The sequence below is a fragment of the Lissotriton vulgaris genome, chromosome 12, assembly GCF_964263255.1.
Source record: "Lissotriton vulgaris chromosome 12, aLisVul1.2, whole genome shotgun sequence".
Lineage (NCBI taxonomy): Eukaryota > Metazoa > Chordata > Amphibia > Caudata > Salamandridae > Lissotriton > Lissotriton vulgaris.
Window position 1 is genome coordinate 619,514,666 of NC_141700.1, and position 72,089 is coordinate 619,586,754.

Here is a 72,089-nt window from a genome sequence, read left to right on the forward strand (position 1 = left end):
AGTGGGCCCCCCCTGCACTCCTTACTTTGTGCTCCGGAATGGTACGTCTGCCTTGGTGGTGTTTCACTCCCCTTTTCTTTCTTTTTTTGACTGGGTTTTGCCAGTGCTTGTTTCCCCATCAGCTCAGGGTGGCCAGTGCCCTTCCACACGCCTCTGTGGAGTCAGTCAGATCAAATGCAATGCACCCTCAGCGCTGTTGCCCTCTGTTGCTGCATGGATCAGGGGTCAGCAGGGTCTCCCAGCAGCAGTGCACTTGCACGTGGAGCAAGGCACTTTTTTCCTTCTTACGCTCGATGCAGGAGGAGCGAGGTCGGACCTTTGGAGCCTGCTGATATCTCGCGCATGAGGCGCGAGGTCGCTGGGTGCTCATGCTAGTCTCCGGATGCAGCTTTTATCACCCTACTGCCTCCCAGGATGTAGCGCCGCTGGTGCAGGGGCCGCGCGAAACCACCGCAGGCCCGCAGCGGCGTCTGGTGGGTGAGCGGAGTGATCGGCGCTGCAGCGCACAGGAGGTGAGCGCACTACGGGGCAGCGCGGTGCACGAGCAAGGGTTGGGCCCCCTCCGCTCTTTGCCAATGTGATGTGGGGGCTACCTGGGCGGCTGGTGGCCCCACTCTGGTGCGTGGGCTAGCGCGGGGGATGGAGCGCGCAGCAGGCAGTGACTCAGCCCACACCAGATACTGTGTTGGAAGTGACGCGCCCCGAGCGGCCGTCCTTCCTTTATTGATTCCCCGCAGGCCACGCCTGGCCTGCGGATGTAGGGATGCGTGAAGTGCACGACTAGACTGTCAACCATTACACTGCCTATACTCATTCTCTGGGAGGGCTCCGAGACTTACGCCTAGCCCACCTCCAGTTGATCTCACTCACTTGTCTATACCCACGTTAGATAGAAGGCCCTTAAGCCCTACACCTGGGGGGGAGGGGTCTGTGCACATCTCAGCAGATCTCACTCACCTGCCTTCACTCCCTCACTCTCACCGGGAGGTCTCCAAGTCCTACACGTAGGGGTCTCACAGATACATCCCTGCACGGCCTCGACGTCTCTGGAAGTGAGTCTATGAGCCCTCGACCGCCAGCCCCTCACTCTCCCCCATCTACATATTCGAGCCACACTCTGTCTGCCTTCGCCCTCCCTGAGACCACAGCGCCCTACTCACACGAGATCTCTAGTAGGCACATACCCTCGGCCTCAGCCTCACTTTCGAGAAATCACATTTATGATCACAGTAGTGTCTCACACTCGTGGGTGCCGCTCACCTCACAACCCCCAATCTGCACCAGACACACATCTCTCTGATGGGCCTCTCTGCCTAATCTACCTCGCAGAGGCGCTACAATTCACTCTTTCCCTAGGAGGCGTCACATCGCTTAACCAGGCGCACCTCCCCCCACACCAACAAAATCTACTTTCATTTTTAGCCAAATACCACGTTTTGAAGCGCAGAGCTTTACACGTATGGTTCATATTATGACTGAATAATGTTTACTGAACTGAAGTGCAGAGCTCTGGGCAGCCCCAGCCAGTTGAGGCAAACCCCTGTGACTGATTGTGAAACACGAGTTCCAATAATTGTGTCTCCTCGAGGAATTACATAATTTGTTATTGCCTAACAGTCAACCGCAATGAACTTAATAATTAAAGGTGGCACAGCATAATTTCCCCCAATACGTTTGCATAATGCCCGTTAAAGTAGCTTGTAGTGCGCTGTGACATCATAACGCGTATTTAGTATTAAGGTAAAACAGATAAAGTAAAACAACCAATCACGCACTAAACTGAACGCATGCCCGAGCGCGCCATCGGGGGTTAAAGGCCTAATGGTTGATAATGCACAATCACAGAATCGGAGCAGAGACGGCGGGTGTGGCACCCTACAGCAGCATTAGTGTCAATATCGGCACATTCCCCAGCCCTCCCACAACAATAACTGTAATAACAGACACAACACAATTCTGGTGGAGAAATTTGCTGAAGGTTTATTTGCATAACAATATGCCAACATGGTGGTTAACTTACAGGCGATCCTCGGGCAGGCAGCCCCTCACCGCCTGCCCACCTGATGAGCCATACACCCCGGTGGTATTAACCAAGGGGTGTTGTCATTTTGGGAGAGGGGATAGCCGCTCCCTCCCTTACTCATGCCCCTCCCCGCTACGGGGGGCAGAGAGTTGCAGGCAACCCCCGGTTGCTCAGGTCCAAAACCGCCCGTAGGACTAACGGGGCGCTGTGGCTCCTCCAGGATCCCACGCGAGGACCTCCCTGGGAATAATTGGCTTTAGCACCCTTACTGTGCTCCTGTAGAGGGTACCCTTCTGTACCTCACAGGTTTTGGATCGCCCTGTAACTCCGCGTCAGCACTGGGTGTGGCCACCGTCACCCCAGGGCCCCCCACCACAATAGACCTAGTTACCTACACCCTGCTGATTCCAAGGCCTCCCCCAGATCAAGCAAGAAAGGGTCCATTCCCCTTTGGACAGGTGTATCCCATCTGGATCTAAACACCCTGTGGACTCGTCGTGCCGTAACCCATACCGGCTAAAACCAAACCCCTAATCTCTTTGACTATGGTCCCCCTGGCTGTGTCTAGCGCTCGTTGGAGGACCGTAGCACACTTGTTGGATGACACCTTCCATCCTGTATGCCTGTCAGCTAAGGCTATAGGGCGGGAGAATTCACATATGTTTATTGATACTCAACTCCATGGTACCTGATTTATTGACCCCAGATGAATGAAATACTTAGTGGACCTACCAGGATCTGAACCTGTGACCAGGAGGTCGAACACAAGTCCTAACAGTTCTGCTGCTCAACAGGCCTGTGAACTTGAAACCCAGGGCCGCCTTCTGGCGTCCAACCCTTACTTGGACATGCCTGACGTCGCTTTATTAAGTTACGTGGCTAACCTAGTCACAGATAGTAAAACGAGGGGCTGAAAATTAGAAGACAACTGAGATGATCGTTAGCTAGACCCAATACGGAGTGATCCTATGAAATGAGGTCGGGACCACCATACCCCGCATGTGATACAGCCCAGGTTTACTTTGCCATACCCCCTCCTAAGACCTTGATATAACCATAAGCCCCTGCAGTGGCCAGGCGGCAGGCACCCAGCAGTACCTGTCAGTCCTATTTTACACCAACTCCTTGCTGCTTTGCGGCACTCCCTGCTGCAGGAGTCTAGTTGTGATCCCTACTCGCCCCTCTTGACCCGTAATGATTGCACCGCTGAAGATGTGTGGTTACCTCTCATCGGGGTCGGTAGAACATATAACATGTGCCTTGAATGTACAATAATGTGGTGTTGTGCCGGAGTAGGGGAATCAGAACCTAATAGTTACTGTGCATAGGGCATGTGTTAATATCCAAAACTGTGAATCTTGATAAAGCACGACCTGTGCTAGAATTCAACTGTGACATCTGGCTTACGCATGGTGCAGCACTAATTGGCCCATCACATCAACTTTACAAACCCATGAGCAAGCCTGAGCTGGTTACCCAAGGTCCATGCCGAGCACGCCTAACCTAAGGAGCTCTTCCCAATGGAGCATTCGTCCCAACAGAACTGACCCATCTATATCCAACTCGAAGTGTGTCAAATGAAGTCAAACCAGGCCCCATTTAGACTAAAAAGGATGGCCTGGGCCGAAGGCAATTGTCAACCAAGATCTTGACTTACTGAGTGCCTGTTTTGTGGTTCTCCCTAAAAGCCAGACAGTGCCACATCATGGCAGACTGTCAGGGGCGCCAGTGGTGACAATGGTGACGGTGTTTCCCACCAGAAAACAACATTATTAAACCACCTAGTCAAAATAGCACAGGAGCACTCGCTGCTGAAAAATCAGTGGAGGGCCCTTGTTGCGCTTACAGAAGTCCAGACTTGACTTTCTCACCTTGTGGGATTAAACAAGGTACAAAAATGACAATAGCGTTGCCCGTGACTACCTGGACAGGCCCTTTCCCCTGCTGTGTGCAACCCTATAGTGTGTCACAAATACTGATCTTCAGATAACCTCTGGAAAAGACCCCTAAGCACCCCACAATGAGTACCATACAAGTCTTCTGCCCATCTACTCATGTGGTTACTCCTCCTGTCACCTTTCACCTATGAGCTGAGGCCAGTAGTTGCATAAGGTAATTGAGCAACAACTGGGGCTGACGTGTAAGAATGTCAAAAGCAACCATACTGCTCTGATCCTACTGAGCCACAGCAGTAGTACCTTCATGGTAATTGCAAAACTGCTACACTTAACAATGCTTCTACTCTCCCCTACAAGAGGTCTAACCGGGTTGTCTCCTTGCCCCCCAATATAAACTCTATGTGGGTGACATGGCCCCCAATCCCCTATAACAGAAGTGCCCCACCATATTCAGCGATATTTCCTCTCCAAACAATAAGAGGAAAATCCAATCCAACTATCGCGGCTTGATTTGGCATTCTCAAACCCATTCACTTAAATCTGTCCGGGCCCCGGTAAAACGCTTACTACCAGTAAAAAGGCAAACAAAAGCCCCTTGTTGTGCTTCTGCCAACTTTGTCTGCCTCTCTGTTCGACAAATTGGAAATAACAGAGATTACTCTCATTAGAAGGTTATTTGCCATCCGGTTTTCAGAACATCCGGAAGTCTATCCCTAATCCAGAGCAGGCAAGAGCATGGCACGCCCGGCTGTCCTGACCTTGCTCCTGCTGAGTTGACAGTCAATACATACAGAAGCACCACTGTGGAATGACTGGAACAGCTAACCCTACGCAGGCAACCGTTAACGTCAAAACAATGGAACAGCAGCTCCCTAGCTCCTGGACTGCGCATGCACGCGTCTGCGTCAGTAACCAATCTAGCCCTGAAAATGCCCCCATGCGTCCTATCCTTGACTTGTATCACCAGTCGATAATGACATAGTGATGGACTTGCGACTGACTCCAAGGACATGTCGGACAACTTTGATCTATCTGCTTGAAACCATAGAGCCATACCCCTGATCGGCGTTAGCGAGCAAAGACAACATGCATTCATGTACACAAGCATGTCTCCCGTCACTGTTGGTTTAATGCAAGCTACCACAAGACGTAGCAGGAATAACATCTAATTACCACCAATATGAATAATAAGCGTTCCAAGGCACCGAACATGCCAGGCATAGACAACATTTCTAAGCCTTGCCACAGGTGAAACGCCTAATGAGCTGAAGCCTGGCCTGCCCCCTTTCCTCCACGGCCCGTGTCTCCCAAACCCTCAGATGTGTTGTAACCGCGACAGTGGAAATCTGGACACCTCTCCCATGCTCAGGGGACCCAAACCTCCTTGCTGTTGGAGATTAGAATGGGTGCCCAGTGCGCCCGTGTCCTGTCTGACGACACGCGCCGCCACCCCATGGCAGCCGCAAAAGCCAAAATCGATCAGTGCATGTCACGTACAATTATTGACAAGAAAAGGGGGACACACTCTGAGCCATTACTCGAAACCATCACAAAGTGGTGCACACGTTCTGGAAGGCAAGGGGCATAGTGTATATGAGGGACCCCGAAATACCGTCCTAACTTAACTACTAGTGTGCCGCAGCATGTGCTGCACAAGAACACACGCTAGTAAACTGTAATCATTAGCAAATACTGTCTGCGGGAAAAAGGGGGGTGGGGGGGAGAGCCCTGGCCATCCATGCTGGACTGACCATCCCACAAATCCCTCAATCTACGGAGAGAAATGACATGTCAGAAAGCCCACTGTTTCCCCTGTGTCTGGGTTGCCTCAATGACTCCAACATCTCGAGCTATTCTGCTTCCACCCCGATCACAGTACTTACTTACACAGGCACGGTGTCGGACTTTTGAGCTTTGGTGCGTTCAAGTGACAATACGTAATTCTGCGTGCGAGAAGAGGTAGAATGTTAACAAAAACCCCAGCCCCGTCCTGCGACCTCTCCCTGGGGTGTTCAGCACCCGGCACCCCCAAGAGTACTTAACAAGGACTAGCATTCAGGCTCCGAGCCCGGAGTATGCCCTGGCCATTCCTGCTTCCGTCCCCAGCTGTCCTTCTCTGAGTGGTGCCTGCGTACTTGATCCGATTGTCCTGAAATTAGAAAAAAGGTTACACTCCATTCCTGGACGTGCTGACCCAGAACCCCACACACTGGCCCCAGTGTGCTCTTCCCCTGTACCTGCTCCCAGCCCTGGCAGGCCAGCCTGCTAGGCGTGGTTTGACCATCAGCGAACGAAACCTGTGCGTTTCTGGAAGAGAGAACAAAACCATGAAAACAGCCCATAACCAGCATTGACAGGTAAGCATATTGCTAACTCGATCGCCAAGAACAAAGCCCCTTACTTGAGCACCAGTTGCTTTACAATAGAACACATTTCATATTGCACAGGAGATGCATGATTCGCCCCAACTCACCAGTTGTTTAAAAGAAAACACATTCAATTATGGCACAGGGGATGCATGATTTGCCTACACTCAGCCGTTGCTTTCCAAGAGAACACACCAAATATTGCCCAGGAAATACATAATTTGCCCAGACTCATCAGTTGTTTTACAAGAGAAAACATCCAATTATTGCACAGGAGATACCTGCTATGCTCAGACTCACCAGATGGCTACAATTGGATTACGCCCATGGGGTGGAACCTGCGCATCCCCCCCAGGCGAGGCGCAAGGAGAGTGAAACATATGCGCCCCCCCCGTTGCATTACAATTACATTTCACTCATCGGGTGGAACCTGTGCTCTCCCGCACGAGGCGAGTCGCAAGAAGAATGAAATATTTGCGTGCCCCCCTTATGCACCGGCCGGCAGTTAAGAGAGCACCAAGATGCCTGCTTTTTTTTTTGCGTTTCTACATAGCGCGGTCTCCGTCAGAGCGCCCCACAACAGGAACAGTAATGACACCTGGGGAGACAACCACAAGTGGACAAATCACAAAAGCAAGAGCCAAGTCGCATGAGGCCAAAGCGACAACCGCAAGCAATCAAAGTACAAGAGGTAGCAAAAGGTAACTTACAGGAGGAAAAAGTGACATGCGCGCAAGCCACAAAAGAGCACCAAATACCAGCAAAGGTAAAACACTGCATCAAATGGCAGACACTCAAAACACAAGAACAGGGGTGCGTCTACACGCAGCCTGAGTCCTGGAGAAACGGCTTGGGCCTAAAAAGCGGTCCACACGGGCCCGAGCCTTTACCTGTGCGCAACACTTAGAGTGGCTTGGGTGCGGGCCTCTGCCCTTTAGCCCTCGCACTGGAGCCCGCGGGCACACCCGGATGCAGAGGAGGGGTGGAAAAAGTGGGGGGTGGCTATGTCCGGATCAACACGCGGCTGCGGCCATTAAGCCACGGTGCGGGTCCCCACCCCCTGAGTCTGCCGCATGCTGCGGCCACAGTGTGCACCGATCCCTGTACCTGTTGATACCTCCGATGGACTCCCTTGTGACGACGGCAGCTTCTTCTGGGCGTTTTCTACAATAAAAGAAAACAACCATCAGCCGCCCTGCCCCTCCCCCTTACCCCTGGTGGCCCCCCCAGGCTCCCACCCCTGCCCTCGTGCTGTTCAAGTATACCTCTGGGGAACACAAGCTAAATGCGCAACTGTACGATCAGGGCAAGGAATGCATATGTATAGGACACCTGAATGAGATCTTAAGAGGTGAAGCCTCAGCCAGACAAACCTTGGCACAGAGAGATCCGCCTAACGCTACCCTCTAAACAAACATGGCAAGGCGCAGTTTCTCTTAATATTCGGTGAATGTTTAACTAAAACTGTTTCCCAACGTTCATTGGTGTCATTCCGAACCTAAAATGGACAGTACCCTTCGCCATGTCTCAGGGCGCTTCCGGTGCATCTAGCAGGGTTCCTCTAATGGGTGGGGCGAGGATACACAAAACACGATATTGTAGTAGACAGCTACACCACAGCATTAACAGATAGTGATGGTTCGAGGTGCACACGCTACAGGTAGCCCTGAGAGTGCACCGCCGGCCTACTTACCACTGGTACACCACTCGCAGGTGCGCACGCGCAGTCACTCGCAGAGTGAACCGCCTGTGCTGATGAAGGCGGAGACCTTTCGGTGCTCTTCCGCAGGGCGGGAATACCTCGATACACATTAGCACCGGGAGGAGGCCCGGACGACAAGAAATCAGCCCTCCCCGAGGAGCGCACCTCCCCCCGCACCTTGGGCCGCACCATAAGGCGAGGGAGCGCCGACGCGGCCTAGGTGCCCGCTGCAAAGAAGCGTGCGGGCTAAGCTGATACCACTAACGGGCCATGGGAAACTACCCGGACAAAAAGGACCACGCCCCGCCCCCCCTCGCCCACCACAAGCTGTGCTGATCCCCCTCCCCCCTTCCGGCCCAGACACGAAGGACCCCAGCGCCCACGGGAACCAGGACAAGGCCTCAGCCTGCCCCCCCCCCCCCAACCGCATGCAACATTTGGAAAAGCGGGCCTCCCGGCCCGAGACGCCGGACCCCGGTGCTTGGGCCGCGAGAGCCCCGGGCGCAAGACAAGGCCTCGGCCCCCCCCCAGCAAATGAGGCCGATCAACCAGGCCTCTGCGGGAGGCCCGGTGGGACACTACCGGGTGGGTGATCACAGCGCAGCACCGCATGGCCGCCCACGATATCACCTCAGCATGGGCGCATTGCTGGCGGCTAACCCTCCTGCCGAGAGGAACGCCACCCCCCACCCCATGCCACCGCCCGCAGCGGATCAAAAACTTCAGGCAAACCCATGTGGAACTACCCCGGACCTCTCTCCCCTACCGGCCCTTCACCCACACAACGGGAGCGCACCAGGGAAAGAAGGCCACTAGCCCGTGCCCCCGACCTTACACGGACCCACCTCTCCTTTTAGCCCTCCCGCCTATACAAGAATCTGCCAGGGAAAGGAGGCAACCGAAAAACTACCTTTGTCCACAGAGGAGGGGGGGGGGGGGCGGACAGGGGCCAATGGACGACACACCATAATCAAGGAAAAACAGCGTCAGGGCAGCCAGGCAGGAGGGGCACCGTCGATAAGGAACAGGAAAAGAGAGCGCGCGGAGGGGGTATAAATACCTCTCCCCCCCCCACTCCCCCCGGAAGTGACGTCACATGGGGACCCACCCGGGTCCCAAAACACTAAACTGCTGGTGATGGCTATCAGCCTTCATCAGCCTGGATAGCTTGACTCCAGTGTAGTTCGGACTGGACTGTTCCCATGAGGCACAGGGTCAGAGCTGATTTGCATATAGCCAGTGTCTAACCCAGGGTGGTGTGGAGTGCAAAAAACCGATGGATTTAGGCCCAGATCCTTGTACTGGGGTGAATGTATGACATTGTTCTACATTCTGTCCATCAACTGTGTTTTTTGCAATTTTCACCCCGAGTGTGCTGGGTATACTCAGACGTGAGTCCCAGGCTCTCCACACCACTGGAGTCAAGCTATCTAGGCTGATGAAGGCTGATAGCCAGAAACCGGTCCTTGGATGCTTGATTCCGGTCTGGGAAAGACATGGCTTGGTAGTTCGGACTGGACTGTTCTCATGAGGCACAGGGTCAGAGCTGATTTGCATATAGCCAGTGTCTAACCCAGGGTGGTGTGGAGTGCAAAAAACTATGGATTTAGGCCCAGATCCTTGTACTGGGGTGAATGTATGACATTGTTCTACATTCTGTCCATCAACTGTCTTTTTTGCAATTTTCATCCTAAAATGGTGGCCGTCAGAAATTACCTCAGAGCCTTGGGCCATAGGGGGGCATGAGAGGTTCTGGAACCTTCTGGTACACTCTGGACCCTTGGGCCCAGGCTATAAATAGAGGGAGGTCAGGGCGGCCATGTTAGAACAAGCAAAGTGTGTGGTCATCTAGGAGCTGGCTGGAGTACAGGCTGCTGAGTGTGGAGGCCGCATGCTGTAAGGGTTGACTGCCTCGTGGGGTTGCTGCCTTTACAGCTGATGTTGCCACAACCTGCTGATCTGACCCTGCTAGGAACCGGCTCCAGGACCAGCTGATCCTCGGCGTCACCGCAAGAGTGGAGGTGCCCTATTGACCCCAGGGATCTTGTGAGGACAGACGCCAGGAAAAGTTGTACATTCCTGTAAGGTGGTGAGTGCTACCACCGATTGCTGGAGGTGCGCCAGGAGCGTTAGCCTGTCAGGACTGACCCTGCAATCTCCGCGAGCCGGGGCCCTCATAACTGTCAGAGACTGCTGTCATCTGTGGTTTCCCCAGTGCTGAGGAAAGGCTCCGGTCAAAACATTATTGTGGTCTGGGGTCCTCTAGCGGGTACGAGGCCGTGAGTTGGAAGTTACCCCCCCCCTTGTGCTTGAAGCCAATGCCGGTAAGATAATCTGTTCAGCGCTGCAGCCTAGGCAGGGAGGTAAAGCCTTGACACGCTGTGAGGAAACCAGCGGGGAAATGAGAGGCGCCAATCGGGGTTGCCAAGCGACCGAGCCGAGGCCTCCGCCCATCGCGTCATTCTCCCGAGTCTACGCCCCACCTGCAGCCCTCACTGAGCCACGCCGGGAGCCCATCTTTGCCTGTGAGGGTCTAAAGGGATTCCAATTGAAAAGGGATTGTGGCAGTGGGCCCCTCTACCCCCGTGGGCGAACAGCGGCTTGTTATTATCCACAACGGGATCCACAGCTGCGTCCACTTCAGCTTCAGAAGGACCACGATCCACCACCACCAGCAACAGGTTGCACGCAGAAGCTGGAACAAGATCACAGCCGACCAGCTCGCGACCTCCCTGAGCATGAACCCTCCCACCAGCGCAACGAACCCAAGCCAGGCGGCCACCAACCTCGCGAAGTGGATCAGCAACTGCGCAGACGACCTCGCCCCTCTGAAGACCCCGCCTAGCAGACCCAGTAGCAAGAAAGCCCCATGGTTCACCGACGAACTCAAGAGCTCCAAGAAGAACTGCCGAGCCCTCGAGAGAACCTGGCGCAGAGACCCAACACCGGACAACATGACTGCCCTCAAGCTTGCCACCCGAAAACACCACCAACCCATCCACGCCACCAAGAAAACCGCATTCAAGGAACGACTGGACAACAACGCACACAACAGCAAGGAACTCTTCAACATTGTTAAAGAGCTCTCCAACCCCAATGCCGGAAACAACGACATCACCCCTTCGCAAGACCTCTGCAACTCCCTCGCCTCCTACTTCCACAACAAGATCGCGGACATACACAACAGCTTCAGCACTCAACCGACGCTCGCCACGACCGAACCACCGCCCCCCACCACCACCCTCCGCGCCTGGACCCCGATCAGCACCAAAGACACCGTCCGCACGAGGAACTCCATCCACTCCGGATCTCCTACTGACCCCTGCCCTCACCACGTCTTCAACAAGGCTGACGCCGTCATCGCACCCCACCTGCGGGACATCATCAACACCTCCTTCGACACCGCTACCTTCCCGGAGAGCTGGAGGCACGCTGAACTCAGCGCTCTACTAAAGAAGCCATCAGCCGACCCCACCGACCTCAAGAACTACCGCCCCATCTCGCTGCTCCCGTTTCCAGCCAAAGTCATCGAGAAGACCGTCAACAAGCAGCTGGCCGCCTTCCTCGAGACGAACGGATCCCTCGACCTCTCGCAGTCTGGCTTCCGGGCCAACCACAGCACCGAGACCGCTCTGATCGCAGCCACCGATGACATCCGAGCACTGCTTGACAACGGAGAAACAGCAGCCCTCATCCTCCTAGACCTCTCCGCGGCCTTCGACACTGTCTGCCACCGAACACTAGTGCAGCGACTCAGCAACGTCGGAATTCAGGAGAAGGCACTGGAGTGGATCATCTCCTTCCTCGCTGGAAGGACACAGAGATTCCGCCTCCCCCAGTTCAGATCTGAAGCCACCGAAGTCATCTGCGGCGTCCCTCAAGGCTCCTCGCTCAGTCCAACCCTCTTCAACGTCTACATGAGCCCCCTCGCAGACATCGCACGCCAGCACAACCTCAACATCATCTCCTACGCCGATGACACCCAGCTGATTCTCTCCCTCACCAACGACCCCGCCACCGCCAGAGCCAACCTTCACGAAGGGATGAAAGAGGTAGCCGAATGGATGAAGAACAGCCGCCTGAAGCTGAACTCGGACAAGACGGAAGTCCTCATCCTGGGATCCTCACCCTCCGCCTGGGACGACTCCTGGTGGCCCCCCGCCCTAGGCAGCGCACCCAAACCAACAGACCACGCACGCAACCTGGGCTTCATCCTGGACTCCTCCCTCTCCATGACCAGACAAGTCAGCGCCGTCTCCTCGTCGTGCTTCAACATCTTGCGCATGCTACGTAAGATCTTCCGGTGGATCCCCACCGAGACCAGGAAGACGGTCACCCAGGCCCTCGTCACCAGCCGTCTGGACTACGGCAACTCCCTCTACGCCGGAACCACTGCCAAACTCCAGAAGAGACTCCAGCGGATCCAGAACGCCTCAGCACGACTCATCCTGGACATCCCCCGTCGCAGCCACATCTCCGGACACCTGAGAGACCTGCACTGGCTCCTGGTCAACAAGAGAATCACCTTCCGACTCCTCACCCACGCACACAAAGCCCTACACAACCAAGGCCCAGGATACCTCAACAGCCGCCTCAACTTCTACGCTCCCAAACGCCAGCTTCGATCGACCGGCCACGCCCTCGCCGCCGTCCCCCGCATCCGAAGAGCCACCACAGGGGGACGGTCCTTCTCCTACCTCTCCGCCAAGACATGGAACTCCCTCCCGACCCACCTCCGCCTGAATCAGGACCACCTCGCCTTCAGGAAGAAACTCAAGACCTGGATGTTCGAGCAGTAGCGGACCCCCCTCCCCTAGCGCCTTGAGACCCTCTGGGTGAGTAGTGCGCTATATAAATGCTTTGATTGATTGATTGAACGAGCCTCAATAGAGAAACGTACGCATTGAGAACTGAGGTGAGGAGAAAGGGGAGGTGTCCTCAGGTAACAGGTTAACAAGAATGACTTTTCCCCACACGGCTGGAGGGCCTCGTTAGTGTTACCGACCAGAGGCATAGGAAGTTAAGACCGCTCTGGGAGGGAACTGAATGCGAGAGCCTGCCAGTGACTTCGATTGTATAGAATTCTGCCAACTTCGTGGTGACTTGACATGGGCTTGAACCAGTGATTAAACTAGCCCTGTTACCTCAGAGATCTGGAAAACTGTCTAATTTCATACCAGATCGTAATGTTAACATTGGCCAATTAGACTCTGCTTCTTAACCCTCGTGAGGAATTGCAAATGCTGCTGACTCTTTCCCGAAGTGGGCTTGTCTAAACCAATTCCCCTGTATGACACAAGGAGATGTCTGACCAAAGTGATTGTTTTTACCTTTGAAGCTTCATTGAATAAGAAGGTGAAACGTTGTGCCAACTCCTGGTACCTGTACCTTTGCTAAGTGTTGATTTGGCTAAATATATAAAACAACCTTGCTGGGGAATATCTATGAATTACGTCCACCGGACAATTGGTGAGCTATTTATGTGTGAGGGGGAGATGCAGCCAAATGCCTAATGTTTATTCTATACTAGTAATCTCTCATGTGTTTTAGAGAGAGTTTCACATACAGCGAATTAGTCTGAATAATGAACCTTGTTTGAATAATGCTCAGAACCAAGTGAAGCTGAATTGGTCTTATTCTCATTTATAATTTAAGTTGTAGAAGAAAAACTAACATGCCAAGGAATTTGATTGATGAAAGGTGCTGAAATGTTTAATTAGAGGAAAAACCAGAAGATAAAGATTTATTACTTTCTTAAGAAGGTGTGGTGTCATTTTTTTTTAAGTGGAAGTACGCTGTGCTACTGTGTGGAGTGTGACGCAAGTGCAACAAGTCTTCTTAGAGTTGGGCCTTCCTGCTTGAGCCAGGATACCCCATCTGGACTGGTAACCCCAGGTCCAACATATTGGTGTTCAGCGGTGGGATCAGAGCTTGTGCTTGCGTCCACTTGGCAGTGGCTTAGTGTGCACCACGTACCTACACCTGGAGTTTTCTCCTAGTGGACTCCCTAATTGGACGTTTTTGTTTTTTTTCAAATTCCTTTCTGGTGGTGGGTTGAGGTAGCCCTTATTTAACGCCTCTTTCTTGAATACTCCAAAGTAACTGTCTGAGGCCCCGCTTGGTAAAATGGAGTTTGAATTGGATGATTTGGAGACCTACACAGCGGCCAAGCTCAAGGAATTTTGCCAGGAAAAGGGGGTGTTCTTTAAGCGTGGGGCGAAGAAGGTGGAACTCCAAACCAGCTTAAGAGCATGGGTGGCAGCTCACCCAGATGGGAAAAAGGAGGAGGAAGAGGAGGATCGTGACACTGTCATTGAAGTAGACGTGCTGCACCAAACCGAGGGGGGGAACCTGTTACAAGGTCCTAGGACACCTTTGAGGGAGGGCAGTAGTGTTTCTGTAAGGAGCTTGACCGAAGCCAAGTTAGCTGACCGGAGGGAGGAAAGACAGTTGAAATGGGAGTTAGCTAGGTTGGAAAAGGAGAGGGAGGAGAAGAGGCTTGCTCATGAACTAAGTTTAAGGGAGTTAGACGTCAGAGCCCTACAGATAGGGACCCCTAGTACTCCTGTTGGTGGCAGCCTACCTAAAGAAATCACCAGGGAACCCAGACCCTATCTGCCCAAAGACGTAGCTGCCAGTTTCAGTGTAGGGGACGACATTGCCAAATGGTTGGCTGCCTATGAGGTCTCGCTAAGGGCCCATGGGATAGCAGAGAGTCACTGGGGGGGTGGCCTGTACAAATATATGCCTCCGGTAGGGAGGGATGCCCTTCTAGCCTTAGAGCAGGAGGAACAGACTAATTACCCCACCATGAAAGTGGCCCTGATCAGAAAGTTTGGGCTGACCCCTGAGAAATACAGAAAGAAATTCAGGAACAGCCACAAACTGGCTACACAAAACTGGGTGGATTTCCTAGACTATACCAAAAAGGCCCTAGAGGGTTGGGTGCAAGGCAGTGAGGTGACTGACTACGAGGGGTTGTATGACTTGATATTGAAAGAGCACGTACTCGAGAAATGTTTTCCAGAGCTGTGTCAACACCTGGTGGACAGCAAGCTGACTAGCCCTAGGAAGCTTGCGGAGGAGGCGGACATCTGGGCCAGTACCCGGGTGTCCTCCAAGGGGACTGGAGGAGATCCCCAAAGGACTGGTCAGGGCGCTCCCCAGAAGAAAGAGGGGGGAGACAAAAAGAGGGAGTTCTCCAAAGGCCCCCAAAACAGTTTCCAAGGAAGGGGATCAGGTTTCATTCCTAGAGCCAACCCACAAAGACACCCTCATCCTGACCATAGCCAGCAGCCAAGGGTTGTCCGCTGTTATGAATGTGGTAGGGTTGGGCACTATAAAGGAGATGCCAAATGCCCAAAGAGACCACCCCCTCCCACTGGAGGAAAAACCCTGGGAGTGGCTAGTGTAGTGCTCGGGGAGGAGTTGCCCTTGGATAAGGGAGGGGAGTGGGCGGGAATAACCTTAGTGTCCCTGGGAGACAGAGAGATGGTTCCCAAGATCCAGGTGCCCCCAAATACCACTAAGTATGGGCAGTGGGTCACCATCAATGGCCAAAGAGGGGAAGCTCTGAGGGACGCAGGTGCCAGTATGACTATGGTAAGGAGTCATGTGGTATCCCCAGAGCAGGTGATTCCAAATGTACTCCACCCCGCCGTGATGGCTGACGGCAGACTAGGTCACTACCCTGTGGCTGAAGTTCCCTTTGAGTGAGGAGGGGTTGCAGGTCCTCTTCGAGTTGCGGTGAGCCCTGCCGTGCCAGTCGATTGTCTGTTGGGGAATGACTTGGAGCACAATGCTTGGAAGGAGGTGGAATTCCGGGCTCTTTCAGAGATGTTGGGTACACCTGATTGGGCCTGTGCAAGCACACGGTCCGCGACTACCCGGAGGGGGAGTTCGCCAGGGCTGGAGCCTGGAACAAAGGCACAGCCAGCTCCCAAAAAGGGGAAGATCTGGGGACAGGAGAAGCCTGCCTCGGCATCCACACCCCGTGAGATGGATGGGACACCGGTAATGGTGGACCCGGGGTCCACGGAGGGGGATGTTGTCTCCCTGGAGGACCTACCTATCCCTGCCGAATGGCAAGAGGAAGGAGGGCCTACCAGGGAGGAGTTTTGCCAGGGGCAGAAGGAGTGCCCTACCCTTGAGGGACTGAGGCGACAGGCCGAAGCCCAGGTAGCGGGTAACATTGCAGGGAACTTCCACATTTACTGGGAGAATGGTCTTCTCTACAGTGAACCCAAGGCTCCAGTGCACGGTTCGTCACGGGCCCTTTGTAGTCCCCCAACATTACCGAGCCTTTCTTTTGGAGTTGGCTCACAAAATACCCTTGGCAGGACACCTGGGTCAGGACAAGATCTTTGCCCGGCTTCTCCCCCATTTCTACTGGCCTCAAATGAGGGTGGCGTCTGACACTTACTGTAGGACGTGTGTGAATTGCCAAGCCAGTGGGAAGACAGGGGTTAAGCTGAAAGCTCCCCTGGAACCACTACCGGTCGTTAGCACCCCCTTTGAGAGTGTGGGCATCGACATTGTTGGGCCATTGGATCCACCCACTTCCGCTGGTCACAGGTTTATCCTGGTTCTGGTGGATCACGCCACTCTGTACCCAGAGGCAATTCCTTTGAGGACCGTTACTGTACCTGCAGTGGCTCGGGCCCTGATGGGGATTTTTACCCGAGTGGGTTTCCCCAAGGAAGTTGTGTCTGATAGGGGGACCAACTTCCTGTCAGCATACATGCGGGCTATGTGGCGGGAATGTGGGGTTACCTACCGGTTCTCCACCCCTTTCCACCCCCAGACCAATGGTCTGGTGGAAAGGTTCAATAAAACCTTGAAAAGCATGATCAGAAGTCTGCCTGAGAGCCTGCAGAGGAAATGGGACGTCCTCCTACCCTGTCTGTTGTTCTCATACAGGGAAGTGCCACAGAAAGGAGTGGGCTTCAGCCCCTTCGAACTTCTGTATGGGCACCCTGTCAGAGGACCTCTCAGCCTGGTGAAAGATGGATGGGAAAAGACTCACAGGAAGCTTCCCCAGGATGTGGTGAGCTACATGCTGGCCTTCCGGAGCCAAATGGCTAAGTTGTGGAAGCAAGCTTCTGACAACTTGGAAGTTAGCCAGGCAGTTATGAAAGAGTGGTATGACAACAATGCTCACCCTGTGGAGTTGGAGCCTGGCCAGAAAGTGTGGGTGATGGAGCCTGGAGAGCTTAGTACCCTCCAGGATCGCTGGACAGGCCCCTTTGAGGTGATTGAGAAGAAGGGCAAGGTCACTTACTTAGTGGACCTTAAGACCCCCAGGCAGCCCCATCGAGTGCTCCATGTCAACCGCCTCAAACCCCACCATGAGAGGCCCGAGGTCGTCTTGATGATGGTGACTGATGGAACAGAGGAAGAGGAAAGTGAGCCTCTTCCTGATCTATTTTCGTCCCAAGAGAAGGATGGGTCCGTGGAGGGGGTGAACCTCTCACCATCCCTAACTCCTGAACAGCGGAGGGACTGACGTCAAGTCCTGGAGCAGTATTCCTCGCTGTTCTCCCTTATCCCGGGAAGGACCTACCTGTGTTCCCATGATGTGGACACAGGGGACAGCCCACCGGTGAAGTCTAAGACCTACCGGCTGTCAGATAAGGTGAAGGCCAGCATTCATAGTGAAGTCACTAAGATGCTGGAGCTAGGAGTGATTGAACCTTCAAGTAGCCCCTGGTCCAGTCCGGTGGTTCTGGTTCTAAAAGCTGCCCCGCCAGGCACCACTCCGGAACTCAGGTTCTGTGTGGATTACCGGGGACTGAATTCAGTGACAAAAACTGATGCTCATCCAATCCCTAGGGCGGATGAGCTCATTGACCGGCTGGGGGCTGCCCAATATCTGAGTACTTTTGACCTCACATCAGGGTACTGGCAGATCTCCCTTACAGGTGGAGCAAGGGAAAGGTCAGCCTTCTCCACGCCCGAGGGCCACTACCAGTTCTGTGTGATGCCCTTTGGGCTCAAGAACGCTCCTGCCACTTTTCAGCGGCTGGTGAACAAGGTCCTCTCCGGGATGGAGGCCTTCTCTGCTGCTTATCTAGATGACATTGCCGTCTTCAGCAGCAGCTGGGAGGACCACTTGTGTCACTTACAGGCTGTTCTCCAAGCTCTGAAACAGGCTGGCTTGACAATCAAGGCCAGCAAATGCCAGATCGGGCAGGGGTCGGTGGTGTACCTAGGCCACTTGGTGGGCAGGGGGGAAGGTGCAGCCCCTCCAGGCTAAGATTGAAATTATCATGGCCTGGGAACCCCCCAAGACTCAGACGGAGGTCCGAGCTTTCCTGGGCCTCACAGGATACTACCGTCGCTTTGTAAAGGGTATTGTGGCACCCCTAACGGAGTTCACATCTAAGAAACAACCTCGACGGGTAGTCTGAACTGAGGCGTGTCAGCGAGCTTTTGACACCCTGAAACAAGCAATGTGTGCAGCTCCTGTTTTAAAAGCCCCTGACTTTTCTAAGGAGTTTATTGTCCAAACGGATGCATCGGAGCATGGCATTGGGACAGTGTTATCGCAACTCAATGAGGAGGGCCTGGACCAACCTGTTGTCTTCCTATCAAGGAGACTGCTTCCCCGGGAACAGAAGTGGAGTGCGATTGAGCGAGAAGCCTTTGCGGTGGTATGGGCTCTGAAGAAGCTGCGGCCATACCTGTTTGGCTCGCACTTCCTTGTACAGACTGACCACCGGCCTCTTCGTTGGCTGATGCAAATGAAGGGTGAGAATCCCAAGCTGTTGAGATGGTCCATCTCCCTACAGGGAATGGATTTCCGGGTGAACATCGGCCTGGAGTGGACCACGCCAACGCAGACGGTCTCTCGAGGTATTTCCGCCTTAGTGATGAGAACTCCCAAGGGGTTGGGTAGCTCTCCCCACTTTCAGCTGGGGGGGGGGGGGGCGTGTTAGACCTGTCAGCCCTTTGGGTGGTTCCTCCTGTTTATTTATTTATTTTTATCCCCTTTTTGCCTCCTGTATTTTTCTTGTGTATCCACTATTATTTTTTCTGGTGTTGAACCTAGAATTCTGGCGCCTCATTAACATCTATTGATGGTGAGGCGCAGATGCATCCCTGAAATGGAGGATTAGTGCTGTCCTAAAATGGTGGCCGTCAGAAATTACCTCAGAGCCTTGGGCCATAGGGGGGCATGAGAGGTTCTGGAACCTTCTGGTACACTCTGGACCCTTGGACCCAGCCTATAAATATAGGGAGGTCAGGGCGGTCCTGTTAGAACAACAAAAGTGTCTGGTCATCTAGGAGCTGGCTGGAGTACAGGCTGCTGAGTGTGGAGGCTAGCGTGCTGTAAGGGTTGACTGCCTCGTGGGGTTGCTGCCTTTATAGCTGATGTTGCCACAACCTGCTGATCTGACCCTGCTAGGAACCAGCTCCAGGACCAGCTGATCCTCGGCGTCACTGCAAGAGTGGAGGTGCCCTATTGACCCCAGGGATCTTGTGAGGACAGATGCCAGGAAAAGCCGTACATTCCTGTAAGGTGGTGAGTGCTACCACTGATTGCTGGGGGTGTGCCGGGAGCGTTAGCCTGTCAGGACTGACCCCACAATCTCCGCGAGCCAGGGCCCTCATAACTGTCAGAGACTGCTGTCATCCGTGGTTTCCTCAGTGTTGAGGAAAGGCTCCGGTCAAAACATTATTGCGGTCTGGGGTCCTCTAGCGGGTACGAGGCCGTGAGGTGGAAGTTACCCCCCCCCCCCCCTTGTGCTTGAAGCCAATGCCGGTAAGATAATCTGTTCAGCGCGGCAGCCTAGGCAGGGAGGGAAAGCCTTGACACGCTGTGAGGAAACCAGCGGGGAAAGGAGAGACGCCAGTCGGGGTTGCCTAGCGACCGAGCCGAGGCCTCCGCCCATCGCGTCATTCTCCCGAGTCTACGCCCCGCCTGCAGCCCTCACTGAGCCACGCCGGGAGCCCGTCTTTGCCTGTGAGGGTCTAAAGGGATTCCAATTGAAAAGGGATTGTGGCAGTGGGCCCCTCTGCCCCCGTGGGCGAACAGCGGCCTGTTATTATCCACAACGAGCCTCAATAGAAAAACGTACGCATTGAGAACTGAGGTGAGGAGAAAGCGGAGGTGTCCTCAGGTAACGGGTTAACAAGAATGACTTTTCCCCACACCGCTGGAGGGCCTCGTTAGTGTTACCGACCAGAGGCATAGGAAGTTAAGACCGCTCTGGGAGTGAACTGAATGCGAGAGCTGGCCAGTGACTTCGATTGTATAGAATTCTGCCAACTTCGTGGTGACTTGACATGGGCTTGAACCAGTGATTAAACTAACCCTGTTACCTCAGAGATCTGGAAAACTGTCTAATTTCATACCAGATCGTAATGTTAACATTGGCCAATTAGACTCTGCTTCTTAACCCTCGTGAAGAATTGCAAATGCTGCTGACTCTTTCCGAAGTGGGCTTGTCTAAACCAATTCCCCTGTATGACACAAGGAGATGTCTGACCAAAGTGATTGTTTTTACCTTTGAAGCTTCATTGAATAAGAAGGTGAAACGTTGTGCCAACTCCTGGTACCTGTACCTTTGCTAAATGTTGATTTGTCTAAATATATAAAACAACCTTGCTGGGGAATATCTAAGAATTACGTCCACCGGACAATTGATGAGCTATTTATGTGTGAGGGGGAGATGCAGCCAAATGCCTAATGTTTATTCTATACTAGTAATCTCTCATGTGTTTTAGAGAGAGTTTCACATACAGCGAATTAGTCTGAATAATGAATCTTGTTTGAATAATGCTCAGAACCAAGTGAAGCAGAATTGGTCTTATTCTCATTTATAATTTAAGTTGGAGAAGAAAAACTAACATGCCAAGGAATTTGATTGATGAAAGGTGCTGAAATGTTTAATTAGAGGAAAAACCAGAAGATAAAGATGTATTACTTTCTTAAGAAGGTGTGGTGTCATTTTTTTTTAAGTGGAAGTACGCTGTGCTACTGTGTGGAGTGTGACGCAAGTGCAACAAGTCTTCTTAGAGTTGGGCCTTCCCGCTTGAGCCAGGATACCCCATGTGGACTGGTAACCCCAGGTCCAACACTAGGTAATAGCAACCTTGAGCTAGCAGAACCTATGATCAACCACCAAGTACGCCCAGGGGGCATAACCCCACCCATACTCCCGTCTTCTCAATAGGATGACACTTCGGCAACTCCTAACCCAGTGGGTCATTACTTAGCTGTGTGGACACAGAAGGGAACAATGCAGCACTCCCCCCGAGTCTGAGTACGATGTCACCTCTCCCGAAGGACTAGTGCTGATAGGCGGGCGGGTGAGTCTTAAAGCAGTTGCTGAACAGAGAGCCTCCAGTCTACCCTCCAAGACCGACTTGTGGAATGGGGCTCCAGATAGGCTGCCTTGTGTAGTTAGTCCTCTTATGTGCCTATGTGGAGGTCGTTGTGATTCCGGTTGCGATCGTTCTTGGCGAATACCTCCGCTTGTCTCTGAAATATTCTTATCTAACCAGTCCCAGGTGCCCTCTGGTGTTTTGAAAAAGTATGAGCGCAGATTATGGAGAATCTTTAATTTTGCTGCAAATAAAAGAGCAAACGACAGGCCAGAAGCACAAATTCGAGATTTGACCTCCAAAAAGGATGAGCGCTTACGCTAGACTGCCAGTGTATAAACGGGGAAAATTGAAATTCTAGCGTTGTTAATCAGAAGAGGGCCATTGTCTCAGGCTGCTTGCAGGAGTGAACCATGGTCTCTAAAGTTTTTAATTTTGCTCCAGGGATAGGTTTTTTGGCGAGAACTCAGTGTGCACATTCTACTGTAAATAGCCCTGACAGTCCCGTGGGAGCCACTTTAGTTTTTAGCCAGTCTTCGATGAACAGCTTTGGTTGCCGGCCCTCCAACCCTTCAGGGAGACCCACTATTCACAGGTGTTCCAGCAGGACCTTCCCTCTGCATCATCCGCTCAGGCCTGGAGAGATTCTATTCGTTGGCGCAGTTGTAGAAGCTGTGTATTATGTTCTTTCACCTTAGGCGCTACTGAGTCCAGTGTCATTTCAGAGGTCTTGACCCGGTCTGATAATTTCCTGGGGTCATCTTTTAGCAAATTTAGTTCAGTGGAGATGGTTCCCAACTGCTGTGCAATGGCTGATCTGGACTGCAGTATCATGTTTAATTTATCTGTTGGGGGGTTTGAAACATTGCTCCCAACCTGTACAGACTGCGTGGACGAAGCCTCGAAGGGTGAGGATTGGGCTGTCACCAATGACGCCTCACTTTAGATACTTATCTCCATTATCAGCGGTAGGTCAGCTTGTGAGGAGAATGGAGGAAACGGTCCAGTTGGTAGGCCCACTCACCATCTGCGCAATGAGTTAAGGTTCTGTGCCAGTTGTGCCACTCTCTGACGACGGTTCCAGGCTCTTTTGTAGGCAGCACCTCACAGGTCAATTGGGGGTCAATTGGGAGTGCGCTCAAGGTCGGCTGGTATTTTACCCTCAGTCTTAGCAGAGCAGTTATTCTCGCCTTGCCTGTCTGGTCTTTATTGGCATGTCATTGTGCACACCACTGTAGGGCCTAGCCACTATTGGCCTCTCCTTATCATTATCACAATCTCAACTGGGCCCTTTACCATCTTCTCGTATTAGGGGCCTTCGGAGGCAACACTCGGAGGGCCAGTAGCTCCACATATATGATAGGTGGCTATGCTGCCAAGGCCTACCTGCTTTGAGGTGTGCATGCAAGCATTGCAAACAACCAGAATGCAAGCTAAGGGGGGAGGAGGCATCCATTGGTCCCACCCAGCTCCAGGTGCTGCTCCGGCTCCCGCTGGTAAGCTTCTCAGGGCGTCTCAATGGCAATCAGATGCCTCACTTGTTGTTGTTCTGATCCCAGTTGGTCCCTCACCCCCACCGCCATTGTGTGTGCACTGTGCTTTTCCCTTTGCCAAAGCTCTTGGGGCCTCCGCGGGGTGGGGAGCGCCGGTCCTGGTCGCAGACACCAAGGTTCAGTCAATGCCTTCTGAATATGGGAGACAGCAGTAGGGCTAATCCACTCCCCCAGGACCCCGCGCAGGCTTCACTGATGGCAATTGCTGGGGGAATCGCAGAGCGGCGTGTCCCAGTCGGAACATCCCCGGATCGCAGCAGGTGCCACCTTATCTGTCGCCGGCACCTTCGGAGCCACTGCGGGGAGGGGGTGGGAATTTCTGCCGGCAGCGAGCTCAGTAGATCGGTGATTTAGTCTCCTAGGTTGGGCACCCCCAGCAGGGCCATTCTGCCCCTAGATCCACTCAAAGGATCTGCAGCTGGTATATTCAGGGGGAGGGGCAAGTAAGGACGGATCAATCTGGACTGGGGCAAGTGTCAGTCATGTCGCCGCTGCAGGCCCCTCTCCCCCGGGCCGACCCCCGACTCCCGACTGCACAGACCGGTGAGTCTCCGGTGGGCCAGCAGGGACTCCCTCTAAGGTTCTACACCCTTCACACGGGTGTTGAAGTTTTTGTCGTCCAGGCTGCCTCTCGGAGCTGCCCCTTGTTAGAAATGGGATCCCTGGCAGGCCGGGGCTTGCGCCAAAGTCAGTCAGAGGCCACCACTCCTAAGTCAGGGCAAGGGAGTTACACGCCAAGATAACCCCTGCTCACACTCTAGGTAACGTGGCGCGAGCAGCAAGGCTAAACTTGGAGGCTATGTGAGTTAAGTATTTGCGCACGCACCCCAGCAACAACACCCAAGGCCCACCACAAAGGAAACTCCACACAAGGTTATATATGAAAATAGCCTTTGTATTATACCAAAACACATTAGATAAAAACACACACTTTACAATGTGCCAACAGGCACGGGCAGAATTTACAGGGGATATGTACAAGACAGGGCCACATGGACCACTGTCAGGAATCAGCACTTTTAGAACTTAGCACTAGGTAGAATTAGCACTTAGAACATAGAATATAAATCACTGTAGCACAAAATAGAACATAAAGCACACAACCAGTAATCACTGGTAACAGGTAAGTACCACCTACGCAATCCTAACCACCTTAGGAACAGGTCACGCAGGGAACCAGGACCTCACTAGCACCACCTGTACTAGCAAGAAAACAACCACCTAAGTATCACAATACCTGTAGGGGTATAAGCACATAACATGCATAACATACATTCAGAGGTGTAAGGAACAAGGCACATGATGCATAACCAATACATTCAGAGGTGCAGGGAAGGAAAACACATGATGCCTACAAACATTCAGAGGTGTATCAAAGAACACAACTGCGCCAACTCACATAAGTCACCACCTGTGACAGTCCCTAGGCCAACTGGCCTCTCTAGGACTAGGACGCCCTGTGTCCCAAAGTCAGGGGCCTAAACGTAGCAGTTGACCACAAAGTGCTGGGCAACTGGCGCAAACAATGGGGCCACTCGTTGGAGCCTCGTGGGCTCAGGAACCAAACAGAATGCCCTCTGAGCCTCTGTGGCTCGTAGAAATAAATAGCGCCTTGGGCCTCTCTCGTGGCTCTACACACATCAAGGTCGCCTGAGCCTCTCAGGGCTCTGAATAACTGTTGCAGTGGAGCGGCCCTCTGGTGGAGCCTTGCAGGGCTCAAAACAAACAATGCCCCCACGAGCCTCTCTGGGCTCTCGGAAATAAATGGGCCTCCACGAGCCTCTCGGGGCTTGGAAAACAAATATGGGCGGGGAGCCTCGCAGGGCTCAACAAATATGCCCCCAGGAGCCTCGGGCTCCAAATCGAATGCGGTGCCTGCCTTGAGCCTCTCAGGGCTCTATGTAAGCAAATTGCCCCTGTGATGCTATGGCCTCGTGGGCTCTCAAGAAGAATGTGCCCCGCTGCTGGAGTTTAAAGGGGGAACGGCCCGCTGCCTTCTGGGGCCGCTCCAGCAGTATGCACGGGCCCCCACGGGGCCTTTACAGAGCACTGGGGCCCCCGCCTCGAGACGCCCGCACTTCCACTCACCGGGCTCTGCGGCGGGGGCTCCGAAGTCGCGCTCTGCGGCGTCTCCCTGCTGCCGGGACTCTTCTCCACCAGCGCCTCGCTGCCGGCCGCGTTCCTTCCTCCTGCACTCTTCCTCTGGCCACCGGAGCACGGGGTGGGCTCCTGTCGACTTCCGGTTTCTGGGCAGTACTTCCGGGTCGCCGCGGGCAGCGCGGCGGCCCCTTTTCAGGTACGGCAGGCGGGGACTGACTTCAACCGAGGGGTTGGCTCCCTCGAGTTGACCAAATAAACGGGCACATCAATGCCAGGTAGGCACCGGCCAAAGGGGACGCAGAGTGCTAGCCGGCAAATAAGCGCTCCCAAGCACTGGCACAGCAACCAAAGCGCTTCCAGGAGCTAGAAGTACAAATCAAGCGCTCCCAAGCGCTAGCAGGAACCAGCAGGAACCAAAGAGTCCAGGACAAAAGTCCTCCTAGCAGAGCCAGGCAGGGGGGGCAAGGCTGGGCCCAGAGCCAGCTCACTGGGTCCCCAGGCAGGGAGACAATCCAAGTGGCGGTCCTCCTGGCCCCAGCAACAGCAGCAGCCCCCTCAGGCAGGATCCTGGAACAGAACAACATTCATGGGGACACAGCCCCTTCTTATACTGAAAAACCCTTTGTCTGTAGGTGCAGGGTGCGGGGAGAAACCAGTCGCAGCTGGTTTTGGAGCACCCTTGATGTGCTCAACCACCCTTTTCATTCACTGGCAGGGCTAGGGTCATTAGACGCACCACAGGGGGCGGAGCCAGCATTGTGTGGGGAAAGCCCAGCCCATTCAGGACACAGGTGCACTCCTCCCCAGCCATCAGCATGCTAATCTCATACTCACCACCGGGCAGACCCATCCAGCCTTCCTGGAGCCAGGCTCACCAGCCAGCTCCAGCCAATCACACGCCAGGCATATTTTACATTAATATGCCAGCTCCTAGAAGTGGCACTTCTACACAAGACATAATCATGCCACATACATCATTGCGAAGCATTCAATCACACGGGTTCGCACATACCAAACTCGAGCATGCACACCTCACGCATCAGGAACTACCAGGGACACAGACATTCCCCATGCATTCCTATGGGAGGGCAGGCCAACCTTACTCCACGCACTCAGAGTGCGCATGCACTTTCCACTGGGACACAGTGAAAGTGCGCAGAAACCAAAAATCACTACCTCCAATTCACATTTAAAAAGCAAAAAGTTTAGGGGTGAACCTGCCAGAAGGGCCAAGAACAACACAACCCCCTTCCAGCCAAAACGCAGGGGAGAACAATCCCCACCGTGATGGACTTCCCTGCTTGGGGCGATAGAACACGGACGCGGGCCCGCAACTGCAGGAACACCCTCCTGTTCTACGCCACGGCGAACCCCTGGGGTTCCTTCTAAAACTACTGTAGGGACTAACAGGGCTACCCCACTGGTACTCTCCAGCTGTCCTCGGCCAGGACCAGGCCCTAGGCCACCCAGGTGCCACTGGTTCCTGCCTACTGACAGAGTGGGGGGTAGTAACCCCTGGCACATAGTAGCCACTCTCCACTCTTCCTGTCTGCAAGACAGGGCTAGACTGCCACTGGTTCTCCAGCCTAGGGTCTACAACCTCAGGCGGACCAGGAGTCTCAGGGAAGGCTCTCCTCCCCCTACCTCTTCTTCTAGGGTTCCTCCTCCTGCGAGGGGTACCCTCAGAACGCCATTCTCCCAACCTAGGGTTTAACCCCTCAGGTTGCACCGGGGTCAGAGGGGGGCTTTCCCACCCTCTGCACCCCCTTCCAGAGGTCTGCACCCTCCCAACTGGAGGGGTTCCCCTGGAAGATGAACCGGTCAGGACGCTGCTTACAGACGTCCTACCCTTCAGGTCAGGCTGAACCTGAACCTGGCCTCCCAACCTCCGGTCTAAAACATTTGGTGGAATAATTGCCTGGCACTCCAGGACTTCTGGGGACTCACACACCATCCCCCTGAGGCTGACACATGACCCATGTGTCGTGTGACTGTCTGTCTGGCGCAGATCTCCCGTCCCCTGTCCACCTGACAGTGCGTGAAGATCCCCCAGAACAGAAGTGGCACCACCTGGGTCCCCCCAAGAAGATCTAGCCCAACTGGCTAGTCCCTGGTCCACTGGTGCATCCACTGGGAAACTCATCCCCCAATCACTCCTCACTTCGGACTTCTGTGCCCTCCCTCCCTGAGTAGCACTGCCGGACACCGGAACCCCTGGAGCTCTAGTTACAGATGTTCCAGGTTCCCTAAACACTAGGAGATCCTCCTCAAGTGTACTAACAGGACAGCCTAGGTCCCCAACCTGGTGTTCCCTCAAGAAACCACCCAGGTTCTGAGATAGGGCTTCGGACCTCCGGGGACTCTCAGCCTCCCACTGACTCCTGCTCCACTGAGCCAGGTAGTCAGCCTCTCCACCCCTCTCACTATACTGGGTCCTAGCTGGGCTACACTGAGCCTCTTCCACCACGCTGGGCTGGAAGATACCTGTACCACTACTGTTGGACTCACTCTCCAATGACTCTACAGAACCTCTGGCATTCTCCCAGCAGTCTGCTTCCTCTGCAAGGTCCCAAGGACAAACATGTTCAAACCTCAACAGGTGCTGGCGCAACTCTGGACAACAAATACTGAGGAACTGCTCTCTGAGAACCATATACATGGCTCCCCCATCCTTTCGGTCCGGCCTAGTTGCCAGCCACTCACACTGTGCATCTGAAAAGTCATCCAAAAACTCCCCCCAATCCTGGTGAGGCAGTCTCCTAAGGTTCCTGAACTTCAACCGGCACTCCTCTTCTCGGGAAACAGGTACCATACTTGGGGAACTGGGAGGGGGACTTTCTACCCTAAGATTTAAATAGCTGCCACCACTGGACTCAACCCTCCCTGTGGAATCCAGAACATTAAAACTGTGCTCAGGGGACAATCTACCCTCCTGAGCTAATCTCTCAATGGCAAATGCCCTCTCAGCCTCCGCCATCCACTCCTGCACACCCAGCTGCGCCATCTCCTTGGCATGCTCTAACCTGAGCTTCTCCATAGCCAGCTGGTGCTCCCTCTCTTCCCTCCTATCTACCCACTCCTCTTGGGACAGGGACCGGGAAAGGGATGAGGTACTGCCTCTGCTACTGGACCCAGCAAGGGACTCCCTATCTATGGGGTCCTCACTATCTGCTTGTGCCCATTCACTGTCATCCTCATCCTCCGCTTCAGACTCTTCAGGGCTCCCCTCAGACCCACCACCCTCATGGCGTGCGGCCCGGGCCCTCTCTTTCTCACTGTGCTCACGTTCCCAGTCATCCTTCTGCCATAGGATCAGGGTATCCCTAAGCTTGGACTGGGTGTCTGACTCCTTCACTGTGATGTCTCTCTCCTCACAAAACCGCACCAACTCATGCATACTGTACCTAAACAGGCCACATAGGTTAAAAGAAGATTCCATCTTGGCAGGATGCTCACAGACACATGCAACACAGGGGACCTAACAGTCAGAGCTGAAGCAAGAGTACACAATTCAAAGTCTTCAGCAGCTCCCTATCAAAGAGAACTCACACTCATTTGTCCAGGGCAACACACCATTCATCCACACACAACCCTCCCCACGGACTGGTAATGCAGTTTCTACCACCCCTGATTTCTCAACCTGACCACAAGTGACACAGGTACCAAACTCTGGACGCAGGGCGGGGGAACAAATGTACTGGACACCCTTTGCAAATGATACTCTTATGAAAAGAAATAACAGAACTTTGAAAACAATAATCCCCAAAATGTGGTCATCTAAAATGTAGAGTTTTGTAGTGCGGCCAGTTGCCACTGCGGTACAACGCAAACACAAATCCTTATCCTCTCGCTGCTGCCAATGTTAGAAATGGGATTCCTGGTTGGCCAGGGCTTGCGCCAAAGTCAGTCAGAGACCACCACTCCTAAGTCAGGGCAAGGGAGTTACACGCCAAGATAACCCCTGCTCACCCTCTAGGTAACGTGGTGCGAGCAGCAAGGCTAAACTTGGAGGCTATCAGGTACATGCATCATTGTTGCCGTTTGCGATTCCTTAATTGCGAAAATTAAGGAATCGCAATTAAGGAATCGCAAACGGCAATGTATCAAAAATTAGCAATTTTCTTAGCGATTCCTTATTTTTCCTTAATTGCGATTCACAATTTGCGAATCGCAATTAAGGAATCCCTTCCCATTGATTCCTATGGGCCAAAAGGCCCATAGGAATGAATGGGAAGAAAATCTCAATTTGCGATTCGCAATTAGCTAATCGCAAATTGAGATTGCGATTTCAAGGGTGCAGGGGTGTCCAAAGGACACCCTCTTGCACCCCTGAAATCAATCCATGCACATATGTTATGCACACACATGCCCTAAGGGCATGTGTGTGCACAACATGACAGTTTGAAAAATGCACAAAATTGCATTTTTCAGATTTTTCGCAAATTACCATGAGGTCCAACCTCATGGTAATTTTTTCCTCCTAATTGCGAAATCGCAATTTTTTAAGTGTCATGCATTGCATTTAAGGAATCGCAAATTGCGATTCCGTAATTGCAATCGCATTTTCCGAAATCGCAAAAAATTGCGATTTCTTGTATTTTTTGTTGATGCATCCCAAATAGTGATTTAGGAATCGCAAACGGCCGAATTTTGCGATTCGCACCGTTTGCGATTCCTAAATCCTTTGATGCATGTACCTGTATGTGAGTTAAGTATTTGCGCACGCACCCCAGCAACAACACCCAAGGCCCACCACAAAGGAAACTCCACACAAGGTTATATATAAAAATAGCCTTTGTATTATACCAAAACACATTAGATAAAAACACACACTTTACAATGTGCCAACAGGCACGGGCAGAATTTACAGGGGATATGTACAAGACAGGGCCACATGGACCACTGTCAGGAATCAGCACTTTTAGAACTTAGCACTAGGTAGAATTAGCACTTAGAACATAGAATATAAATCACTGTAGCACAAAATAGAACATAAAGCACACAACCAGTAATCACTGGTAACATGTAAGTACCACCTACGTAATCATAACCACCTTAGGAACAGGTCACGCAGGGAACCACGACCTCACTAGCACCACCTGTACTAGCAAGAAAACAACCACCTAAGTATCACAATACCTGTAGGGGTATAAGCACATAACACATGATGCATAACATACATTCAGAGGTGTAAGGAACAAGGCACATGATGCATAACCAACACATTCAGAGCTGCAGGGAAGGAAAACACATGATGCCTACAAACATTAAGAGGTGTATCAAAGAACACAATTGCGCCAACTCATATAAGTCACCACCTGTGACAGTCCCTAGGCCAACTGGCCTCTCTAGGGCTAGGATGCCCTGTGTCCCAAAGTCAGAGACCTAAACGTAGCAGTTGCCCACAAAGTGCTGGGCAACTGGTGCAAACAATGGGGCCACACGTTGGAGCCTTGTGGGCTCAAGAACCAAACAGAATGCCCCCTGAGCCTCTGTGGCTCGTAGAAATAAATAGCGCCTTGGGCCTCTCTCGTGGCTCTACACACATCAAGGGCTCTCAGGGCTCTGAATAACTGTTGCAGGGGAGCGGCCCTCTGGTGGAGCCTTGCAGGGCTCAAAACAACCAATGCCCCCACGAGCCTCTCTGGGCTCTCAGAAATAAATGGGCCTCCACGAGCCTCTCGGGGCTCGGAAAACAAATATGGGCGGGGAGCCTCGCAGGGCTCAACAAATATGCCCCGAGGAGCCTCGGGGCCCCAAATCGAATGCGGTGCCTGCCTTGAGCCTCTCGGGGCTCTATGTAAGCAAATTGCCCCCGTGATGCTAGAGCCTCGTGGGCTCTCAAGAAGAATGTGCCCCGCCGCTGGACTTTAAAGGTGGAACGGCCCGCTGCCTTCCGGGGCCGCTCCAGCAGTATGCACGGGCCCCCACGGGGCCTTTACAGAGCACTGGGGCCCCCGCCTCGAGACGCCCGCACTTCCACTCACCGGGCTCTGCGGTGGGGGGCTCCGAAGTCGCGCTGGGTCCCTGCGGCGTCTCCCTGCTGCCTGGACTCTTCTCCACCAGCGCCTCTCTGCCGGCTGCGTTCCTTCCTCCTGCACTCTTCCTCTGGCCACCGGAGCACGGGGTGGGCTCCTGTTGACTTCCGGTTTCTGGGCAGTACTTCCGGGTCACCGCGGGCAGCGCGGCGGCCCCTTTTCAGGTACGGCAGGCGGGGACTGACTTCAACCGAGGGGTTGGCTCCCTCGAGTTGACCAAATAAACGGGCACATCAATGCCGGGTAGGCACCGGCCAAAGGGGACGCAGAGTCGGCCAAAAATGCGGCAATGCGGCGTGGGCAGCCGCTAGAGTAAAAATAAAGGGCTCGGAGCGCTAGCCGGCAAATAAGCGCTCCCAAGCGCTGGCACAGCAACCAAAGTCCTTCCAGGCGCTAGAAGTACAAATCAAGCGCTCCCAAGCGCTAGCAGGAACCAGCAGGAACCAAAGAGTCCAGGACAAAAGCCCTCCTAGAAGAGCCAGGCAGGGGGGGCAAGGCTGGGCCCAGAGCCAGCTCACTGGGTCCCCAGGCAGGGAGACAATCCAAGTGGCGGTCCTCCTGGCCCCAGCAACAGCAGCAGCCCCCTCAGGCAGGATCCTGGAACAGAACAACATTCATGGGGACACAGCCCCTTCTTATACTGAAAAACCCTTTGTCTGTAGGTGCAGGGTGGGGGGAGAAACCAGTTGCAGCTGGTTTTGGAGCACCCTTGATGTGCTCAACCACCCTTTTCATTCACTGGCAGGGCTAGGGTCATTAGACGCACCACAGGGGGCAAAGCCAGCATTGTGTGGGGAAAGCCCAGCCCATTCAGAACACAGGTGCACTCCTCCCCAGCCATCAACATGCTAATCTCATACTCATCCAGCCTTCCTGGAGCCAGGCTCACCAGCCAGCTCCAGCCAATCACACGCCAGGCATATTTTACACTAATAAGCCAGCTCCTAGAAGTGGTGCAAAAGGGGGTGGTGATGGACGGAGCATCCGAATCAATCAAACACTCACACCCAGTCAAAAGATCTGGTTTAATCCATCACCGTTCTTTAGCCCACTCTGCCACCCCAGTTCAGACATGGCCATATGCAAATCAGTCTGACCCTGTGCCTCATGGGAACAGTCCAGCCCGAACTGCCAAGCCATGTCTTCCCTGGACCGGAAACAAGCTTCCTAGGATCGGTTTCTGGCATTCCAGCCGTCTTCAGCCAGGCTTGCTTGAATCCAGTGGCAAAGTGAGCAAGGGACTCACGTCTGAGCATACCCTGCCACACTTATGGCGGCCAAAAGCGGTACAAAAGGGGGTGGTGATGGACGGAGCATCTGAATCAATCAAACACTCACACCCAGTCAAAAGATCTGGGTTTAATCCATCACCGTTCTTTAGCCCACTCTGCCACCCCAGTTCAGACATGGCTATATGCAAATCAGTCTGACCCCGTGCCTCATGGGAACAGTCAAGCCCGAACTGCCAAGCCATGTCTTCCCTGGACTGGAAACAAGCTACCGAGGACCGGTTTCTGGCATTTCAGCCGTCTTCAGCCCAGCTTGCTTGAATCCAGTGGCAAAGTGAGCAAGGGACTCACGTCTGAACATACCCTGCCAAGTTATGGCGAACAAAGAAAAACCAAAGGAAATGATGGACGGAGCATTGACAATACAAGCACTCACCCCCAGTGAACTGATCTGGGTTTAATCCATCACCGTTCTTTAGCCCACTCTGCCACCCCAGTTCAGACATGGCCATATGCAAATCAGTCTCACCCTGTGCATCATGGAAACAGTCCAGCCCGAACTGCCAAGCCATGCCTTCCCTGGACCGGAAACAAGCTACAGAGGACCGGTTTCTGGCATTTCAGCCGTCTTCAGCCCAGCTTGCTTGAATCCAGTGGCAAAGTGAGCAAGGGACTCACGTCTGAGCATACCCGGCCAACTTATGGCGAACAAAGAAAAACCAAAGGAAATGATGGACAGAGCGTTGACAATACAAGCACTCACGCCCAGTCAACTGATCTGGGTTTAATCCATCACCGTTCTTTAGCCCACTCTGCCACCCCAGTTCAGACATGGCCATATGCAAATCAGTCTGACCCTGTGCCTCATGGGAACAGTCCAGCCCGAACTGCCAAGCCATGCCTTCCCTGGACCGGAAACAAGCTACAGAGGACCGGTTTCTGGCATTTCAGCCGTCTTCAGCCCAGCTTGCTTGAATCCAGTGGCAAAGTGAGCAAGGGACTCACGTCTGAGCATACCCTGACAACTTATGGCGAACAAAGAAAAACCAAAGGAAATGATGGACGGAGCGTTGACAATACAAGCACTCACCCACAGTCAACTGATCTGGGTTTAATCCATCACCGTTCTTTAGCCCACTCAGCCACCCCAGTTCAGACATGGCCATATGCAAATCAGTCTGACCCTGTGCCTCGTGGGAACAGTCCAGCCCGAACTGCCAAGCCATGCCTTCCCTGGACCGGAAACAAGCTACCGAGGATCGGATTCTGGCATTTCACCCGTCTTCAGCCCGGCTTGCTTGAATCCAGTGGCAAAGTAAGCAAGGGACTCACGTCTGAGCATACCCTGACAACTTATAGCGAACAAAGAAAAACCAAAGGAAATGATGGACGGAGTGTTGACAATACAAGCACTCACGCCCAGTCAACTGATCTGGGTTTAATCCATCACCGTTGTATAGCCCACTCTGCCACCCCAGTTCAGACATGGCCATATGCAAATCAGTCTGACCCTGTGCCTCATGGGAACAGTCCAGCCCGAACTGCCAAGCCATGCCTTCCCTGGACCGGAAACAAGCTACCGAGGACCGGTTTCTGGCATTTCAGTCGTCTTCAGCCCAGCTTGCTTGAATCCAGTGGCAAAGTGAGCAAGGGACTCACGTCTGAGCATACCCTGACAACTTATGGCGAACAAAGAAAAACCAAAGGAAATGATGGACGGAGCGTTGACAATACAAGCACTCACCCCCAGTTAACTGATCTGGGTTTAATCCATCACCGTTCTTTAGCCCACTCTGCCACCCCAGTTGAGACATGGCCATATGCAAATCAGTCTGACCCTGTGCCTCATGGGAACAGTCCAGCCCGAACTGCCAAGCCATGCCTTCCCTGGACCGGAAACAAGCTACAGAGGACCGGTTTCTGGCATTTCAGCCGTCTTCAGCCCGGTTTGCTTGAATCCAGTGGCAAAGTGAGCAAGGGACTCACGTCTGAGCATACCCGGCCAACTTATGGCGAACAAAGAAAAACCAAAGGAAATGATGGACAGAGCGTTGACAATACAAGCACTCATGCCCAGTCAACTGATCTGGGTTTAATCCATCACCGTTCTTTAGCCCACTCTGCCACCCCAGTTCAGACATGGCCATATGCAAATCAGTCTGACCCTGTGCCTCATGGGAACAGTCCAGCCCGAACTGCCAAGCCATGCCTTCCCTGGACCGGAAACAAGCTACTGAGGACCGGTTTCTGGCATTTCAGCCGTCTTCAGCCCGGCTTGCTTGAATCCAGTGGAAAAGTGAGCAAGGGACTCACGTCTGAGCATACCCTGACAACTTATGGCGAACAAAGATAAACCAAAGGAAATGATCGACGGAGCGTTGACAATACAAGCACTCACCCCCAGTCAACTGATCTGGGTTTAATCCATCACCGTTCTTTAGCCCACTCTGCCAGCCCAGTTCAGACATGGCCATATGTAAATCAGTCTGACCCTGTGCCTCATGGGAACAGTCCAGCCCGAATTGCCAAGCCATGCCTTCCCTGGACCGGAAACAAGCTACAGAGGACCGGTTTCTGGCATTTCAGCCGTCTTCAGCCCGGCTTGCTTGAATCCAGTGGCAAAGTGAGCAAGGGACTCACGTCTGAGCATACCCGGCCAACTTATGGCGAACAAAGAAAAACCAAAGGAAATGATGGACAGAGCGTTGACAATACAAGCACTCACGCCCAGGCAACTGATCTGGGTTTAATCCATCACCGTTCTTTAGCCCACTCTGCCACCCCAGTTCAGACATGGCCATATGCAAATCAGTCTGACCCTGTGCCTCATGGGAACAGTCCAGCCCGATCTGCCAAGCCTTGCCTTCCCTGGACCGGAAACAAGCTACAGAGGACCGGTTTCTGGCATTTCAGCCGTCTTCAGCCCAGCTTGCTTGAATCCAGTGGGAAAGTGAGCAAGGGACTCACGTCTGAGCATACTCTGCCAACTTATGGCGAACAAAGAAAAACCAAAGGAAATGATGGACGGAGCGTTGACAATACAAGCACTCACCCCCAGTCAACTGATCTGGGTTTAATCCATCACCGTTCTTTAGCCCACACTGCCACCCCAGTTCAGACATGGCCATATGCAAATCAGTCTATCCTGGCTGAAGACGGCTGATAGCCAGAAACCGGTCCTAGGATGCTTGATTCCGGTCCATGGAAGACATGGCTTGGCAGTTCGGTCTGGACTGTTCCCATGAGGCACAGGGTGAAGACTGATTTGCATATGGCCATGTCTGAACTGGGGTGGCTTGGTGAGCAAAATAACGATGGATTAAACCCAGATCTGTGACTGGGGGTGAATGTTTTGCCATTGTGCAACATTCCGTCCATCATCTTGTGTGTTTTGCTGTTCACCCTATGTGGGAAGGGTATGCCCAGATGTGGGTCCCGTGCTCACTAAGCCACTGGAGTCAAGCTATCCTGGCAGAAGACGCTAACAACCAGAAACCGGTCCTAGGATGCTTTAGTCCGGTCCAGGGAAGACTTGGCTTGGCAGTTCGGTCTGGACTTTTCCCATGAGGCACAGGGTCAAAACTGATTTGCATATGGCCATGTCTGAACTGGGGTGGTTGGTGAGCAAAATAACGATGGATTAAACCCAGATCTGTGACTAGGGGTGAATGTTTTGCCATTGTGCAACATTCTGTCCATCATCTTGTGTGTTTTGCTGTCCACCCTATGTGGGAAGGGTATGCCCAGACGTGGGTCCCGTGCTCACTAAGCCACTGGAGTCCAGCTATCCTGGCTGAAGACGGTTGATAGCCAGAAACCGGTCCTAGGATGCTTGATTCCGGTCCAGAGAAGACATGGCTTGGCAGTTCGGTTTGGACCGTTCCCATGAGGCACAGGGTGAAGACTGATTTGCATATGGCCATGTCGGAACTGGGGTGGCTTGGTGAGCAAAATAACGATGGATTAAACCCAGATCTGTGACTGGGGGTGAATGTTTTGCCATTGTGCAACATTCCGTCCATCATCTTGTCATATAGATACGCTTTGCCAATATGCTGTGTTAAGTTAGCATGAGCTTATTAGATGTTTAAACGCCATTTTTACCTTTCTGTTGCTTCTGCACACGACACATAACTGTTGTTTTAACTTTGAGCCTAGTAGAGCGTTTCTCATGAGAATAATATGTTATTACTCTGATATCAGCTTTGCTTAGTAAGCTGTGTCTGTACAGTGAGCGCTGAAGCCTTCAAGGATAACTCGACACAGTGGTTGTTGTGAGGTCTGATCTTCGCACTTTCCTAGACATAACATACATGCAGCGGCAGACAAATTCTGGCTTCAGGCACGTTTTATATTGCTTCACGCAGAGCATACACACACACTTGATGGTGCTTCGCATGCAGAGAGCTGGTGAAAGATGATGTGATCCCTTACCACTAGGATCTTGAGGTATGGGGCCGCCCTGCTAAAACCCAATGAGACCTTCTTAGATATAATATAATATACTAGATAGGGAGGGTGAGAATTAGGTGTTGCTTAAACCTTATTCATTTTAGCATTTTAGCATGCTGTCACCGTTTGTATTCTATGGACTAGTAACAATGCTGATTACTTTGCTTCTTATATTATGTTTGCTTGTATTAGCTAAGATTCTGCGTTTGAGAACACTGCATTAGTAAATAAATATTTCAAATATGCACACGTCCTCATTTACTCCTTGTTCTGGATTGAAATGATGATATGATGAAAGAGTGTTCATGTATTCCACGTTAACCTGAGGTATTCTAAGTTCATGTTCTGGTTTGTCTAAACATTGGGATTTCGTAAATACCAATGAGACACTGTAGCTAGCCGAGTAGGGGATTTTGGGTACTAAGGTGAGTTTTGGCACACCCCAATTCACTGAGGTTCGAAGTCTCTATGCACAGTTCTGTAGGAGAACAGGATCCCTGCGACATGGCGCCCAATGTTTTGGTGGTCTTATTACATGACACTTGAGTAGTATTTCATTCAATCCTTAACACCTTCACTATTGTTTCCGGTTAACGGTGGTGTCGGACAAACCTACTTATATTTGTATAGGTCTTTTCGAGCTTGAATCTTTCTAAACGGTTTTCGTGAATTACTACCCAGTTGTGATACAAAGTTACCTTTGTTACTCTTTTCTTTCTGTGTCGATATGGCCGTGGTGGACATTCCGCAGCATAGCCGCATTGCGGTGCGTAACCATTTGCAGCAGTATAATGTTCCTGTGGATGGCATGGCCGTGATAATGGTGGTGAGTGCAGAGGTGGCCTACCCTTACGAAATCTTTTATTCGTGGGGGACCTTCCCAGCTGTGGACAGTACTTCAGGTGTGTTCCATACGTACACTCCCACTGTTGTGCCGAAGGAATATACACCGTATAGGGCACAGGAAGTTCCAATAGATACTTGGCAGCATCGCGTTTGGTTTGGTGGCGCCCTCCCCCACTCTTTGACAGCTCTGAGGTTAGGTCCTTTGTCCAATCCGGGCGTAAATTGGCCTGTTTTGGCTGGATTTACACCTCATCCTCAACACGGGGCATGTACCGTGGTTGAGTTAAGACGACTACATGTAGTTGCAATTAGCGTGATTAGGTCGTTAGTGCAATACATAACCCGTAATCTCCCAGGTGGGCCCCCGAGTGATGCGGCGCTTCCTGCCGGGCAGGGCAGCATGAAGCTCAGTCCTGTTATGGTGAACCCTGTAATGGGCAAGCGTCCCCAGGATAAGGATGATTTTCCTTTCTGGCTTGCCAAAAAGTTTGACCAGCTTGAAGCAGTATTTCCTAACACGAGTCCTGGTGAGAAACACAGGATTCTGACAATTAGCTTACCTAAAGACTTGGCCCCTGAAATCGGTGACTGTGAGACATGGGGTAAGACATTTGCGGCGGTCTATTCGAGGTGTTACGGCACTCCGTCTATGACTGTCCTGCCGACGGTCCTTAAGCGTGTTCAGGATGAGCACGGACCTGAGTCTGCGGATGAATTGGGTATGCGCCTATGTGGCACGTTTGATGTGGTTTGCGATCTCATTCTTGCTAATGTCAAGGGGGATGCAGTGAACTTCCAGGTGGCCAATGCTTTGCAGGCGATTCCCGATGCCGAGAAACCCCGTCAGTTAGCGAGGATTATTGTGGCGGCTTATAAGACCGTGGGCCGCAATAGTAGGGGTCTCAAGCCTTTTTCTACTAAAGAGAAAAATCAACTGCAAGGGCAGAAGTCAGAGACTGACGTTCAGCCCAAGTCCAGAAAAACAAAATTGGCCTAAAAAAGTAAAACAGGGAAAGCAACAACAACAGAAACAGGAGTCTCGTCCTGCGTCTCCGTTGCCTGCGCCCCCAGAACGTGTTTATGACTTGCGCGATCGCGCAATGATAACATCACCTGATCGATTTCAGGTTTCTGATCAATGCTCTCCGCGTTCTTTTCAGGAGTCATCGGCCTCGACGACCGGTGGTGGAGGAGGCGGCGGGGGTCGGGGTGGCCAGCAAGGACGCGACCAGCCCCGCCCAAAAGACATGCGGGCAAGCAGGATGGCTCTACACCGAAAAGACCCCAGTTTCAAAAGAAGAAGGTCGCCGCTTTAACAGCGAGATATGCCACAGATAGTGAGAACGCGGCTTCAGAATCTGACATGGGCTCTGACCTTGCTGGACAGCGCGGCGGAGATTACCATAATACGGGAGGCCCTGCGTCCACTAATGAAAGTGGAAAAACCAAAGGAAATGATGGACGGAGCTTTGACAATACAAGCACTCACCCCCAGTCAACTGATCTGGGTTTAATCCATCACCGTTCTTTAGCCCATTCAGCCACCCCAGTTCAGACATGGCCATATGCAAATCAGTCTGACCCTGTGCCTCATGGGAACAGTCCAGCTCGAACTGCCAACCCATGCCTTCCCTGGACCGGAAACAAGCTACCGAGGACCGGTTTCTGGCATTTCAGCCGTCTTCAGCCCGGCTTGCTTGAATCCAGTGGCTAAGTGAGCAGGGGACTCACTTCTGAGCATACCCTGCCAACTTATGGCGAACAAAGAAAACCAAAGGAAATGATGGACGGAGCGTTGACAATACAAGCACTCACCCCCAGTCAACTGATCTGGGTTTAATCCATCACCGTTCTTTAGCCCACTCTGCCACCCCAGTTCAGACATGGCCATATGCAAATCAGTCTGACCCTGTGCCTCATGGGAATAGTCCAGCCCGAACTGCCAAGCCATGCCTTCCCTGGACCGGAAACAAGCTACCGAGGACCGGTTTCTGGCATTTCAGCCGTCTTCAGCCCGGCTTGCTTGAATCCAGTGGCAAAGTGAGCAAGGGACTCACGTCTGAGCATACCCTGCCAACTTATGGCGCACAAAGAAAACTCAAAGGAAATGATGGACGGAGCGTTGACAATACAAGCACTCACCCCCAGTCAACTGATCTGGGTTTAATCCATCACCGTTCTTTAGCCCACTTTGCCACCCCAGTTCAGACATGGCCATATGCAAATCAGTCTGACCCTGTGCCTCATGGGAACAGTCCAGCCCGAACTGTCAAGCCATGCCTTCCCTGGACCGGAAAAGAGCTACCGAGGACCGGTTTCTGGCATTTCAGCCGTCTTCAGCCCAGCTTGCTTGAATCCAGTGACAAAGTGAGCAAGGGACTCACGTCTGAGCATACCCTGCCAACTTATGGCGAACAAAGAAAAACCAAAGGAAATGATGGACAGAGCGTTGACAATGCAAGCACTCACGCCCAGTCAACTGATCTGGGTTTAATCCATCACCGTTCTTTAGCTCACTCTGCCACCCCAGTTCAGACATGGCCATATGCAAATCAGTCTGACCCTGTGCCTCATGGGAACAGTCCAGCCCGAACTGCCAAGCCATGCCTTCCCTGGACCGGAAACAAGCTACCGAGGACCGGCTTCTGGCATTTCAGCTGTCTTCAGCCGGCTTGCTTGAATCCAGTGGCAAAGTAAGCAAGGGACTCACGTCTCAGCATACCCTGCCAACTTATGGCGAACAAAGAAAAACCAAAGGAAATGATGGACGGAGCGTTGACAATACAAGCACTCACCCCCAGTCAACTGATCTGGGTTTAATCCATCACCGTTCTTTAGCCCACTCTGCCACCCCAGTTCAGACATGGCCATATGCAAATCAGTCTGACCCTGTGCCTCATGGGAACAGTCCAGCCCGAACTGCCAAGCCATGCCTTCCCTGGACCGGAAACAAGCTACCGAGGACCGGTTTCTGGCATTTCAGCCGTCTTCAGCCCAGCTTGCTTGAATCCAGTGGCAAAGTGAGCAAGGGACTCACGTCTGAGCATACCCTGCCAAGTTATGGCGAACAAAGAAAAACCAAAGGAAATGATGGACGGAGCATTGACAATACAAGCACTTACCCCCAGTCAACTGATCTGGGTTTAATCCATCACCGTTCTTTAGCCCACTCTGCCACCCCAGTTCAGACATGGCCATATGCAAATCAGTCTGACCCTGTGCCTCATGGGAACAGTCCAGCACGAACTGCCAAGCCATGCCTTCCCTGGACCGGAAACAAGCTACCGAGGACCGGCTTCTGTCATTTCAGCCGTCTTCAGCCCGGCTTGCTTGAATCCAGTGGCAAAGTAAGCAAGGGACTCACGTCTGAGCATACCCTGCCAACTTATGGCGAACAAAGAAAAGCCAAAGGAAATGATGAACGGAGCGTTGACAATATAAGCACTCACCCCAGTCAACTGATCTGGGTTTAATCCATCACCGTTCTTTAGCCCACTCTGCCACCCCAGTTCAGACATGGCCATATGCAAATCAGTCTGACCCTGTGCCTCATGGGAACAGTCCAGCCCGAACTGCCAAGCCATGCCTTCCCTGGACCGGAAACAAGCTACCGAGGACCGGTTTCTGGCATTTCAGCCGTCTTCAGCCCAGCTTGCTTGAATCCAGTGTCAAAGTGAGAAAGGGACTCACGTCTGAGCATACCCTGACAACTTATGGTGAACAAAGAAAAACCAAAGGAAATGATGGACGGAGCGTTGACAATACAAGCACTCACCCCCAGTTAACTGATCTGGGTTTAATCCATCACCGTTCTTTAGCCCACTCTGCCACCCCAGTTCAGACATGGCCATATGCAAATCCGTCCGACCCTGTGCCTCATGGGAACAGTCCAGCCCAAACTTCCATCCCATGCCTTAACTGGACCGGAAACAAGCTACTGAGGACCGGTTTCTGGCATTTCAGCCGTCTTCAGCCCGGCTTTCTTGAATCCAGTGGAAAAGTGAGCAAGGGACTCACGTCTGAGCATACCCTGCCAACTTATGGCGAACAAAGAAAAACCAAAGGAAATGATGGACGGAGCGTTGACAATACAAGCACTCACCCCCAGTCAACTGATCTGGGTTTAATCCATCACCGTTCTTTAGCCCACACTGCCACCCCAGTTCAGACATGGCCATATGCAAATCAGTCTGACCCTGTGCCTCATGGGAACAGTCCAGCCTGAACTGCCAAGCCATGCCTTCCCTGGACCGGAAACAAGCTACCGAGGACCGGCTTCTGGCATTTCAGCCGTCTTCAGCCCGGCTTGCTTGAATCCAGTGGCAAAGTAAGCAAGGGACTCACGTCTGAGCATACCCTGACAACTTATGGCGAACAAAGAAAAACCAAAGGAAATGATGGACGGAGCGTTGACAATACAAGCACTCACCCCCAGTCAACTGATCTGGGTTTAATCCATCACCATTCTTTAGCCCACTCTGCCACCCCAGTTCAGACATGGCCATATGCAAATCAGTCTGACCCTGTGCCTCATGGGAAAATTCCAGCCCGAACTGCCAAGCCATGCCTTCCCTGGATCGGAAACAAGCTACTGAGGACCGGTTTCTGGCATTTCAGCCGTCTTCAGCCCGGCTTTCTTGAATCCAGTGGAAAAGTGAGCAAGGGACTCACGTCTGAGCATACCCTGCCAACTTATGGCGAACAAAGAAAAACCAAAGGAAATGATGGACGGAGCGTTGACAATACAAGCACTCACCCCCAGTCAACTGATCTGGGTTTAATCCATCACCGTTCTTTAGCCCACACTGCCACCCCAGTTCAGACATGGCCATATGCAAATCAGTCTGACCCTGTGCCTCATGGGAACAGTCCAGCCCGAACTGCCAAGCCATGCCTTCCCTGGACCGGAAACAAGCTACCGAGGACCGGCTTCTGGCATTTCAGCCGTCTTCAGCCCGGCTTGCTTGAATCCAGTGGCAAAGTAAGCGAGGGACTCACGTCTGAGCATACCCTGACAACTTATGTCGAACAAAGAAAAACCAAAGGAAATGATGGACGGAGCGTTGACAATACAAGCACTCACCCCCAGTCAACTGATCTGGGTTTAATCCATCACCGTTCTTTAGCCCACTCTGCCACCCCAGTTCAGACATGGCCATATGCAAATCAGTCTGACCCTGTGCCGTATGGGAACAGTCCAGCCCGAACTGCCAAGCCATGCCTTCCCTGGATCGGAAACAAGCTACCGAGGACCGGTTTCTGGCATTTCAGCCGTCTTCAGCCCAGCTTGCTTGAATCCAGTGGCAAAGTGAGCAAGGGACTCACGTCTGAACATACCCTGCCAAGTTATGGCGAACAAAGAAAAACCAAAGGAAATGATGGACGGAGCATTGACAATACAAGCACTCACCCCCAGTGAACTGATCTGGGTTTAATCCATCACCGTTCTTTAGCCCACTCTGCCACCCCAGTTCAGACATGGCCATATGCAAATCAGTCTCACCCTGTGCATCATGGGAACAGTCCAGCCCGAACTGCCAAGCCATGCCTTCCCTGGACCGGAAACAAGCTACAGAGGACCGGTTTCTGGCATGTCAGCCGTCTTCAGCCCGGCTTGCTTGAATCCAGTGGCAAAGTGAGCAAGGGACTCACGTCTGAGCATACCCGGCCAACTTATGGCGAACAAAGAAAAACCAAAGGAAATGATGGACAGAGCGTTGACAATACAAGCACTCACGCCCAGTCAACTGATCTGGGTTTAATCCATCACCGTTCTTTAGCCCACTCTGCCACCCCAGTTCAGACATGGCCATATGCAAATCAGTCTGACCCTGTGCCTCATGGGAACAGTCCAGCCCGAACTGCCAAGCCATGCCTTCCCTGGACCGGAAACAAGCTACAGAGGACCGGTTTCTGGCATTTCAGCCGTCTTCAGCCCAGCTTGCTTGAATCCAGTGGAAAAGTGAGCAAGGGACTCACGTCTGAGCATACCCTGCCAACTTATGGCGAACAAAGAAAAACCAAAGGAAATGATGGACGGAGCGTTGACAATACAAGCAGTCACCCACAGTCAACTGATCTGGGTTTAATCCATCACCGTTCTTTAGCCCACTCAGCCACCCCAGTTCAGACATGGCCATATGCAAATCAGTCTGACCCTGTGCCTCATGGGAACAGTCCAGCCCGAACTGCCAAGCCATGCCTTCCCTGGACCGGAAACAAACTACCGAGGACCGGTATCTGGCATTGCAGCCGTCTTCAGCCCAGCTTGCTTGAATCCAGTGGCAAAGTGAGCAAGGGACTCACGTCTGAGCATACCCTGACAACTTATGGCGAACAAAGAAAAACCAAAGGAAATGATGGACGGAGCGTTGACAATACAAGCACTCACCCCCAGTCAACTGATCTGGGTTTAATCCATCACCGTTCTTTAGCCCACTCTGCCACCCCAGTTCAGACATGGCCATATGCAAATCAGTCTGACCCTGTGACTCATGGGAACAGTCCAGCCCCAACTGCCAAGCCATGCCTTCCCTGGACCGGAAACAAGCTACAGAGGACAGGTTTCTGGCATTTGAGCCGTCTTCAGCCCGGCTTGCTTGAATCCAGTGGCAAAGTGAGCAAGGGACTCACGTCTGAGCATACCCTGCCAACTTATGGCGAACAAAGAAAAACCAAAGGAAATGATGGACGGAGCGTTGACAATACAAGCACTCACCCCCAGTCAACTGATCTGGGTTTAATCCATCACCGTTCTTTAGCCCACACTGCCACCCCAGTTCAGACATGGCCATATGCAAATCAGTCTGACCCTGTGCCTCGTGGGAACAGTCCAGCCCGAACTGCCAAGCCATGCCTTCCCTGGACCGGAAACAAGCTACCGAGGATCGGATTCTGGCATTTCACCCGTCTTCAGCCCGGCTTGCTTGAATCCAGTGGCAAAATAAGCAAGGGACTCACGTCTGAGCATACCCTGACAACTTATGGCGAACAAAGAAAAACCAAAGGAAATGATGGACGGAGTGTTGACAATACAAGCACTCACGCCCAGTCAACTGATCTGGGTTTAATCCATCACCGTTGTATAGCCCACTCTGCCACCCCAGTTCAGACATGGCCATATGCAAATCAGTCTGACCCTGTGCCTCATGGGAACAGTCCAGCCCGAACTGCCAAGCCATGCCTTCCCTGGACCGGAAACAAGCTACCGAGGACCGGTTTCTGGCATTTCAGTCGTCTTCAGCCCAGCTTGCTTGAATCCAGTGGCAAAGTGAGCAAGGGACTCACGTCTGAGCATACCCTGACAACTTATGGCGAACAAAGAAAAACCAAAGGAAATGATGGACGGAGCGTTGACAATACAAGCACTCACCCCCAGTTAACTGATCTGGGTTTAATCCATCACCGTTCTTTAGCCCACTCTGCCACCCCAGTTCAGACATGGCCATATGCAAATCAGTCTGACCCTGTGCCTCATGGGAACAGTCCAGCACGAACTGCCAAGCCATGCCTTCCCTGGACCGGAAACAAGCTACCGAGGACCGGCTTCTGGCATTTCAGCCGTCTTCAGCCCGGCTTGCTTGAATCCAGTGGCAAAGTAAGCAAGGGACTCACGTCTGAGCATACCCTGCCAACTTATGGCGAACAAAGAAAAGCCAAAGGAAATGATGAACGGAGCGTTGACAATATAAGCACTCACCCCAGTCAACTGATCTGGGTTTAATCCATCACCGTTCTTTAGCCCACTCTGCCACCCCAGTTCAGACATGGCCATATGCAAATCAGTCTGACCCTGTGCCTCATGGGAACAGTCCAGCCCGAACTGCCAAGCCATGCCTTCCCTGGACCGGAAACAAGCTACCGAGGACCGGTTTCTGGCATTTCAGCCGTCTTCAGCCCAGCTTGCTTGAATCCAGTGTCAAAGTGAGAAAGGGACTCACGTCTGAGCATACCCTGACAACTTATGGTGAACAAAGAAAAACCAAAGGAAATGATGGACGGAGCGTTGACAATACAAGCACTCACCCCCAGTTAACTGATCTGGGTTTAATCCATCACCGTTCTTTAGCCCACTCTGCCACCCCAGTTCAGACATGGCCATATGCAAATCCGTCCGACCCTGTGCCTCATGGGAACAGTCCAGCCCAAACTTCCATCCCATGCCTTAACTGGACCGGAAACAAGCTACTGAGGACCGGTTTCTGGCATTTCAGCCGTCTTCAGCCCGGCTTTCTTGAATCCAGTGGAAAAGTGAGCAAGGGACTCACGTCTGAGCATACCCTGCCAACTTATGGCGAACAAAGAAAAACCAAAGGAAATGATGGACGGAGCGTTGACAATACAAGCACTCACCCCCAGTCAACTGATCTGGGTTTAATCCATCACCGTTCTTTAGCCCACACTGCCACCCCAGTTCAGACATGGCCATATGCAAATCAGTCTGACCCTGTGCCTCATGGGAACAGTCCAGCCTGAACTGCCAAGCCATGCCTTCCCTGGACCGGAAACAAGCTACCGAGGACCGGCTTCTGGCATTTCAGCCGTCTTCAGCCCGGCTTGCTTGAATCCAGTGGCAAAGTAAGCAAGGGACTCACGTCTGAGCATACCCTGACAACTTATGGCGAACAAAGAAAAACCAAAGGAAATGATGGACGGAGCGTTGACAATACAAGCACTCACCCCCAGTCAACTGATCTGGGTTTAATCCATCACCATTCTTTAGCCCACTCTGCCACCCCAGTTCAGACATGGCCATATGCAAATCAGTCTGACCCTGTGCCTCATGGGAACAGTCCAGCCCGAACTGCCAAGCCATGCCTTCCCTGGATCGGAAACAAGCTACTGAGGACCGGTTTCTGGCATTTCAGCCGTCTTCAGCCCGGCTTTCTTGAATCCAGTGGAAAAGTGAGCAAGGGACTCACGTCTGAGCATACCCTGACAACTTATGTCGAACAAAGAAAAACCAAAGGAAATGATGGACGGAGCGTTGACAATACAAGCACTCACCCCCAGTCAACTGATCTGGGTTTAATCCATCACCGTTCTTTAGCCCACTCTGCCACCCCAGTTCAGACATGGCCATATGCAAATCAGTCTGACCCTGTGCCTCATGGGAACAGTCCAGCCCGAACTGCCAAGCCATGCCTTCCCTGGACCGGAAACAAGCTACCGAGGACCGGTTTCTGGCATTTCAGCCGTCTTCAGCCCAGCTTGCTTGAATCCAGTGTCAAAGTGAGAAAGGGACTCACGTCTGAGCATACCCTGACAACTTATGGTGAACAAAGAAAAACCAAAGGAAATGATGGACGGAGCGTTGACAATACAAGCACTCACCCCCAGTTAACTGATCTGGGTTTAATCCATCACCGTTCTTTAGCCCACTCTGCCACCCTAGTTCAGACATGGCCATATGCAAATCCGTCCGACCCTGTGCCTCATGGGAACAGTCCAGCCCAAACTTCCATCCCATGCCTTAACTGGACCGGAAACAAGCTACAGAGGACCGGTTTCTGGCATGTCAGCCGTCTTCAGCCCGGCTTTCTTGAATCCAGTGGAAAAGTGAGCAAGGGACTCACGTCAGAGCATACCCTGCCAACTTATGGCGAACAAAGAAAAACCAAAGGAAATGATGGACGGAGCGTTGACAATACAAGCACTCACCCCCAGTCAACTGATCTGGGTTTAATCCATCACCGTTCTTTAGCCCACACTGCCACCCCAGTTCAGACATGGCCATATGCAAATCAGTCTGACCCTGTGCCTCATGGGAACAGTCCAGCCCGAACTGCCAAGCCATGCCTTCCCTGGACCGGAAACAAGCTACCGAGGACCGGCTTCTGGCATTTCAGCCGTCTTCAGCCCGGCTTGCTTGAATCCAGTGGCAAAGTAAGCAAGGGACTCACGTCTGAGCATACCCTGACAACTTATGGCGAACAAAGAAAAACCAAAGGAAATGATGGACGGAGCGTTGACAATACAAGCACTCACCCCCAGTCAACTGATCTGGGTTTAATCCATCACCATTCTTTAGCCCACTCTGCCACCCCAGTTCAGACATGGCCATATGCAAATCAGTCTGACCCTGTGCCTCATGGGAACAGTCCAGCCCGAACTGCCAAGCCATGCCTTCCCTGGATCGGAAACAAGCTACTGAGGACCGGTTTCTGGCATTTCAGCCGTCTTCAGCCCGGCTTTCTTGAATCCAGTGGAAAAGTGAGCAAGGGACTCACGTCTGAGCATACCCTGCCAACTTATGGCGAACAAAGAAAAACCAAAGGAAATGATGGACGGAGCGTTGACAATACAAGCACTCACCCCCAGTCAACTGATCTGGGTTTAATCCATCACCGTTCTTTAGCCCACACTGCCACCCCAGTTCAGACATTACCATATGCAAATCAGTCTGACCCTGTGCCTCATGGGAACAGTCCAGCCCGAACTGCCAAGCCATGCCTTCCCTGGACCGGAAACAAGCTACCGAGGACCGGCTTCTGGCATTTCAGCCGTCTTCAGCCCGGCTTGCTTGAATCCAGTGGCAAAGTAAGCAAGGGACTCACGTCTGAGCATACCCTGACAACTTATGTCGAACAAAGAAAAACCAAAGGAAATGATGGACGGAGCATTGACAATACAAGCACTCACCCCCAGTCAACTGATCTGGGTTTAATCCATCACCGTTCTTTAGCCCACTCTGCCACCCCAGTTCAGACATGGCCATATGCAAATCAGTCTGACCCTGTGCCTTATGGGAACAGTCCAGCCCGAACTGCCAAGCCATGCCTTCCCTGGATCGGAAACAAGCTACCGAGGACCGGTTTCTGGCATTTCAGCCGTCTTCAGCCCAGCTTGCTTGAATCCAGTGGCAAAGTGAGCAAGGGACTCACGTCTGAACATACCCTGCCAAGTTATGGCGAACAAAGAAAAACCAAAGGAAATGATGGACGGAGCATTGACAATACAAGCACTCACCCCCAGTGAACTGATCTGGGTTTAATCCATCACCGTTCTTTAGCCCACTCTGCCACCCCAGTTCAGACATGGCCATATGCAAATCAGTCTCACCCTGTGCATCATGGGAACAGTCCAGCCCGAACTGCCAAGCCATGCCTTCCCTGGACCGGAAACAAGCTACAGAGGACCGGTTTCTGGCATGTCAGCCGTCTTCAGCCCGGCTTGCTTGAATCCAGTGGCAAAGTGAGCAAGGGACTCACGTCTGAGCATACCCGGCCAACTTATGGCGAACAAAGAAAAACCAAAGGAAATGATGGACAGAGCGTTGACAATACAAGCACTCACGCCCAGTCAACTGATCTGGGTTTAATCCATCACCGTTCTTTAGCCCACTCTGCCACCCCAGTTCAGACATGGCCATATGCAAATCAGTCTGACCCTGTGCCTCATGGGAACAGTCCAGCCCGAACTGCCAAGCCATGCCTTCCCTGGACCGGAAACAAGCTACAGAGGACCGGTTTCTGGCATTTCAGCCGTCTTCAGCCCAGCTTGCTTGAATCCCGTGGAAAAGTGAGCAAGGGACTCACGTCTGAGCATACCCTGCCAACTTATGGCGAACAAAGAAAAACCAAAGGAAATGATGGACGGAGCGTTGACAATACAAGCAGTCACCCACAGTCAACTGATCTGGGTTTAATCCATCACCGTTCTTTAGCCCACTCAGCCACCCCAGTTCAGACATGGCCAAATGCAAATCAGTCTGACCCTGTGCCTCATGGGAACAGTCCAGCCCGAACTGCCAAGCCATGCCTTCCCTGGACCGGAAACAAACTACCGAGGACCGGTATCTGGCATTTCAGCCGTCTTCAGCCCAGCTTGCTTGAATCCAGTGGCAAAGTGAGCAAGGGACTCACGTCTGAGCATACCCTGACAACTTATGGCGAACAAAGAAAAACCAAAGGAAATGATGGACGGAGCGTTGACAATACAAGCACTCACCCCCAGTCAACTGATCTGGGTTTAATCCATCACCGTTCTTTAGCCCACTCTGCCACCCCAGTTCAGACATGGCCATATGCAAATCAGTCTGACCCTGTGACTCATGGGAACAGTCCAGCCCCAACTGCCAAGCCATGCCTTCCCTGGACCGGAAACAAGCTACAGAGGACAGGTTTCTGGCATTTGAGCCGTCTTCAGCCCGGCTTGCTTGAATCCAGTGGCAAAGTGAGCAAGGGACTCACGTCTGAGCATACCCTGCCAACTTATGGCGAACAAAGAAAAACCAAAGGAAATGATGGACGGAGCGTTGACAATACAAGCACTCACCCCCAGTCAACTGATCTGGGTTTAATCCATCACCGTTCTTTAGCCCACACTGCCACCCCAGTTCAGACATGGCCATATGCAAATCAGTCTGACCCTGTGCCTCGTGGGAACAGTCCAGCCCGAACTGCCAAGCCATGCCTTCCCTGGACCGGAAACAAGCTACCGAGGATCGGATTCTGGCATTTCACCCGTCTTCAGCCCGGCTTGCTTGAATCCAGTGGCAAAGTAAGCAAGGGACTCACGTCTGAGCATACCCTGACAACTTATGGCGAACAAAGAAAAACCAAAGGAAATGATGGACGGAGTGTTGACAATACAAGCACTCACGCCCAGTCAACTGATCTGGGTTTAATCCATCACCGTTGTATAGCCCACTCTGCCACCCCAGTTCAGACATGGCCATATGCAAATCAGTCTGACCCTGTGCCTCATGGGAACAGTCCAGCCCGAACTGCCAAGCCATGCCTTCCCTGGACCGGAAACAAGCTACCGAGGACCGGTTTCTGGCATTTCAGTCGTCTTCAGCCCAGCTTGCTTGAATCCAGTGGCAAAGTGAGCAAGGGACTCACGTCTGAGCATACCCTGACAACTTATGGCGAACAAAGAAAAACCAAAGGAAATGATGGACGGAGCGTTGACAATACAAGCACTCACCCCCAGTTAACTGATCTGGGTTTAATCCATCACCGTTCTTTAGCCCACTCTGCCACCCCAGTTGAGACATGGCCATATGCAAATCAGTCTGACCCTGTGCCTCATGGGAACAGTCCAGCCCGAACTGCCAAGCCATGCCTTCCCTGGACCGGAAACAAGCTACAGAGGACCGGTTTCTGGCATTTCAGCCGTCTTCAGCCCGGTTTGCTTGAATCCAGTGGCAAAGTGAGCAAGGGACTCACGTCTGAGCATACCCGGCCAACTTATGGCGAACAAAGAAAAACCAAAGGAAATGATGGACAGAGCGTTGACAATACAAGCACTCATGCCCAGTCAACTGATCTGGGTTTAATCCATCACCGTTCTTTAGCCCACTCTGCCACCCCAGTTCAGACATGGCCATATGCAAATCAGTCTGACCCTGTGCCTCATGGGAACAGTCCAGCCCGAACTGCCAAGCCATGCCTTCCCTGGACCGGAAACAAGCTACTGAGGACCGGTTTCTGGCATTTCAGCCGTCTTCAGCCCGGCTTGCTTGAATCCAGTGGAAAAGTGAGCAAGGGACTCACGTCTGAGCATACCCTGACAACTTATGGCGAACAAACATAAACCAAAGGAAATGATCGACGGAGCGTTGACAATACAAGCACTCACCCCCAGTCAACTGATCTGGGTTTAATCCATCACCGTTCTTTAGCCCACTCTGCCAGCCCAGTTCAGACATGGCCATATGTAAATCAGTCTGACCCTGTGCCTCATGGGAACAGTCCAGCCCGAATTGCCAAGCCATGCCTTCCCTGGACCGGAAACAAGCTACAGAGGACCGGTTTCTGGCATTTCAGCCGTCTTCAGCCCGGCTTGCTTGAATCCAGTGGCAAAGTGAGCAAGGGACTCACGTCTGAGCATACCCGGCCAACTTATGGCGAACAAAGAAAAACCAAAGGAAATGATGGACAGAGCGTTGACAATACAAGCACTCACGCCCAGGCAACTGATCTGGGTTTAATCCATCACCGTTCTTTAGCCCACTCTGCCACCCCAGTTCAGACATGGCCATATGCAAATCAGTCTGACCCTGTGCCTCATGGGAACAGTCCAGCCCGATCTGCCAAGCCTTGCCTTCCCTGGACCGGAAACAAGCTACCGAGGACCGGTTTCTGGCATTTCAGCCGTCTTCAGCCCAGCTTGCTTGAATCCAGTGGCAAAGTGAGCAAGGGACTCACGTCTGAGCATACCCTGACAACTTATGGCGAACAAAGAAAAACCAAAGTAAATGATGGACGGAGCGTTGACAATACAAGCACTCTCCCCCAGTTAACTGATCTGGGTTTAATCCATCACCGTTCTTTAGCCCACTCTGCCACCCCAGTTCAGACATGGCCATATGCAAATCAGTCTGACCCTGTGCCTCATGGGAACAGTCCAGCCCGAACTGCCAAGCCATGCCTTAACTGGACCGGAAACAAGCTACTGAGGACCGGTTTCTGGCATTTCAGCCGTCTTCAGCCCGGCTTGCTTGAATCCAGTGGAAAAGTGAGCAAAGGACTCACGTCTGAGCATACCCTGACAACTTATGACGAACAAAGAAAAACCAAAGGAAATGATGGACGGAGCGTTGACAATACAAGCACTCACCCCCAGTCAACTGATCTGGGTTTAATCCATCACCGTTCTTTAGCCCACTCTGCCACCCCAGTTCAGACATGGCCATATGCAAATCAGTCTGACCCTGTGCCTCATGGGAACAGTCCAGCCCGAACTGCTAAGCCATGCCTTCCCTGGACCGGAAACAAGCTACCGAGGACAGGTTTCTGGCATTTGAGCCGTCTTCAACCCGGCTTGCTTGAATCCAGTGGGAAAGTGAGCAAGGGACTCACGTCTGAGCATACTCTGCCAACTTATGGCGAACAAAGAAAAACCAAAGGAAATGATGGACGGAGCGTTGACAATACAAGCACTCACCCCCAGTCAACTGATCTGGGTTTAATCCATCACCGTTCTTTAGCCCACACTGCCACCCCAGTTCAGACATGGCCATATGCAAATCAGTCTATCCTGGCTGAAGACGGCTGATAGCCAGAAACCGGTCCTAGGATGCTTGATTCCGGTCCATGGAAGACATGGCTTGGCAGTTCGGTCTGGACTGTTCCCATGAGGCACAGGGTGAAGACTGATTTGCATATGGCCATGTCTGAACTGGGGTGGCTTGGTGAGCAAAATAACGATGGATTAAACCCAGATCTGTGACTGGGGGTGAATGTTTTGCCATTGTGCAACATTCCGTCCATCATCTTGTGTGTTTTGCTGTTCACCCTATGTGGGAAGGGTATGCCCAGATGTGGGTCCCGTGCTCACTAAGCCACTGGAGTCAAGCTATCCTGGCAGAAGACGCTAACAACCAGAAACCGGTCCTAGGATGCTTTAGTCCGGTCCAGGGAAGACTTGGCTTGGCAGTTCGGTCTGGACTTTTCCCATGAGGCACAGGGTCAAAACTGATTTGCATATGGCCATGTCTGAACTGGGGTGGTTGGTGAGCAAAATAACGATGGATTAAACCCAGATCTGTGACTAGGGGTGAATGTTTTGCCATTGTGCAACATTCTGTCCATCATCTTGTGTGTTTTGCTGTCCACCCTATGTGGGAAGGGTATGCCCAGACGTGGGTCCCGTGCTCACTAAGCCACTGGAGTCCAGCTATCCTGGCTGAAGACGGTTGATAGCCAGAAACCGGTCCTAGGATGCTTGATTCCGGTCCAGAGAAGACATGGCTTGGCAGTTCGGTTTGGACCGTTCCCATGAGGCACAGGGTGAAGACTGATTTGCATATGGCCATGTCGGAACTGGGGTGGCTTGGTGAGCAAAATAACGATGGATTAAACCCAGATCTGTGACTGGGGGTGAATGTTTTGCCATTGTGCAACATTCCGTCCATCATCTTGTCATATAGATACGCTTTGCCAATATGCTGTGTTAAGTTAGCATGAGCTTATTAGATGTTTAAACGCCATTTTTACCTTTCTGTTGCTTCTGCACACGACACATAACTGTTGTTTTAACTTTGAGCCTAGTAGAGCGTTTCTCATGAGAATAATATGTTATTACTCTGATATCAGCTTTGCTTAGTAAGCTGTGTCTGTACAGTGAGCGCTGAAGCCTTCAAGGATAACTCGACACAGTGGTTGTTGTGAGGTCTGATCTTCGCACTTTCCTAGACATAACATACATGCAGCGGCAGACAAATTCTGGCTTCAGGCACGTTTTATATTGCTTCACGCAGAGCATACACACACACTTGATGGTGCTTCGCATGCAGAGAGCTGGTGAAAGATGATGTGATCCCTTACCACTAGGATCTTGAGGTATGGGGCCGCCCTGCTAAAACCCAATGAGACCTTCTTAGATATAATATAATATACTAGATAGGGAGGGTGAGAATTAGGTGTTGCTTAAACCTTATTCATTTTAGCATTTTAGCATGCTGTCACCGTTTGTATTCTATGGACTAGTAACAATGCTGATTACTTTGCTTCTTATATTATGTTTGCTTGTATTAGCTAAGATTCTGCGTTTGAGAACACTGCATTAGTAAATAAATATTTCAAATATGCACACGTCCTCATTTACTCCTTGTTCTGGATTGAAATGATGATATGATGAAAGAGTGTTCATGTATTCCACGTTAACCTGAGGTATTCTAAGTTCATGTTCTGGTTTGTCTAAACATTGGGATTTCGTAAATACCAATGAGACACTGTAGCTAGCCGAGTAGGGGATTTTGGGTACTAAGGTGAGTTTTGGCACACCCCAATTCACTGAGGTTCGAAGTCTCTATGCACAGTTCTGTAGGAGAACAGGATCCCTGCGACATGGCGCCCAACGTTTTGGTGGTCTTATTACATGACACTTGAGTAGTATTTCATTCAATCCTTAACACCTTCACTATTGTTTCCGGTTAACGGTGGTGTCGGACAAACCTACTTATATTTGTATAGGTCTTTTCGAGCTTGAATCTTTCTAAACGGTTTTCGTGAATTACTACCCAGTTGTGATACAAAGTTACCTTTGTTACTCTTTTCTTTCTGTGTCGATATGGCCGTGGTGGACATTCCGCAGCATAGCCGCATTGCGGTGGTAACCATTTGCAGCAGTATAATGTTCCCGTGGATGGCATGGCCGTGATAATGGTGGTGAGTGCAGAGGTGGCCTACCCTTACGAAATCTTTTATTCGTGGGGGACCTTCCCAGCTGTGGACAGTACTTCAGGTGTGTTCCATACGTACACTCCCACTGTTGTGCCGAATGAATATACACCGTATAGGGCACAGGAAGTTCCAATAGATACTTGGCAGCATCGCGTTTGGTTTGGTGGCGCCCTCCCCCACTCTTTGACAGCTCTGAGGTTAGGTCCTTTGTCCAATCCGGGCGTAAATTGGCCTGTTTTGGCTGGATTTACACCTCATCCTCAACACGGGGCATGTACCGTGGTTGAGTTAAGACGACTACATGTAGTTGCAATTAGCGTGATTAGGTCGTTAGTGCAATACATAACCCGTAATCTCCCAGGTGGGCCCCCGAGTGATGCGGCGCTTCCTGCCGGGCAGGGCAGCATGAAGCTCAGTCCTGTTATGGTGAACCCTGTAATGGGCAAGCGTCCCCAGGATAAGGATGATTTTCCTTTCTGGCTTGCCAAAAAGTTTGACCAGCTTGAAGCAGTATTTCCTAACACGAGTCCTGGTGAGAAACACAGGATTCTGACAATTAGCTTACCTAAAGACTTGGCCCCTGAAATCGGTGACTGTGAGACATGGGGTAAGACATTTGCGGCGGTCTATTCGAGGTGTTACGGCACTCCGTCTATGACTGTCCTGCCGACGGTCCTTAAGCGTGTTCAGGATGAGCACGGACCTGAGTCTGCGGATGAATTGGGTATGCGCCTATGTGGCACGTTTGATGTGGTTTGCGATCTCATTCTTGCTAATGTCAAGGGGGATGCAGTGAACTTCCAGGTGGCCAATGCTTTGCAGGCGATTCCCGATGCCGAGAAACCCCGTCAGTTAGCGAGGATTATTGTGGCGGCTTATAAGACCGTGGGCCGCAATAGTAGGGGTCTCAAGCCTTTTTCTACTAAAGAGAAAAATCAACTGCAAGGGCAGAAGTCAGAGACTGACGTTCAGCCCAAGTCCAGAAAAACAAAATTGGCCTAAAAAAGTAAAACAGGGAAAGCAACAACAACAGAAACAGGAGTCTCGTCCTGCGTCTCCGTTGCCTGCGCCCCCAGAACGTGTTTATGACTTGCGCGATCGCGCAATGATAACATCACCTGATCGATTTCAGGTTTCTGATCAATGCTCTCCGCGTTCTTTTCAGGAGTCATCGGCCTCGACGACCGGTGGTGGAGGAGGCGGCGGGGGTCGGGGTGGCCAGCAAGGACGCGACCAGCCCCGCCCAAAAGACATGCGGGCAAGCAGGATGGCTCTACACCGAAAAGACCCCAGTTTCAAAAGAAGAAGGTCGCCGCTTTAACAGCGAGATATGCCACAGATAGTGAGAACGCGGCTTCAGAATCTGACATGGGCTCTGACCTTGCTGGACAGCGCGGCGGAGATTACCATAATACGGGAGGCCCTGCGTCCACTAATGAAAGTGGAAAAACCAAAGGAAATGATGGACGGAGCTTTGACAATACAAGCACTCACCCCCAGTCAACTGATCTGGGTTTAATCCATCACCGTTCTTTAGCCCATTCAGCCACCCCAGTTCAGACATGGCCATATGCAAATCAGTCTGACCCTGTGCCTCATGGGAACAGTCCAGCTCGAACTGCCAACCCATGCCTTCCCTGGACCGGAAACAAGCTACCGAGGACCGGTTTCTGGCATTTCAGCCGTCTTCAGCCCGGCTTGCTTGAATCCAGTGGCTAAGTGAGCAGGGGACTCACTTCTGAGCATACCCTGCCAACTTATGGCGAACAAAGAAAACCAAAGGAAATGATGGACGGAGCGTTGACAATACAAGCACTCACCCCCAGTCAACTGATCTGGGTTTAATCCATCACCGTTCTTTAGCCCACTCTGCCACCCCAGTTCAGACATGGCCATATGCAAATCAGTCTGACCCTGTGCCTCATGGGAATAGTCCAGCCCGAACTGCCAAGCCATGCCTTCCCTGGACCGGAAACAAGCTACCGAGGACCGGTTTCTGGCATTTCAGCCGTCTTCAGCCCGGCTTGCTTGAATCCAGTGGCAAAGTGAGCAAGGGACTCACGTCTGAGCATACCCTGCCAACTTATGGCGCACAAAGAAAACTCAAAGGAAATGATGGACGGAGCGTTGACAATACAAGCACTCACCCCCAGTCAACTGATCTGGGTTTAATCCATCACCGTTCTTTAGCCCACTTTGCCACCCCAGTTCAGACATGGCCATATGCAAATCAGTCTGACCCTGTGCCTCATGGGAACAGTCCAGCCTGAACTGCCAAGCCATGTCTTCCCTGGACCGGAAACAAGCTACCGAGGACCAGTTTCTGGCATTTCAGCCGTCTTCAGCCCGGCTTGCTTGAATCTAGTGGCAAAGTGAGCAAGGGACTCACGCCTGAGCATACCCTGCCAACTTATGGCGAACAAAGAAAACCCAAAGGAAATGATGGACGGAGCGTTGACAATACAAGCACTCACCCCCAGTCAACTGATCTGGGTTTAATCCATCACCGTTCTTTAGTCCACTCTGCCACCCCAGTTCAGACATGGCCATATGCAAATCAGTCTGACCCTGTGCCTCATGGGAACAGCCCAGCCCCAACTGCCAAGCCATGCCTTCCCTGGACCGGAAACAAGCTACGGAGGACCGGTTTCTGGCATTTCAGCCGTCTTCAGCCCGGCTTGCTTGAATCCAGTGGCAAAGTGAGCAAGGGACTCACGTCTGAGCATACCCTGCCAACTTATGGCGCACAAAGAAAAACCAAAGGAAATGATGGACGGAGCGTTGACAATACAAGCATTCACCCCCAATCAACTGATCTGGGTTTAATCCATCACCGTTCTTTAGCCGACTCTGCCATCCCAGTTCAGACATGGCCATATGCAAATCAGTCTGACCTTGTGCCTCATGGGAACAGTCCAGCCCGAACTGCCAAGCCATGCCTTCCCTGGACCGGAAACAAGCTACCGAGGACCGGTTTCTGGCATTTCAGCCGTCTTCAGCCCGGCTTGCTTGAATCCAGTAGCAAAGTGAGCAAGGGACTCACGTCTGAGCATACCCTGCCAACTTATGGCGCACAAAGAAAAACCAAAGGAAATGATGGACGGAGCGTTGACAATACAAGCATTCACCCCCAGTCAACTGATCTGGGTTTAATCCATCACCGTTCTTTAGCCCACTCTGCCACCCCAGTTCAGACATGGCCATATGCAAATCAGTCTGACCTTGTGCCTCATGGTAATAGTCCAGCCCGAACTGCCAGGCCATGCCTTCCCTGGACCGGAAACAAGCTACCGAGGACCGGTTTCTGGCATTTCATCCGTCTTCAGCCCGGCTTGCTTGAATCCAGTGGCAAAGTGAGCAAGGGACTCACGTCTGAGCATACCCTGCCAACTTATGGCGCACAAAGAAAAACCAAAGGAAATGATGGACGGAGCGCTGACAATACAAGCATTCACCCCCAGTGAACTGATCTGGGTTTAATCCATCACCGTTCTTTAGCCCACTCTGCCACCCCAGTTCAGACATGGCCATATGCAAATCAGTCTGACCCTGTGCCTCATGGGAACAGTCCAGCCCCAACTGCCAAGCCATGCCTTCCCTGGACCGGAAACAAGCTACGGAGGACCGGTTTCTGGCATTTCAGCCGTCTTCAGCCCGGCTTGCTTGAATCCAAAGGCAAAGTGAGCAAGGGACTCACGTCTGAGCATACCCTGCCAACTTATGGCGCACAAAGAAAAACCAAAGGAAATGATGGACGGAGCGTTGACAATACAAGCATTCACCCCCAGTCAACTGATCTTGGTTTAATCCATCACCATTCTTTAGCCCACTCTGCCACCCCAGTTCAGACATGGCCATATGCAAATCAGTCTGACCTTGTGCCTCATGGGAACAGTCCAGCCCGAACTGCCAAGCCATGCCTTCCCTGGACCGGAAACAAGCTACCGAGGACCGGTTTCTGGCATTTCAGCCGTCTTCAGCCCGGCTTGCTTGAATCCAGTGGCAAAGTGAGCAAGGGACTCACGTCTGAGCATACCCTGCCAACTTATGGCAAACAAAGAAAACCCAAAGGAAATGATGGACGGAGCGTTGACAATACAAGCACTCACCCCCAGTCAACTGATCTGGTGTTAATTCATCACCGTTCATTAGCCCACTCTGCCACCCCAGTTCAGACATGGCCATATGCAAATCAGTCTGACCCTGTGCCTCATGGGAACAGTCCAGCCCGAACTGCCAAGCCATGCCTTCCCTGGACCGGAAACACGCTACTGAGGACCGGTTTCTGGCATTTCAGCCGTCTTCAGCCCGGCTTGCTTGAATCCAGTGGCAAAGTGAGCAAGGGACTCACGTATGAGCATACCCTGCCAACTTATGGCGAACAAAGAAAAACCAAAGGAAATGATGGACGGAGCGTTGACAACTAATGAAGGTGACAGCGACTGACCGTTATGTTGTGGTAGAAACAGCTGACACTAGAGTTGCTCCCCCTGACAGACTTTTTGAAATTGTCCTTTTAATCGAAGGTGACATACAGCGTACCATAAAAGGGATGTTTTGGGAAAATCTTACAACTACCTATGACATTTTGTTAGGGGAGGCTGACTGGCCCCCACCTTTTGTTCTCGCAGCTCCGAGAGGGGAGGAGGTGATCCTCCCTAGCTTCGCGCACACCGTCTCGAAGGAGCATTCGCTGAATTTTGCAGAAGAGTGGGCTAAAGCTCTGGCGCCGGCTCTGTACCGTACACACTGTGGTTGGGATACATTTTCACCACTCCACGAAATACCCTTGCGGTCAGAGCCACAGCCTCAACCTCAATATCCCATTAGACGTGAAGCTAAGGCTTCCGTTGCGGAAATCCTTGAACAATTGGAATATCAGGAGTCATTGAAACATGTGTGTCACTGATGAATAACCCTCTTTTTACTTTGGCCAAGCCTGACGGTTCGTATCGTTTGGTTTTGGATTACCGGCATTTAAACTCACATTGCCGTAACTGTGCAGTACAGAATACTCACGGTTCGGCTTTGTTGGATAGTCTTGTGCGTAAGCGTTTTAAGACCACGATTGACATTTCCAACGGTTTTTATGCCCACCATTTGGATAGTTTGAGTTCCAAATGGAGTAGCTTTACTGGCAGCGGTGTGCAAAAACAATTTCAACGTTTACCAATGGGATATAAAAAAAAGTTCGGGGGTATTTGCCGCCCGCATTGTATCTCTCTTGGAGAGAATCGACCCTGATGCATGCTCGTATGTGGATGATATTTATCTCACAGACGACGAACTTTGGGAGCATCTGTGTCGAGTTGACCGCTTAATCTGTAGCTTTGCAGACTTCGGTTACCAATTCAACTTTGCAAAGTCGCACATTGCAGAGTACACAGTGTTGTTCCTGTGCTATGAGCTCAACGATGAAGGTAGAGGATTAGCACCTCACTTCTTGGAGAAATGCGCACAACTGCGCGCTCCGACAACTCTGAAAAAATTACAGTCTTTACTGGGCTTTTTGAATTTCGGGAGGACATACATTCCGGAATATGCCCAGCGTATCAAGCCTTTGTATGCTTTGATACAACCAACTTTTACCAAATCATCCTGGCTGCCTGAGCACTCTGCTATTCTGCAATCTTTGCAGGCTGATTTGCTCGCTTTTAAATTCTTACTTACTCGTGACAACCACACCAACCTGTTATAAGAATCATCCCTGGGACGGTGGGTTTCACTTACCTGACTTTTAACGAGGGAGACACAGTACCTATTGCTTACAAGTCACACTTGTACACTTCGGCTGAAATGCAATTTTCCACTGTGGAGAAAGTTTTGACGGGTGTACAGATGGCGATTCTTAAGGAACGTGCTCTGTCACAGGGAAAATGCATGTTGGGTGTTACCCCGTGTCCTGCTTTGGAGGCAGTTACGAAAGCCAGTGTACCTAATTCTAAAGCTTTGCACCCTAGGTGGATACAATGGGCTGCTTCATTGACATCCCCGGATGTCACGTTTATTTTTGATGCCTCCTTACGGTCGCAGGAGTTTTTGCAGTATGAATTTGTTCATCCTGCACTTTTGGCTATGCGGCCTTTGGAGGATTTCCATTGTATCATATACACTGATGGTTCGGCGCAGGTTGCGCATGGCTCTAAACATGCATACATTTCCGCATGCGCCATTGTGGTCGGTGCCATGGTGAACGATGAGTTCAAGTCCAGGGTCGTGCACACGCAGACTCTTGGGGGCTGCACCGTGCAATTGGCAGAGCTTCCTGCTCTGATGCTTGCATTGGAGTACGCTGATCCTAGTGTGACGACTCTTATTGTGAGTGATTCTTACTACTGTGTCCAGTCTTACAATGAGAACTTGTTCTATTGGATTCAGAATGACTTTCGTGATTCCAAGGGTAGCACAATAAAACATAAAATGATCTGGGTCCGTGTGGCTGAGCTTAAAGAACAGTTGCCACTTGTGATTGTAATTCATACTCTCGGCCATCAACGTGTTGGAGTTCACGCTGTTGGTAACTCGCTTGCTGATGAGGCAGCGAAATCTGAGGTATCGACATATTTAGTTGCAGCAGTTACACGGTCCAAGAGTAAGATTGATGATGATATCTTGGCTGCCGTTGCGGCCACTGAGAAGGGAGGTAAATATCCTACGGGGTTCCCTTCGAAGTACTCATACCACTTAAGTCCCGATAAGGTTCCTTATGTGAAAATTCCTGAAGTTGGGGAGAGATTGATTCCCAACTCGGATCGCAGACATACATTGATCACAGCGGCCCATGAGGGTGTTGCGTCTGCGCATGCGGGCGTTTCAGCCACTGTTTCTCAATTACAACAGCGGTTTTGGTGGCGGGGACTGTACAAACAGACGCGCAATTATGTCCTTCAATGTGACATTTGCCAGCAGATTAAGCCTTCAACTGCTGCGCGTCCGCCACAGACACAGTTGTACATATCTAATAAACCACTAGGTTGTGTTTATTTAGATCACTGCGGTCCATTGTCTTCTGATACTGCATATAAGTACATCTTAGTCGCAGTTGATTCATGCACACGCTTTGTATGGGTCTGGCCCCACCGCAGCGCTGATTCACGGACTGTCATAAGAGATGTGCCTGTCTTTGTAGGGATTTTTGCCTGTGGTACCTTTCATTCGGATCAGGGTGCGGCTTTTGCCTTTAAGGCGTACAAGGATGCCATGATTTTGATGGGGGTACAAGTCAAGTTTTCGTCTCCGTACAGACCTGAGGGTAATAGTGTAGTGGAACGAATGAACCGTGACTTAAAGCAATCACTGACAGCTTGAGTTATAGGCACTGGCAGGAACTGGCTGACCCATCTCAATGGCGTGCAGCGTGCTCTTAATAATCTCCCTAAAAGGTCTCTGGGTGGGCGGACCCCATATGAACTGCTCTTTGGTATCAAGATGTATGTACCGGACCTTGACGCTCTAGACTCGGTAGCTGGCGCTACCTCCTTTGACGTAGATGAACATTGCAATGTTTTACAGACTCTACAAAAGACAAGAGACAGTCTTGCAAAAGAACATTTGCCCTCCACTTCGGATGATGCTTTGCAGATCCCGGTAGTTGGCTTGCTACCCCAAGTTGGTGAACTGGTTCGAGAGAAGATCGACAACAAGAAAGAATTTGGTCCCTCTTTCCGTGCTCCAGTCCCTGTACTTGGTGTGAAGGGCACAAGAACAGTCGTTTTACCACCACTTCCTGGTCGTAAGGAAAACAGGTATATCTCGATTGACAATGTCAAGATACACAGGGTGGCCGATTCTTCTTAGTATGACACCGGCGGTCTCCTGTCCTTCGATTGTGAGAAATTCTGTATTGGCCACTACTTCGAATCCAGAGTGGCCCTCGAGTTGCCTGCTGTTTCCTTCCTTTATTGAGTACATTGCCTGGTGCTCAGCTTGATGAAATTGACTATACTTATCCAACTGACTTATCAATGGCCGATTTGCAAACTCGTTTGGCCACAGAATCCAGATTTTCATTTGACACTTTTTCACATACATCAGGAAAGCCCTCACGTTTTACAGTTTATATAAGTCTGTTTAAGAAACATTTTTTGATTCCCCCTTGGACTTATATTTGGTTGGGTCTTTTTTCAATTTACCTTTTTATGTCAATTGGTTTTGTGTTTTATTTTTTCCGATTCGTCAATGGACAATATGTCGAAGAGAGAACATGTATTCGACATCTTAATGGAACTTTGGCACCCCTTTCCTCATCGCATTCAGCACACAGACTGAAAAGAGACTTGGCTTTTGTTAACATCACAGCTTGGCCTGTCCTTGATGGGATCATATGGGATGCTATTAAATTTCAAATCCATGGCCCTACTGAGGTTGTTAATGTCCCTAATGTGCTCAGGGTAAACATGGGGGATGTGGTGAAACAAAACATACGTTCTGATGATTGGGATGTTCAGGCCGTAGAGGCTTTGTTTTCTGATTTGAAATATTATGCTGCTTTTGATGCTGAAGACTTGTATTTAGAATCTGCTAATTATGGTGATTTATTTTGCTTCTAACATTTTGGCAACCATTACTTACATAAAACGAACTCCAGAAGAAGTACTGTAAATTATACACAGTGGGAGCATTGCACAGCGCCTTTACAAGGCAGTTCGAGTACTTTTTTGAAAAAGTACACTTATTTTACTGACTTTAATCAGTCCAATCCCGCTTCATTTTATTTTAAAATGACAGAAAAATCCATGTCCAAGGTTAGACTTAGAGATACTAAATTAGTGTACTCGAAGTCCTTTCTAGATCAGTTAGCTGTTGAAGGTTACGAGGTGTTAAAGGAAAAGGTTGACCTTAAATCGGTTTGGAGTTCTAAAAGTTGGCAGGTACAAGGCACTGAGGCTTTGCACCCTGCATGTCTCATCCCAAATCATATGTTGTTTTTGAATTCTACCATTTCTCAGACAACATGCTTTAGATTGGCTACTTCTAAAAGATTAAATACTCCTTCCGTCCCTGATTTGGAAGAATATTCTGGTTGGAGTAATATTACACGATTTTCCATTAGGGAACTGCAAGCTCTATTGCAAAATTCTTCCTTTAACATATCCAGTTTGGATCCAAAAGGTTGGCTGTTGTGGCACAGAGGTGCTGATTCATGCCAACGTCGTTTTCTGGGGTTAGCTGATGGATTTACACAAGTCAGGACCGATCCCCATTTTGAGACTGACCATTCTGTCACCACTTATTCAGTAGGCAAATTATGTCAGAATTGGCTCAGACATTCTACCTTGGCTTTGGTTAAACTACATCTGTCAAAGCTAACTGATGATGTTGATTTGAATGATTTCATTAAAGGCCCGGCTAGCGGTAGATCGAAAAGATGGATATATGCGATTTATAATAAAATATGGAAAACATCACAGATTGAGGCGGCTACACGCCTTAGAGCTATTGATCAAGCAAACTTAGAAAAAGTGCTTGCAGTTGTAGATAATAGCATTAACACGCTTTCTTCCCGCATTTACACGTTGGATAATATTGTGTCATCTGTTGTTGAAATTGTGCAGGATGAAGTGTCTGTGTTGTACCATGGTCAAAATCAATTGCGTTCCATTATGCAGTTTGCATGGACCCTGCAGACACTTAAGGCCGGAAAAGTGCCTTGGAATTACATGAATGTTTCCTCCCTCTTTGCCCCCTTTAATTTAACTGACAAACAGCGTTTGCTTTCAATGAGAGATGCAACTTTTTCCATGTTACACATTGAAAGATTGGAGTCTTTACCGTTCTCGGTGGCAGAGGCCACTGCTGCAACGTGGCTTATCCACAGGTTAATTACTTTACCGTTTGCTTTATTTAAATTTACAAATTGTATGAAATATTTTGCCATTGGTAGATACGAGCCCCTGGGTAGTTCATATCTCCATGAAGCCTGGTCACTTCCTTTTACGTACAGATGCATTAGAGAGTGGAGGGAAGTTTATCTGAAAGGTGACGAGTGCACAGAAACACCAGATCACTCATTAATGTGTAAACATATCCAATTACACGGCTCTTGCAACCAAGAACAGCCTAATTTAGCCTGTGTTTTGAAGGGTACTCCCGTTCCCACAATCGTCCCCACATTCACGCTGTTGGCAAACGGTAGTTATTTGCTTTTAAATAGTGAAGATTGTTGTGGGTTAATAAAAGGCATCGCTTATGTGGTTACGGTCAGTGAACGAGTAGTTTGCTGTAAAAATGTTTTATATCCACCCCCGCGTGGGAACTCGGATGTTTCCATCTGGCAGAGAATTCCAACCTTGAAGGCAGAGTTCAATGGAATGAGTAGAATAAGAGCCCTATTGTCACAAAAAGAAGTTGCGCTGACTTCAGCTCGTGAAACATTTGTCCTTCACGTGGCCAACACCCGCACAGAGGTGCAAGCTTTATTAAATACTGACCTACCATTGCATTTCAGTGAACTGATTCACACAATCTTCAACGCGTCCTCCACTTCTGGCCTGGCGCATTTTTTTAAAGTGGTTAGCAGCGGTCTTGTGACTTCATTTTTGGAGTTATTCCTGCTTTCTTCCATTCAATATTTTCCAGCCTGTTTGGTGGATTCCCCTTTTTGCTGGCGCTGGCTGCAGGCGTTCTGGTGATATTTTGTTTTATTAAAAATGGATGCCCATCCTGTGTTACAAGACGCACAGTCCCGACTGGCACTGTTTCGGAACAGGATGCTTGAATACTATGGCACGCTGCCGCTCGCCACCTTAAGCGCAGCGTATGGATTATCGTTTCGATTTTCCTATTTCACATGTGTCCAGCCTGTCTTTCATTGCCTGAGCTGCGATTTCGACTGGGCCCTTGATTTGTGTTTCTGCAAAATGGTATCTCCTGACGTGGATTTTAATCAACTGATGAGCCCCTTAGTTGCTCATGAGTTGTTTTGTTCTGACGAAAGGATTATGGCCTTGGCAGCGATGCATGGAATAATGGGTCGTTGGAATATATTCGCGCGGTGCAAGATTTCTTGGCACACAGCTTCATTGAGAACCCACCGAGTTGTCCTCTGATGGTGCTAGAGGATCCGGTAAATGAAGAACATGTATGTTCTTTCCCTCTATTGAACTGGATGGCTGAATTGTTTTCGGATGATAACAGTGACTTCCTGTTGGAGGCTGTTGCAGCTTATTTTGCATATTCAGTCCTGGCCTGAGGGCATACAAAGCCTTTGAAAACATTACGCTTTTCGAAATATTTTTTGCGGGGGAAATTATGAAAAACCTTTTAATTCCCATGCTTATTGACTTGAGTAAAAGTGAACACTAAATTGTCATGATGGAAAATAAATTCTTTTGGGGCTGATGAAAACATTTTTTCTCACTATCCCAAATTATGATTTGGCTGATCGTTCTTGAACTCTGCTTTCATAAATGAGCCCCTTATTTCATCTTATCCGTGCTCGGATCATAGGGGGATGTCATATAGATACGCTTTGCCTATATGCTGTGTTAAGTTAGCATGAGCTTATTAGATGTTTAAACACCATTTTTACCTATCTGTTGCTTCTGCACACAACACATAACTGTTGTTGTAACTTTGAGCCTAGTAGAGCGTTTCACACGAGAATAATATGTTATTACTCTGATATCAGCTTTGCTTAGTAAGCTGTGTCTGTACAGTGAGTGCTGAAGCCTTCAAGGATAACTCGACACAGTGGTTGTTGTGAGGTCTGATCTTCGCACTTTCCTAGACATAACATACATGCAGCGGCAGCCAAATTCTGGCTTCAGGCACATTTTATATTGCTTCACGCAGAGCACACACACACACTTGATGATGCTTCGCATGCAGAGAGCTGGTGAAAGATGATCTGATCCCTTACCACTAGGATCTTGAGGTATGGGGCCGCCCTGCTAAAATCCAATGAGACCTTCTTAGATATAATATAGTATACTAGATAGGGAGGGTGACAATGAGGTGTTGTTTAAACCTTATTCATTTTAGCATTTTAGCATGCTGTCACCGTTTGTATTCTATGGACTAGTAACAATGCTGATTACTTTGTTTGCTTGTATTAGCTAAGATACTGCGTTTGAGAACACTGCATTAGTAAATAAATATTTCAAATATGCACACGTCCTCATTTACTCCTTGTTCTGGATTGAAATGATTATATGATGAAAGAGTGTTCATGTATTCCACGTTAACCTGAGGTATTCTAAGTTCATGTTCTGGTTTGTCTAAACATTGGGAGTTTGTAAAGACCAATGAGACACTGTAGCTAGCCGAGTAGGGGATTTTGGGTACTAAGGTGAGTTTTGGCACACCCCAATTCACTGAGGTTCCAAGACTCTTTGCACAGTTCTGTAGGAGAACAGGATCCCTGCGACAATCTTGTGTGTTTTGCTGTTCACCCTATGTGGGAAGGGTATGCCCAGACATGGGTCCCGTGTTCACTAGGCCACTAGTGTCAAGCTATCCTGGCTGAAGACGGCTGATAGCCAGAAACCGGTTCGAGGATGCTTGATTCCGGTCCAGGGAAGACATGGCTTGGCAGTTCGGTCTGGACTGTTCCCATGAGGCACAGGGTCAAGACTGATTTGCATATGGCCATGTCTGAACTGGGTTGGCTTGGTGAGCAAAATAACGATGGATTAAACCCAGATCTGTGACTGGGGGTGAATGTTTTGCCATTGTGCAACATTCCGTCCATCATCTTGTGTGTTTTGTGTTCACCCTATGTGAGAAGGGTATGCCCAGACGTGGGTCCCGTGCTCACTAAGCCACTGGAGTCAAGCTATCCTGGTTGAAGACGGCTGATAGCCAGGAACCGGTCCTAGGATGCTTGATTCCAGTCCAGGGAAGACATGGCTTGGCAGTTCGGTCTGGACTGTTCCCATGAGGCACAGGGTCAAGACTGATTTGCATATGGCCATGTCTGAACTGGGGTGGCTTGGTGAGCAAAATAACGATGGATTAAACCCAGATCTGTGACTGGGGGTGAATGTTTTGCCATTGTGCAGCATTCCGTCCATCATCTTGTGTGTTTTGCTGTTTACCCTATGTGGGAAGGGTATGCCCAGACGTGGGTCCCGTGCTCACTAAGCCACTGGAGCCAAGCTATCCGGGCTGAAGACGGCTGATAGCCAGAAACCGGTCCTAGGATGCTTGATTCCAGTCCAGGGAAGACATCGCTTGGCAGTTCGGTCTGGATTGTTCCCATGAGGCACAGGGTCAAGACTGATTTGCATATGGCCATGTCTGAACTGGGGTGGCTTGGTGAGCAAAATAACAATGGATTAAACCCAGATCTGTGACTGGGGGTGAATGTTTTGCCATTGTGCAACATTTCGTCCATCATCTTGTGTGTTTTGCTGTTCACCCTATGTGGGAAGGGTATGCCCAGACATGGGTCCCGTGCTCACTAAGCCACTGGAGTCAAGCTATCCTGGCTGAAGACGGCTGATAGCCAGAAACCAGTCCTAGGATGCTTGATTCCGGTCCAGGGAAGACATGGCTTGGCAGTTCGGTCTGGACTGTTCCCATGAGGCACAGGGCAAGACTGATTTGCATATGGCCATGTCTGAACTGGGGTGGCTTGGTGAGCAAACTAACGATGGATTAAACCCAGATCTGTGACTGGGGGTGAATGTTTTGCCATTGTGCAACATTCCGTCCATCATCTTGTGTGTTTTGCTGTTCACCCTATGTGGGAAGGGTATGCCCAGACGTGGGTCCCGTGCTCACTAAGCCACTGGAGTCAAGCTATCCTGGCTGAAGACGGCTGATAGCCAGAAACCGGTTCTAGGATGCTCTATTCCGGTCCAGGGAAGACATGGCTTGGCAGTTCGGTCTGTACTGTTCCCATGAGGCACAGGGTCAAGACTGATTTGATTATGGCCATGTCTGAACTGGGGTGGCTTGGTGAGCAAAATAACGATGGATTAAACCCAGATCTAAGACTGGGAGTGAATGTTTTGCCATTGTGCAACATTCCATCCATCATCTTGTGTGTTTTGCTGTTCACCCTATGTGGGAAGGGTATGCCCAGACGTGGGTCCCGTGCTCACTAAGCCACTGGAGTCAAGCTATCCTGGCTGAAGACGGCTGATAGCCTGAAACCGGTCCTAGGATGCTTGATTCTGGTCCAGGGAAGGCATGGCTTGGCAGTTCGGTCTGGACTGTTCCCATGAGGCACAGGGTCAAGACTGATTTGCATATGGCCATGTCTGAACTGGGGTGGTTTGGTGAGCAAAATAACGATGGATTAAACCCAGATCTGTGACTGGGGGTGAATGTTTTGCCATTGTGCAACATTCCGTCCATCATCTTGTGTGTTTTCCATGTAATGCAGCGACCAATTACGGCAGCAATCTCATTATATAAGAGTTCAGATATAGCCTCTCTAATTATGCTAGGGCATGTACCATAGTAGGGTTTGAATACTAGCAATTTGCTTAAGTTGCTACGTTTCTGCAGGTCTACATACTGGGACTGAAGGTAGTGGTAAGCAATAGTTCATGGGTTTAAATGCCCTTTTGAGTCTGTGCTAACCAACTAACTTGCACGTTTTAAGCATTTTCACCAAATCTTTTCTAGTCTTTTCCCATACTGAAAAAGGTTGGAAATATACTCCAGATAGTAGCAGAAGTAAAACCTTTTCCATTGTTGGGAAAAAAGTGTTTGGAGGAAAAGTGAACTTGAAACATTCAGATTTTCACATGAGCAAATCTACACATGCACATTGCTCATGCTAAAATGCAGTTCACAAATATTTTCTAGGAGTACTATTTCTTGGCCTAGTTCTGTAATTTCTTGTGAAGTCACGGAAACTGTATATATGCACTTAATGCAAGGATATTTACCATGGATGTACATTTTCGAGACTTTCTTTAATTATTGTGCCTCTAATTTAACCATGACCTTTTGTGTTTAAGAAAATATTCCCTCCCTCCCTCTCTCTCTTCCTCCCTCCCTCCTCCCCCTGGCTTCACTGTGAATGACAGTACTCTGCTATTTTACAAGGAGCATATTGGCACACAAAGTAGTTTTGTTCAGTGCCCGGAACTGCTGTGGCAATGTGTGCTTTTTGAGACCCAATTTTTTTTTTGCTTTTGCCAATGCTTGTTAGAATGGTAAGGAACCAGCAGCTCCCACACCGATAAGGTTTTACAAAAACCATGCCTAAACAAGTCACGCATTGACAAAACCAAAAGGCTGACCACCAATTTCGGACCTCTTGGCTTTGCCAATGCTTGTTTACTTTCATTTCCCATAATCGTATTTAAACTGATTACATTGATTTTCCATCATGAATATTTTTGGGATATACAAGCATACATCAACATATTACTAAATGATGCTGCAAAGATATGGTACCTAAAATCTTAGAGCAGTTTAGCAAAAAAAATGTTTTCCTACTTGCATTTTTTTGTGAACATTTTATTTTGAAAGCAAAGAATCATCACTCTTGCTTTCAAGCTTCTGCAAATATTTGCATATAATCAGAGAGCATTTTGGGAGCATTATACATAGCCTCATTTTGCTACACTTTGAAAACGTGTGCACACATTTATACTGGAACCACTGTTAGTAGTGCAGTTATTCCCTAAACATTTACTTAGTGCACACCCTAATAATAATGGCTTTGCATTAATGCACCATAAATACAAGTTTGAACACCATTAACACATAGACACACACATTACCTTAATTGCAGACAGTGCCCTTCCCTGATCCATAATGTGGTACTGTAAACTGGCAGCCAAAGGGTTTGTGCTGCAGGGGGTTGGGCCTACTTGTCCCAAGGACAAAATACACAAGAAAACTTGTTGCCCTTGACCCCAAACAACACATCCCTGCCTTGCTCCTTATTGGAGCGATCCCTTTGCAATCATGCATCCACTTACCTAGCACCTGTTCATAACTAACATTCCCTGCCTGTCACCCAGGTTTTCTTGCTGTCCTCCCTCTTCGGCTTCTTTCTTCTTTTCCTTAATAGGAACAGCGTACTCTCTTGTTTTATCAACCGTTACAGTAGTGTCAGAAGTTGGATTTCATGTCTAGCCCTGTCATGACACAACCCATTATGATGGGAGCTATGGTTGCCCAGCTAGCGGAAGGCCAACACCACTTACAGTTGGTATTGGAACAACAAACGAAGATTGGCCAAAAAGAGTGTGAAGCCTTACACACAGCCCTGATAGAACCAGCAACCCTCCTGACGTCTAATCAGCAGGTACAGGATACGGCTATCATGCGTTTGACGGATGCCATTTCCAGTGTATGTGTTCACCCAAAAGTGCCTCGAACTGTATTGAAGAAGTTCCAGGATGGTGACGAGCCCGAATACTTCTTTGTGAACTTTGAGCGGGTTGCCTCTACCGCTGCCTTACCACAAGAAAGATGGGGCCAGTACATAGCCCCTTGCTATCGGGCGAATTACAAATCGCCTACCAAGCCGCTAAGCCTGCGGGAGTGACCTCCTATACAGACATTAAGAAGGCTATCCTAGAGAGATTAGGATGTGACCTGGAGTATTACCGGAGTCGCTTTAGGAAAGAAAAATGGACAGCGGAAGATAACCCTCGAGCCCTTTATTACAGGATAAGAGATCTAGGGAACCGATGACTGTAACCCTCAGCATCCTCCATGGATGATCTCACTGATAAAGTGGCCTACAGTATGAATGGATTTAACAGCTATGGTTAAAAAATGTGAGATCTGTGCTCAAATGAAATCAGAGCGGGGTAAGCCGTAGGATTGTTTACTTCCTTTGCCAACCCCTGTTAAACCATGGGAGCATATCTTTTTGGATTTCATTGTAGGGCTGCCTAAGGATCAAGGGTGCATAACAATACTGGTGGGGATCGACAATCGAACTAAGGTGGGTCATTTCAGTGCGTGTAGTGTTGCCCCTTCGTCTGGAAAGGTAGCACAGCTGTTATTGGCTTACATTGTTCGTTTACACGGGCTCCCCCAGGTAATTGTATCAAACAGGGGGGTCCCAGTTTACCGCACAATTCTAGAAGGCGTGGTGCTTTGCCCTGAACATTTCAGCCGCTACCTCCACAAGTTTCCACCCGCAAACAGATGGTCAAACCGAGAGACTAAATCATACTCTAAACAGTACCTACAGTGTTTTGTGGATACTAATACCGAATCATGGGTGGAATGGTTGTGGATAGCAGAGGTGTCCTCCAATAGTCTCCAACATAGCACAACTTGATCCGCACCATTTTATAGCACATATGGATTTTATCCTCGGTTCATACCTTTTGTGCATTCTCAAACCACTGACAAACTTCCAGAGGTGAGGGAGAGAGTGAAATTCATACAAAGAAACTTGATTGAGACCAGAAAAAAGGTAGTCAAAGCTAAAATCAGGTATAAGTACGCACGCAGATCTCCATCGGAGAAGTGAACCACGATACAGGAAGGGAG